This window comes from Peromyscus californicus, unplaced genomic scaffold (genome assembly GCF_007827085.1).
Source record: "Peromyscus californicus insignis strain IS unplaced genomic scaffold, ASM782708v3 Scaffold_6__1_contigs__length_162567912, whole genome shotgun sequence".
Lineage (NCBI taxonomy): Eukaryota > Metazoa > Chordata > Mammalia > Rodentia > Cricetidae > Peromyscus > Peromyscus californicus.
In genome coordinates, this window is record NW_026294584.1 from 85710023 (window position 1) to 85782111 (window position 72089).

The following is a 72089-nucleotide window of genomic DNA, read 5'->3' on the forward strand; positions in this document are numbered from 1 at the left end:
TTTCTTCTCTGAATCGGCTCTGTGTTTCTTATTTAATAAGACCATTGGTTACATCTACATTTGGCGCCCAACGTGACAAGAATCCATTAAAAACCGCTTAACTTGGCTTGGCGGCAGGTCCGGTCTCCCGCCAGGGCGGCCGGCAGGTCCTGTTTCCCGCCAGGGCGGCCGGCTTCCTAGCCCGGGCCCAGGTCGGCTTGGCCTCAGGCCGGACTAACTTTGAGCTACTTGCTTAAAGCTGGTGCTACAGACAATTCAGGCCTGCCCTGCTGAACAGGGCCCCTGCCTGTAAAGCCAACGCATGTGGTTGGAGCTTAAGGTAGCCAGAGCCAAGGCTTGACTAGGCTCAAGCGGGAACACGTGGCTGGATTCAAGTTCTTAGGCAGAACTTGTGGCTACGGTTCTTGCGTGCTCTCTCTCTCTCTCTTTCTCTCTCTCTGGATTCACACCTTGGACACTAGGAGGCTGTTTTGAAATTCCCTCGGATTGGTACTGTTCTATGAGGACTTGGTAAGTCACTTAACATATCGAATATTTTAAAGGAAACTATTTAAAAGAGAAATTTTTTCCACATTTTAAAAAAATGGGTTTTCTGTGTTCATTGGAAGAAAATTGGGCTTTGTTTGCAATTTTAGACAGTCTGACAATGGAACAGCTATATGAGAAGATTAATGTTGACCGAATTATGCATTTTATTACTATGCTTATTCTCATTTTACTATTTAAAAAGATAGTCAATTTAAGTGCCAGGATGACAGCTTTAGAAAAACTTGATAAACCTGTAAAAACTCAGACAGAAGAAACTAACAGTGAAGTTGCTTCAAGATTGGATCATAGGGTTACAGAAAGAAAGCCTGTTTTCACACAGTCACCCTTAGTTTGTCCAGTAACCGTACAGCAGTTGCCTGATCAAATGACTACACAAAATATTTGGGCTCCAATTGAAATGTTAGATTTACGAAGGTTTAAGGAGGCAATAGTATCTTATGGCATGCATTCCCCATATGTAAAGCAAATGTTAAACTCTTGGTCAACATATAATAGGATTGTACCACAGGATTGGCGGGAGCTGGCACAAGCTGTTCTTGAACCCAGTCAAAGGCTTCAGTGGCTAACTTGGTTCAAGGATGAAGCTAAAAACATAGAAAAACAGTGGAGGGATAAAGGAATACAAGTCTGCCAGGATCAGCTTATTGGAGGTCAATATGCTTCAGCACAAGCACAACGTTTATATGATGTCCAAACCCTAATTTTATGTCGAACAGCAGCCTTGAATGCATGGGACAGAGTTGAGGAACCAGGAAAAAAAACTGAGTCATTTACAAAGGTACAAGGCCCAAAAGAATCTTTCACAGATTTTTTACAAAGACTGGCTTCAGCAGTAAAGAGAATGGTCCCAGATTCAGAAGCTAGTAAGATAATAATTGAATCTTTGGCCTTTGAGAATGCGAATGCAGCATGCAAAACAATAATCAGGCCATTAAAGGCAAGATCTGCACCTTTGGAAGATTGGATTAGAGACACGGTTAATGTTGAAGCTCATGAGCATGATGATACGTGGGTAGGAGAAGCAATTTCAAAAGGTTTGAGGAATGTTAGATGTTTTGGATGTGGAAAGCAAGGACATTTGAAAAGGGATTGTAAACAGGTCATTCCTAGAAATAATGTTTCTTCAAGGAACACTGGCAACAGAATGCCCCTTCCTTCTGGAGTATGCAGAAGGTGTGGTAAGGGAAAACACTGGACCAACGAGTGTAGATCAACAAGGGACAGACAGGGTAATCCTTTGCCTCAGTCTTCGGGAAACTCCCAGAGGGGCCTCATGCAGGCCCCAATAGCAAATCCAGTTCAAACCTTTCCTGCAGTCATAGAGGAAACCCCAACTCAGAGCAATTAAATAACCAAATGCCTATTGGAATAAGTCATGCTGGTCAGGATGATGAAACAGAGAGAATAGAAAATTCAGGAGAAAACATAAAGAAAATTTTTTGGCAAACTTCTATTAATGAACAAAGACCAAAATTATCGATAAAAATAAATGGTGTTTTGTTGTCTGGTCTGGTAGACACAGGTGCGGACGTTACCATAACTGCACCAGAATTTTGGCATCCAACTTGGCCTCTTCAGGAGGTAAACATTCAACTGTTAGGAATTGGGACACTATCTCAGGTGAAACAGAGTGCAAGATGGCTCGAATGTATAGGTCCAGAAGGACAGAGAGCAAAATTAAAACCATATGTGGCTAACATAGCTATGAACCTGTGGGGTCAAGACTTGTTACAACAATGGAATACTCAGATTAACATCCCTCCAATCTCAGAAACAAATCATAAACTAGCACATGTTTCTGAGAGAAATATTAAAAGGCAATATTCTGAATGGTCACCAGGCATCCATATTATACAAGAACAGGGCACAACAACTGATGATCTTCCAAAGACATCAACAGCTCTACCTTTAAAATGGTTAACAGACAAGCCTGTATGGGTCCAGCAATGGCCTTTAACAACAGAGAAACTCCAGGCTTCAGAAGAGCTGGTAGAAGAACAGTTAAATGCTCAGCATATTGAAGAATCAACCAGCCCTTAGAATTCTCCTGTATTTGTTATTAAGAAGAAATCTGGTAAATGGAGAATGGTAACAGACCTTAGAGCAATTAACAAAGTAATTCAGCCAATGGGCTCTCTACAATCTGGAATTCCTTTGCCTACTCTGTTACCAAAAGGATGGCCTCTCATAGTTATTGATTTAAAAGACTGTTTCTTTTCAATACCCTTACAAGAAAAAGACAGAGAAAGATTTGCTTTCACAGTGCCTACTTATAATAATTCTCAACCGGTTAAAAGATTTCAATAGAAGATACTCCCACAGGGAATGTTGAATAGCCCAACTTTGTGCCAATATTTTGTACAACAGCCATTGGAAGTGATACGTAAAAAATTTCCTAAATCCATAATTTATCATTATATGGATGATATTTTACTAGCTGACTCAAATGCAGATACTTTAGAAAGAATGTTTGAAGAAGTAAAGAAAATTTTGCCTTGCTGGGTATTACAAATTGCTCCTGAAAAGATGCAAAGAGGAGATTCTATTAATTATTTAGGATATAAAATAGAGCTACAAAAAATTAGACCCCAAAAGGTGCAAATTAGGAGAGATCGACTACAGACTCTTAATGACTTTCAAAGATTATTTGGAGATATTTCTCATTTACGAACTATTGTTGGGGTAAAAAATGATGAACTGCATAATTTGTTCAAAACCTTAGAAGGTGACAAGGACTTAAATAGTCCAAGAGAATTATCACCTGAAGCTGAGAAAGAATTGGCCTTGGTAGAAAAGAAAGTACATGAAGGGCACGTGGATCGTATTGATCCAAAGCTGGATTGCATTTTGGTTATTTTACCTTCTAGGCATTCTCCAACAGGAATATTAATGCAGAGGGAAGATATTATATTAGAATGGATATTTTTACCGAATAAACCAAATAAAAAATTAAAAACTTATGTGGAAAAAATCTCTGACTTGATTTGGAAAGGAAAATTGAGACTTCGTCAATTAGCAGGAATAGACCCAGCAGAAATTGTCGTACCTTTAACTAAGGAGGATATTGAAAAATTATGGACAGAAAGTGAACCTTGGCAAAGAGCTTGCAGTAATTTTTTGGGAGAAATTAACAGCAAATATCCCAAAAGCGATAGAATTGATCTTATAAAGAGAGCTGATTGGATCTTGCCTCGAATTATATGGGAAAAGCCCATATCTGGAGTTCGTACATTTTATACAGATGCCAACAAACAAGGAAAGGCAGGTTACAAATCAGAAAATTTAAGTAAAGTGGTTCAAAGTCCTTATAATTCAGTTCAAAAATCAGAATTGTATGCTATTCTGTTGGTATTAATGGATTTTTCAAAACCTCTCAACATAGTAACTGACTCTCAGTATGCTGAAAGAGTAGTATTACATATTGAGACTGCAGAATTTATCCCTGATGCTTCAGAATTAACTTCACTATTTATTCAATTACAAGATACAATCAGGAAAAGGAGTCATCCTTTATATATAACTCACATTTGATCCCATACTGGTCTGCCAGGCCCTTTAGCACAAGGCAATGATGAGATTGATAAATTATTGATAGGAAATGTGCTGGAGGCCTCAGAATTTCATAAAAAACATCATGTCAATAGTAAAGGTTTAAAAAAGGATTTTTCCATAACCTGGCAACAAGCCAAAGAAATAGTAAAGAAATGTCCTACTTGTTCCTTCTACAATCAAACGCCATTACCAGCTGGATGTAACCCAAAAGGTACTCAAAGGAATGAAATCTGGCAAATGGACCTGTTTCACTTTGCAGAATTTGGAAAACTGAAATATGTATACCACACTATCGATACTTATTCAGGATTTCAGTGGGCAACTGCTTTGAGTTCTGAAAAAGCTGATTCTGTAATCACTCATTTGCTAGAAGTTATGGCCATCATGGGTATACCTGCATAAATCAAAACTGATAATGCTCCATCATATGTCTTTGTTAAAATGAAACAGTTTTTTGCTTATTACAATATAAAGCATATTACAGGCATACCACATAATCCTACAGGTCAAGCAGTTATAGAAAGATCAAACAGAACTCTAAAGGATATGCTAAATAAACAGAAAGGGGTAACAAAACCCCCCAGAAACAGACTGCATAATGCTCTATTAACTTCGAATTTTCTTAATGCCAATGAGAAAGGAACAACAGCTGCAGAGAGACATTGGATAATAGAAAAAACTACAGAATTAAATCAGCCTATATACTTTAAGGATGTGCTGACCTCAGAATGGAAACCAGGGTATGTGTTACGTTGGGGATGAGGTTTTGCTTTTGTTTCTACAGGAGAAGATAAGTTGTGGGTACCATCAAAATTGATAAAGGTTCGATTTGAACAAGAGAAACCTCTTAATTAGAGGAGGTGATAGTTCTTCAACCAGCATGAACATCCAATTTAAACTAACTTATACCAGTAACACATGTCTTTTCATTTAATCAGATAATAACTTGCCAAAAAGGAACATCACCAAAATTAGTCTTGGGGAAAGGTTTTTGTTTTTGTCTTTTAGGAGAATGAAGGTTAAGGAATCTGAAGAACACTGGACAAATGAGACAACTGAAGAAAAGGGACAAATCATCTATCCCAAGAAACAGAGTGAAACAGTGTATGGGTATATATTATCTAAAAAATTTTATGTCTTCCTAAATGTTTGTTTCTGCTTTTCTCTAAAAATTTAACACTATTGGTCTTCTAATAGTCCCAGTTCAATTAAAATTTAAAGCTGACTTTAGAGTTGGAGAATGGCTCTCTCCTTCTTTAAACTCAAGCATGTTGTTAAAAGGAAAATGCAAACTCCCTGTATCATGCCAGAATAAAAGAGCCATCTTCTGCTATGGGACAGGAGAAAAGCCAAATTAACTAAGGGACTATTCTATTACTAATCTCAACTCTTTGATTCTATTCTGATTCTTTAAAACTTTTCTTAAAGTATAAATTTTATATCAAAATTTACAAGATTAATATATATATAGATATATATATACATTTTTAACCTTTGTTAAGATATGAATGGTCATATAGAGTATTAATTAATTCTAGAAAAAAGGCTTCAATTAGCTGCATATATATGTCTTTGTGTTCAAGTCTCTTATCAGTTTTCTGCAGGAAATCACGGCCAGGCCTAACATCAACTGAAGTCTCCAGGAAGAAGTTGGGGCCCCACAACAACAACAATTCCACGTGAACAATAATAACGTCACTAAGCTGACAAACATCATCTACAGATCATCTTTGAACTACAAGGTGCTCAGAGCAATTTTGAGATGACTAGCTGAGATGATCCAGTCTCAAAGACTACTTGAATAAGGACTTGAGATAAACCCTAAACTTTGGCATTATACACAGACTGGATAATGAAGGATATGGTTACCTTTCCTAGAATTTGACAATTAACCTAAAATTTTTCTTTCAGGATAAAGATAACTTCGCCCATACCCAGCAGGAAGCAATTTTAAGAATACGACGCCCACATTCCCAAAGAGGTGGTGTGGGGCGGGTGGTTTTTTGGTCTTTTTAATGGGTTTTGGGTCTGGGATAATTTTCATTGTTTAGGGGAGTTGGTTACAAGTTGTTGTCAAGGGTTAGGAAAAAGGCTAAGCAAAGGAGATTAGATTTAAGGTTCTTGTTTAAAAAAAAAGAGAAAGAAAGAAGAAGAAAAAGACAATTACTAGTTTTAAATACTTTACATTGGATTGGATTGTTTTATATTGTATACAAATTATATATATTGAAATTGATATTGTTAGAAAATGCTATATGTATATCTCTAATTGTACTTATACCATTCATTTAACAATGCAATTTTCTGATCCTTGAATGTTATTATTACCAACTATTAGGATATAAAGAAATGAAAGTTAGTAGTTAGACATTACAATAGAACTTGTAGTCATATTAGATATGTTTTAAAAAATTGAGCAGATATATTTTAGACAGGTCATCTTCAAACCCTTCAGAGATCTACAGAATATGGCATTTAAAATGTTTTAATAACTTAGAAAATTTTTCTTTTTTGTTATGATTATGAGACATGTCGGCTCCTGGCAGTACCAATCTACTTCAGAGAAAATATGGGCATTGAAGAAACTGTGTATGGAGTTAACTTTCATTGTGGCAAAAGTTAGCCACTGGACAACAAAGTATCCTTGAATCAACTGCTGACAAAATGGACAGACAGGACATGAAACAAAGGGCTACTGATTCTTGCCAAAATAAGTGTGGTTATGGCTTTATCAAAAGGCATCTTCTGAGGCCAGGACAATATGGCACCATCCCTGAAGTGGCCTTCGCAATTCGGAAAAGGTACAGTGCCCTTTTCTTCGAAGGCAGCTGAACAGGCAGTGGGCCGATGGCTTCTGATGTGCAATGGAACAGCAGCTGAAACAGTTATTCTTGAAGAGTAACTAAGCTCACGCCTCTCAATAGTAGACTGGCATTTGATAGAGGGATGTGGAGAAGAATGGGATGCTGAGATGAAGCCATATATACACAGCCAAGAAGAATGGACAGCTGAATTAAAAAACTATCAACAATTTCCAGAATTTAAAATCCTGAGTCATGACATGACACTAGTGGAATTCAGGTGTTTCTGGTACATGGACTGCTCTCACCTGATGTGAGGTTGAACTGATGACCTTGTGTACATCCTACTTCACAAATGAGTCTGTCAGATATGCTAAGCCTATAGGCTGAAGATGATGCCCCAACACTGTGGAGAAACCTCAGGTGACTGTCCAGGCGGCTGGCTGTTTCTGTCAACTCACAAATTTTTTGGAAGTTGCTTGCATACACTTTCTGTTTTTATTTTTGTTAGCTAATATTATTTCCTTCTTGGGTCTCTGAGGGAGTTGAAGGTTAGTTAGTTATAGTTGAAGATTAATTAGGATAGAAAGTGAATTAGATACATTTTGGAGTTAACAAAATAGGATAGATAATGAAATTATTTTCTCTGAATTTGTCAAATACAAATGGACTAGACATTGTTTAGACATTTATTACTTGTATATATTGTATATAGTCATTGTACTTTTGTATATAGCTTTTCTTTTGTTAGTTATAACCTTTTTCTTTTTTTTCCTTTTTATTAAAATAGAAAAGGGGAAATGTGGTGGTATTTTACATGTACTGAAATGTGATTTTAATTGCATGTTAATAAATAAAGTTGTCTGGGGGTCAGAGCTATTAGAGCCATAGCAAGTGCATGGCGGCGGTGGTGCACGCCTTTAAGGACCTGGAGGGCAGTACATTCAGGCAGTGACGAGGCAGTCACATGTTTGGGTTTACAACCAATGAGAAGGCAGAACAGCTAGACTATATAAAGACACACACAGGAAGTAGGTCCCCTTTTCGGAGAGCTCTCTTGGCTGAAGAGGATCCCTGAATCAGGAAGGGTGAGGCTCTTAGCTCTGACCTCTTGGCTTTCTTCTCTGAATCGGCTTTGTGTTTCTTATTTAATAAGACCGTTGGTTACATCTACATACACATACAGGGATCCTCTTTTCTTTCTTTTTTTTCATTCATTTTTTTAATTAAGAAAAAATTTTCATTCATTTTATACAACAATCAAAGATCCCCTCTTCCCTCCTCCTGCCCCCCACAGCCTCTCCCTCCCAACTCACGCCCCCACAAGAAGGCAGGTCCTCCCATAGGGAGGCACATCCAGTAGAGGCCAGTGCAAGTCCTTCCCCCTCCTCAGGGCTGCACAAGGTGTCCCATAATAGGTAGTGGGCTCCAAAAAGCCTGCTGTTGCACCAGGGATGGATTCTGATCCTACTGCCAGGGGGCCTCCCAAGCAGATCAAGCTACACAACTGTCTTGCCATGCAGAGGGCCTAGACCTGCCTCACACAGGATCCACATGTTCTGATCTAACTTTCATGAGTTTCCATTAGTTTGGTTCGGTTGTCTCTGCAGGTTTCCCCATCATGATCCTGATGCACTTGCTCATAGAGTCCCTCTTCTCTCTCTTTGACTGGACTCCTGGAGCTCTGCCTGGTCTTTGGTTGTGGATCTCTGCATCTGCTCCCATCAGTTACTGGAGAAAAACTGTGATGACAGAGTATTCACTGATCTGATTACTGGGGTAAGCCAGTTCAATTCAGGCACCCTCTCCACTATTGCTAGTAGTCCAAGCTGGGGTTATCCTTGGGGATTCCTGGCAACTTCCCTAGCGGTTTCTCTCTATCCCCATGATGTCTCCTCTATCATTGTATCTCTTTCATTGTTTTCCCACTCCATCCCTGTTCCAGCTCGACCATCCCATTCCCTTATGTTCTCATCCCTTTTTCCCTACCCTCCATTGCCCACTCCTCATCTCCAGTTAACTCATTTGAGATCTCATCTATTTTCCCTTCCTAGGGTGATTCATGCATCCCTCTTTGGGTCTTTCTTGTTAGCTAGCTTCTCTGGAGTTGTGGGTTGTCTGGCTATCCTTTGCTTTATATGTAGTATCCACTTATGAGTGAGTACATACCATGTTTGTGCTTCTTAGTCTGGGTTACCTAACTTAGGATGATATTTTCTAGTTCCATCCATTTGCCTGCAAATTTGATGTCATTGTTTTTCTCTCCTGAATAGTACTCCATTATGTATATGTACCATATTTTCTTAATCTATTCTTCAGTTGAAGTGCATCTAGGTTATTTCCAGGTTCTGGCTATTATGGATAATGCTGATGTGAATATAGTTGAGCATGCATCTTTGTGGTATGATTGAGCATTCCTTGGGTATATGCCCAAGAGTGGCAAAGCTGGGTCTTGAGGAAGATTGATTACCAATTTTCTAAGAAACCGCCACAGTGATTTCCAAAGTGGCTGTACAAATTTGCACTCCCACCAACAGTGGAGGAGTGTTCCTCTTGCTCCACATCCTCTCCAACATAAGCTGTCTGCAGTGTTTTTGAAATTTGCCATTCTGACAGGTATAAGATGGTATCTCAGAGTTGTTTTGATTTGCATTTCCCTGATGACTAAGGATGCTGAGCGATTCCTTAAATGTCTTTCGACCATTTGAAATTCTTCTATTGAGAATTCTCTATTTAGCTCCAAAGCCACCTCTGGAGACATCACCATCCCTGACCTCAAGATCTACTATAGAGCTATAGTAATAAAAACAGTTTGGTATTGGCATAAAAACTGACATGTGGACCAATGGAATCAAATTGAAGACCCTGACATTAACCCACATGAACATTCGAGTTTTGACAAAGAAGCCAAAACTGTACAATGGAACAAAGAAATCTTCAGCAAATGTTGCTGGAATAACCAGAGGTCAACATGTAGAAGATTGCATATAGATCTATATCTGTCACCCTGCACAAAACTCAAGTCCAAGTGGATCAAAGACCTCAATATAAAACCAGATACCCTGAACCTGATAGAAGAGAAAGTAGGAAGTACTCTTGAACACACTGGCACAGGAGAAAACTTCCTAAATAAAACACCAGTAGCACAGACACTGAGTGCAACAACTAATAAATGGAACCTCCTGAAACTGAGAAGCTTCTGTAAGGCAAAGGACACAGTCAATAAGACAAAAAGACAGCCTACAGCTTGGGAAAAGATCTTCACCAACCCCACATCTGACAGAGGGCTGATCTGCAAAATATATAAAGAACTCAAGAAACTAGACATCAAAATAACAAACAATCCAATTAAAAATGCAATCCTCTTTTCAAACTTTTAAAAATACTTATAATTGGCTTATAGACCAGTGTATTTCCCTGAGGCGTCTTCCCACATCCTTAGTGTTGGTTAACTGCCTCCTACTTTCTTCCCGTCTTCCTGCTTCCATCTCACTTAAACCTTTAACCCATGATATTCAACCCTTGATAGGAAAACGTAATAAGGATGTTTGACCTTAAAAGGTTGCTGTTGGAGTTGTGGATTTGTATTACATAAAAAACCACTAAATGTCCTGACACAAAGACAGAATTTTCAAAAGCTTCTGAAACAGTCCTAAACATAGTTCTGCTACTTTTACAATATGTTTATGTGAAACAGGACTTCTAGGGCTGATATCTATATACTCTGAAATATGTTGAAATTGCTCTATATACTATAGAATAAAAGATCCAGACAAGATTTAATTCTTTTTGTAAAGATTTCCATACAAACTTGCTGTCATCTCTAATAAATGATAAAATTATGAATGAAATGTTCTAAAATAAATTTATATATGATTTATTTTTGGTAAATGCTTGACTTTTATACCTACTTTGTGTATATACCTCAGGCAGTACTGAAAATTCCATAAACAGGTATATTAAATATATAGTAAAAAGGGTTTTTATTACTTCTGAAAAAGTTCTTTTGATTGATTAGTTTATGAATTTCAGTTTGCCATGACTAGAATATGGTTTAGCCATGCTACTTGTCTCCAGCATTTTTATAGCTTGCTATGTGGAGGAGATGCCAGAGACTTATGGAGAAGCCCCACTCTCTGCTATAAATGACAGAAAACAATGAAGGCCAGTAATACACCGGAGCTATTTTTTCATCTGTGTTAGCTATAGGGAAGCCAAGAGTGTGACTATTTTCCTCCCAGAGACTGACCTTCATGTATATTTCAATGTTTTTGGTTTCTAATGCTGTTTTAGGATTCCAGGGTCATGGGTTCTGTATTTCCATCAGATTCTGACTTTCATTGTGAGCTCCTGTTTACTGGTGCAGGCAGCACGAACTTTATGTCAGTTGGCTTTCTTCAAAGGATAGAGTGTTTTATTTCAGTTGCTCATTTAATTAAAGGCTGCTCACTCCCCTTTTGAAGGGTATCAGATAAAAATTCAGTTCTAATCTTACCTTCAATATTCAAGACTCTTCCGTTGTACTTTTCAAAATGAGATTGGTTCCTTCCTAATATCTTGGAGCTGTTAATTCTCTAGATCCCTGGTAAGGACGAAGGGAATTGAAGAAGGAAAACACGCTTTTATCCATACATGATATGTGTGACAATCATCCTGCTGGTGCTTCCATCACTATGTGCCGGGGCTAGCCCTGGTATTTGCCAGGTCCTGAGAGGAGGTGAGTAGGTGAGGGAAGAAGTGAGCTAAGCATGATGGTCAGGAGAATCTTGCAGCCTGACTGACTGGCAGCCAGAGAGTTTCTTTATTTATACAGAATTCAGTAAGCAGGGTAGGTTCATGTTGTTCCAAAACATAGATCACATCATTTTTGTTTTTGGACATATGTTTCACTTCCTCTTGCATATCTTCTAGTCATCATTGATAAACCATGACAGGACAGTTATCTTTTACAATAATTTTCCCTCAAGTTTAATCATCATTGATAAAGTTATCTTTTATAACCATTTTTATCCCTTCATCTCATAATCAAATTTTTAAGACTCTATAGGAGTATGACAGCCTTTTTTTTGCAAGCTAGTAGCTTTTGTTGTTTCAAGGATGCTAGACCAAAGCAAAAACTCCCAGCCCAGGAAGATTACCATGTCCCAAGCAGTGTATTATTAACTCTCAATTGTCAGAGTGTCCATAAAAACATCCTCAAGCCAAAGCTGCTGCAATTATTATTCAAATTTTGGCATAATACAATGTTGACATTTTATATCTTTATAGAATTTGTCTATATGTCTAATCCTGGCATTCTTTTGTTCTTTGGTCATATGACATCACGGTGGCTCTGCATGAGCTAAGTTTTCTAAGAAAGGGAGGTCCTGGTATCTCATTCTTTTATCAACTTTCTACATCATTCTTTGCCTATCAGTATAAGTCTGTGGGTAGGGTAGAGATAACTTCAGCTAATCTAACTTTGTAGCTGTATATGCCATGTAATTGCTTGAGTGTATAATGGGAATAGGCTTGTAATCTGATCTGTGGGCAACTCCTCTAGCCCACTGAATCTTGTTGAACTTTTACAGTTTACTTTGTTCTGATTATTTTGTTCCTGAGTAAGTACAGGGACAAATGTTTTAAGAATATCTCATAGCCTTATAAAGAGATCTCTGGCTTCTTTATGTGTGTCACAACCTCCAAGGCATAAGGAAGACCTTCAAGTAGATAAGGATACTTCCCTAAAAGTGGGAGAGGTAGTATGTTCAGGACTTTCCTGGGGGAAGCTTAGAAGCAGTACTCATGGGAGAAGCATAAGAATTTTCCATCAACCCACTATCCCTAAATTGTACAAATATTAAAAGTCTCCCAAGTATGCAATAGTCAGAGATCAAAACCAAAAGTGGCACAGTGACCATCATGTGGCTCAGCTTTGCTGGAATTTTGTTAACCAACTCTGATTTTTTGACTTTTGCCACTCCCATCAGATATGACTGTGCCAACTATGCAGGAGGCTCTGACTTGACCTGTGGAAGATGGATGGATCTTGATAACAAATATAACAGTTTAATGTTGTATGTGAGAGATGATGAGGGCTTGAGGTATGGCAAAGATGAAGAGATTGAGGAGAGAAGTATTCACTTACACAATTCAGATGAACTGTAACTCAAAGTATCATTATTTGCAGATGACATGATAGCATACATAAGTGACCCCAAAAATTCTATCAGGGAACTCCTACTGCTGATAAACACCTTCAGTAAAGTGGCTGGATACAAGATTAATTAAAAAAATCTATAGCCCTCCTATATACAAATGACAAAAAGACTGAGAAAGAAATCAGGAAAACAACACCCTTCACAAAAGCCAGAAATAATATAAAATATCTAGGGATAACTCCAACCAAGCGAGTGGAAGACTTGCTTGACAAAAACTTCTTTGGAGAAAGAAATTGAAGAAGATTTCAGAAGATGGAAAGATCTTCCGTATCCATGGATCAGTAGGTTTAATTAGTAAAAATGGCCATCCAACCAAAAGCAATCTACAGATTCAATGCAATCACCATCAAAATCCCCACACAATTCTTTACAGACCTTGAAATGACAATACTCAACTTCATATGGAAAAACAAAAACTTCAGGGTAGCTAAAACAATTCTGTACAGTAAAAGGACTTCTTTTATTGTATCACTATCCCTGATTTCAAGCTTTATTACAGAGCCATATTAATAAAAACCACATGGTATTATCATTAAAAACAGATATGTTGCTCATTGGAATCAAATCAAAGACCCAGACATAAATCCACACACCTATGGACACCTGATTTTTGATATAAAAAAAGGCAGAAGTACATAATGGGAAAAAGAAAGCATCTTCAACAGATGGTACTGGTCTAACTGGATGTCTGCATATAGAATAATGTAAATAGATCCATATTCATTACCCTGCACAAAACTCAAGCCCAGTAAATTAAAGACCTCAACACAAAACCAGATACACTGAACCTGACAGAAGAAAAAGTGTCTTGAATGCATTGGTATAGGAGGCAACTTCCTGAACAGAACACCAATCATGCAGGCACTAAGATCAACAATTAATAAGTGGGAATTCATGAAACTGAAAAACTTCTGTAAGACAAAGGACACCATCAATCAAACAAAGAGCAGCCTACAGAATGGGAAGTTTTTTTTTAACCAACTCTGTATCCAATACAAGACAAATATGAAAAATATATAAAGAACTCAAGAAACTAGTCATAAAAAACCAAATAATCCAATTAAAAATGAGGCACAGTTCTAAACAGAACTTTCAAGAGAAGAATCTCAAATGGCCAAGAAACACTTAAGGAGATGTTCAACATCCTTAGCCATCAGGTAAATGCAAATCAAAATGACTCTGAGATTCCATCTTATCCCTGTCAGAATGGCTAAGATTAATAACAAAAGGGACAGCTCCTACTGGTGTGAATGTGGAGCAAGGGAAACATTCCTCCTCTGCTGCTGGAAGTGAAAACTTGTACAACCACTAAGGAAATCAATATGGTGACTTCTTAGAAAACGCAGAATCGATCCATCTCAGGACTCAGCTATACCACTCTTGGGCATATACCCAAAGGACACTTATGGTGATATTTTATTTGTATTAAAATGTTATTTGCATGTTAATAAATAAAGTTGTCCGGGGGTCAGAGCTATTAGCAAGCCATAGGAAAGCAGGGCAGTGGTGGCGTACACTTGTAATTCCAGCACTTGGTAGGCAGAGCTGGGTAAGTCTCTGTGTGTTCAGGGATACAGCCATTATTGGATACACATGCCTTTAATCTTAATACCAATCATGGAAAACCTGGAGGCCTATACAGACAGGCCGTGAGGAGGCGGTCATGTGGTTGGGTTTACAACCAATGAGAAGGCAGGACAGGAACTCTATATAAAGACTTTAACACAGGGGTAGCTCTGGTTCGGAGAGGTAGGACCACCGCAGGAGGAAGGGTAAGGTTTTAGCTCTTAGCTCTGACCTCTTGGCTTTCTTCTTTGCATTGGTTCTGTGTTTCTTATTTAATAAGAAGGTTGGATACATCTACAGATGCTCCTTCCTACCACAAAGACACTTGCTTAACTATGTTCATAGTGGCTTTACTCATAATAATGGAAACAACTCAGATTTCCCTCAACTGAAGAATATATAAAGAAAATATGACACATTTACACAATGGAGTATTACATAGATGTTAAAAAATGACATCATTAAAGTTTCAGGCCAATGAATGTAACTAGAAAAAGTAATCATCCTGAGTGAGGTAACCCAGACCCAGAAAGACAAACATGATATGTACTCACTTATAAGTGGATATTAGCTGTTAAGTAAAAGATAATCATGCTACAGTTCACAGACCCAGAGAGGACAAGTAAGAAGGAGAGCTCAAGAGACCTTAAGGATGTGTAGATCTCCCTGGGAAGGGGAAATAGAATAGATATTTCAGGTGGACTGGGGGTGGGGACAAGAGGGATCAGGCTGGAGCAGGGAGGGATGGAGGGAATGAGTACTGGAAGAGATGACCAGAATTGGGGAGCATAGGGAGAAGATCATATAGAAACCTAGTACAGTGGAAACAACCTAGAATCTATGAAGGTGACCCTATTGAGGACTCCTAGTAATGGAGGATACAAAGCCTGAAGAGGCCATCTTCTATAACCAGACAAGGTTTCCAGTGGTGGCACTGGGCCATCAACCCAGTCATAACCTACCTGCAAGATATGTTGGGATAATGGTGCCACAGAACTTGTGGGAGTGGCCAAGGAAAGACTGGTCCAACTTGAGGCCTACATCACGAGAAGGAGCCCATGCCTGACACTGCCTGGATGGTCAGAAAGCAGAGGCTGGATAGCTTAGAGATCTAGCTTAGAACCAAACACAACTAGCAAAAAAAGAAAAAAAAATCAATGAAATGATTCCTAATGATATTTGGCTACACTCATAGATCGAAGCCTGGTCCAATCATCATCAGAGAGGCATTGTCCAGCAAGTGATAGGGGCAGATGCAGAGATCCACAGTCAAACAATTGATGTAGCTCAGGGAACCCCTTAGAAGACGGGGAGAAATGATTGAAGGAGCCAGAGGCTTCAAGGACACTATGAGAACACAGTCCACAGAATTAACTAAGCATTACTCCTAGAGGATCACAGAGACTGAAGAAGCAGTCATGGAGCCTGCACAGGTCTGTGCTGGATCCTGCACATATATGTTATGGTCTTGTAACTTAGTGTTCTTTTGGGACTCCTAACAGTGGGAGTAGGGAATGTCTTTGACTCTTTTGCCTGCTTTTGGGACCCTTTTCTTCTTACTGGGTTGCCTTATCCAGCCTTGATATGAGGGGGTGTGCCTGGTCTTATTGCATCTTGTTAGGCTGTGTTTGGTTTATATTCCTTGGAGGCCTGTTCTTTTCTGAAGGGAAACAGAGGAGGAGTGGATCTGGGGCGGGGGGCGAGGAGGTGAGGGAGAACTGGGAGGAGTGGAAGGAGGGGAAATGGTGTTTGCTAGGGATGTAATGTATGAGAGAAGGAGAATAAGAAATAATACATCTTAAAAACAACAACAATAATTCAGATGAACTAATAAAAAGTAAAATCTGTCCATGAGATAGCAAGGAGAAAATCAGATAAGAAGAGCCCCCCGCCCCCCACCGCAATAAGGTTCTTAGCTTGGACCGTGTTCTAGTTTGCTTCCCATCTCTGTGATACATATCATGACCAAAAGCAGCTTGGGGAGGAAAAGATTTATGTGGCTTACAAGTCCTGATCACAGTCCATCATTGAGGGAAGTCAGGGCAGGAACTCCAGCAAGAGCAGAGGCAGGAACCATGGAGGAAAGATACCCACTCCATTCCCCAGGCTTGCTCTCCATGACTTGCAAGAACAAAACAAAACAAAACAAAACAGAAACACCCCCCCCCAAAAAAAACCCTAAATAGTACAGAGCACAGAGTAATTGTGTTCAGAACTATAACATGCAAGTCCAGTGTAAAGGCAGCAGACATGGCTCAGACTCACTGAATTCAGCCCTAATGTACAGGGCTCTGGTTGTTCCTAGCGATGAGAACCCTGGGGAACTTTCTACTGCCAACTCCTTTGTTGAACTTTTGTTATGCTAGTAGAAACTTTTGATTTTCCTGTGGTAAAGTATAATTTTTTCCTCCTAACTATTTACATTTGAGTCCTCTTCTGTGTAGACAGACTAACGTGGAAAGCAGAGTTTCTAGTGCTCTGGGGAATACAGCAGTCAGGACATGGTTTTCTTATTCCTCAGTTGTGGCCTTAAAGGGTCTCATCAGGGTGCAACATCATGAAGGACAAAACCCTCAGGTGAAGGCCTATTGCAAAGTGAGGGGTTGAGAGGAGTTGGAAAGTAATTGTGAGCTGGAGAAGGAGATGCTCCAGTGTCCAGAGGAGACTAAGGAGAGGAAGGTGGGAGGGAGAGTGGGAGGGAGAGGAGGAGAGGGGGAGGGATACAGAGGGAGAGGGGAGAGGGAATGAGTATGAATTAATTTATCCTGAGTCCTTTTCTGCCTTTTAGTTTATTTGACCTCATGTCTTTAAATCTCTTCTGTGTAACACTGAAGACACAGGAGGAGACTAAGAAGACAAGACTACTCCATGTGTTAGTTTGTTATGTTGTTTTTCACTGTCCTCATACCGATCACCCAGCTGTTTCTCTCTCCAGGGCAGGTGGGGCAACCAGGCCTATGGGGAGTTACTGTACAGGACTCAATCACCGTGGGAGGCATCTTCAGTGTTTGAAGACAGTAATAAACTGCGAAGTCCTCAGGCTGAAGGTCTTCAATAGTGAGGGTGAATTCTGTCCCAGATCCACTGCCAATGAACCTGGTTGAGACTCCATCAATCCTGACTGAAGCGTGGTAAATGAGGACTTTGATGGTCTGCCCTTGTCTCTGCTGGTACCAGGACAAGTAGTGCTTTCCATCTGTGTAGAGGAGGCTCTGGCTGGCCCTGCAGGTGATTGAGGCTCTCTCTCCTGGAGAAACGTGAAGGGACTCTGCTGGCTGGGTGACCAAAATCTGCCCCTTGGAAGCTGTAACCAGAGGCACATGGGGATACAGAGAGGCTGTGAGACCCTAGAGCACAGGTTCCTACTATCAGGAGGCCATGATCTACCAGATCTGTGCTGCAAATGGCTTTCACTCCTTACCACTCTCAAGCCTAATTAAAGCATCTTCTAGGGAAAAGTCATCCTGGCATGTTATCTCACCTGTGACACATAGGAGGAAGAGCAGGAGTGGGGCTGCTACCATCTTGCTGCCTTTCAAGCTTCTGAGAATGCACTGGTCTAACAAGAGGCTCCATTTATAAGCCCTGATCACAGGGAGGGGCCTTGAGAGATGATAAAGCAAACCCAGATGAGCACGAAGGCTGAGCAAGTGGAATGGAGGGCTGTGGTTACACCTGGCTACCACGCCCTCTCATCTACTGGCCCTCTTTACACTTACCTCCGAGGATTTCCTCGGGTAGTGTCACAGGTGCTGTGATTATCATGTGATAGCCACTGTCACTTCCAGGGTAAACAGCAGCCTGGTACTGAGGGAGATCTCTCTCATGAATTGAAAACTCCACAGAGGGGAGGTCATCAGTTGACCCTAAGCTGCTCTGTGTGAGGCCTCAGACAAGGCTCAGCTGCTCCCGCAACTGTGGGGCACAGACTCTGCTATTCTGGAATGCTGCTTCCATTCTTTACCTGGGGATGGTGCTAAACCATGACTCAGAAACAGCTAATCTAACAACCCAGGAAGCTGGCTAGTCTTCCTCAATTTTTCCCCAGGATGTGTTTATCCTTGATTTGTAAAGTATTTCATTAGATAAGATGAAATCATGAGATAGAATCAGACAAAACTCTCATATTCCCCTGTGTTACTCATTTCCACCCGAGCAGTTATTACTCCTTTTTATTAGGGGAAATTAACAAATCCCACAATTTTGAGAGGAACTCTAGAATAATGTTACTGATATGTTGCCTGTCACAGTAGTCTTCCCTGGTGGTAATGTTAGCTTGCTGAGGGGCACTTACTCGTCACTCTGTCTCTCTGCATCCTCGGATATCATGGAATGTCTGAGGAAGAGAGTGATTAGATGGACATCTCTCTCTTTTCTGGATTCAACCCCTTCCAAGGTCACCATCTCTCTCGGCGATCAACTCCCATCTTGCAGAGCAGGACCCAGCCAAGAGTTAGTTTTAGTTTCACAAATCAGAATAAGGAATGCACTACTTGTTGACACAAAAACACAACTCTCAACTCAAAGGAGATATGAGATTGCTTATTCTGGAGCCAAATCTGAGTGACCATCAATCCCTGAAAGACAGATTCAAGTTTCCTCAAACACCATGTCCAACCTGGCAGCAGTTTGATGAAGATTTTATGGTAACTGAACAAAGAAAGCCATAAATCAAATCACAATTTTCAGATAAGTTGTTGGAACATTAGGTAGACAGTTTCCTGAAAAGCAGGACAGTTTTTGTGAGTTGAGGTCAGCATAAGGTTTCCTAGGATAACTCAAACACATCTGAAGGGATTTTATGTCCCACTGTGTTGACTTTTCATGCCCTAGTCTTTCTGAAGAGGCACAGGGGGATTGCTCTGTGGATGCTCTATGGGACATTGCTTCAGGAACACTTTGATCCCTCAAAATTAACCAAACAATAATACATTTCATATTATGATTCTGTTTTGTAAAAAAGTAAAAGGAGGCCGTGTGGTTGTGGTGCACACCTTTAATCCCAGCACTTGAGAGGCAGATCTCTGTGAGTTGGAGGACAGCCTGATCTGCAGAGCGAGATCCAGGACAGGCTCCAAAGCTACACAGAGAAACCTTGTGTTGAAAAACAAAAACAAACAAACAAAAAGTAAAAGGAAATCTTCTGCTAAGATTATAGAGGGAAGTTGTCCCCACTAGATGGCCTTTAAGCCAAAGCTATAAATGTCATCAGACATTAAAAAGGCTGATAGGGATGAGTGTGAACTGCAGATGAATTCCGGAAATGTAAACTAATGGATGAACTTACTTTACAGTGAGTAAAGCAGGATCTTCCTATCTTCTAGTCCCAAAGGTAATTCTGGGTCAACTCAACAACCCCACAGATTAAAAAGTCATTCCAATGGGTCCTATTCAGAGCAGAGAGCATGCAGTCCCCTACATCATCTTTCTTTGGGAGCTAGAACCGAGGTAGCTATAAGAAATTTCCCTCATGTATTTGAACACTTAGTCCTCAGATAGTGGTGCTGTTTGGGGGAGGTTATAGAACTTTTTGGATGTAGAGCCTCCCTGGAGTAAGTATGTCACTGTTACTGGTTTTTGAGTGCTCATGGCCTCACCTCACCTCCGGTTTATGCCTTGATTCCTGTGTGCAGTTGGAGGTTGAGATGTGATCTCTCAGCTTTCTGCTTAGTTCTCCTACCACTGTGCCTTCCCTGACATTATGAACATGTAGCCCTCTGGAATTGTAATCTAGAGTAAACTCTACTTTAAGTTGCTTTTGATCGTGTTATTTTAGCACAGTACCAGAAAAGAAATGAATACAGGGAGCAGTTTATTAAATAGACTCATAGACAAACATGCAACAGTCGTTATACAATTAAAAATACGACTCAGGCCTGTGGGACGTAGCTCATTGGAAAAGTCCTTGCTGTACAAGGATGAAGAGCTGAGTTCAGATCCCCATCAGCCACCTAGGATACCAGCCATGGTGAGCTGGAAAGGCAGAGACGAGAGGATCCCAGGACCAGCCAGACCAGTCAAATCATTCATCTCTATTTTCAGTGAGAGACTAAAGGTGGAGAGAGATTGATAAGACTCTGATGTTGATCTCTGGCTTCCATTTGCACACATATGCAATATATGTGCATACATTTCAGCCAAATTAAAGTGTTAGATACGAAAGAATTAATTTGTCTTAATATACTGTATTAGCTTTTCTGTTGCTGCAATAATGGTCACAACCAACATCAACATGAGAAGAAAATAGCTTTTTTGGGGTATATGATCAGTCTAGCATGAAGGAGAGTCAGGGCCTCCTCCAAGGGAAAAAAAAGAAGAAAGAAAAGAAAAAATGCCAAGTCCATTTTGTGTTGCCCATATACTCACTGGAGCATGGTCAAACTCCCAGTGGGCAGCTCCTTAAAGCAAACTGAGTCCTTACCCGCCCCCACCCCCACCAGAAGCTATCAACTGGGAGGTAGTTCAGCATCCCTATCACAATTTTTTTTTTCAAAACGGGGTTTCTCTGTAGCTTTGTAGCCTGTCCTGGAACTCACTCTGTAGACCAGGCTGGCCTCAAACTCACAGAGATCCTCCTGCCTCTGCCTCCCAAGTGCTAGGATTAAAGGCATGTGCCACCACCACCTAGCCCTATCACATTTTTTAAGAGTTCTCCTCAATGGCTTTCTGTCTAGACTGTTTCTTTTTGCGGGGGATGGAGTTGAGGTGGGAGGTAGAGGTTGTCACAGAAGCCTTCTACGTCCCTTATTCTCAACTCTGTGTCTGCAGTCATTGATATCACTGCAAATGAAGCTTCCTTGCCATTTATAGTCAGTGGCAGAATGGACCATGGACTTCCACATGGTTACTGGTGGAATCATGGACTACGACATTCATCCACATGGCCTCTGGCATCAGCATGGACCTTAGCATGGTCTCCAGTGGCAGTACAGACCATGTACATGAGCAGGACCCTCGGTTACAGCACAGGCCATGGACACCATCGTGGCCCTGGACAGCAGCATGGCCTACAAACATTGACATGGCTTCAGGCAACAGCAAAGACCAATGACATCCACATGTCCTTTAGTGGTAACATGGACCATGGATATCAACATGGTCTCCTAGTGGTAGCATGTGGGGCCATGGACAGCCACAAGGACCACAAGTATCAACATGGCCTGGGGTAACAGCATGGACCACAAACACCAGCATGCCCACCTCCCCAAGCACAGATCATGGATACCAACCTGGTCTCTGGGAGCAGCACAGACCATCCAGGAGGCCCAATCCAGAAAATGAGCTGTTCTCCATCTCAGACATTCTACTGTTGCTCAGATCCAGGGTGATAGTGTACTGGGCAGTGTGCTCACAGGCAGAGCCTTCACACACTCCAGGCTGCTGTACACCACTGTGCCAGCCCTACTTGGCAATGACATGCTTCCCTGTCCACTTTCACCTACTACACCTGTCATCACCATCAAATTTCTTGTTTTGCTTCTCTCCACCACTCACGAACTGCTTCATTTCTCCATCTTTCCCACCTCTCCATCAAATATTTTAAGTGGCATTGTAAATTGCAGTGTGTCACACAGTATGTTTTTTTTTATTTAAAAAAATTTTAAATTCATTTTACATACTAACCACAGATCCCACTCTCATCCCTCCTTCCACTCCCCCCTTAAGCTTCCCCCACCCTGACCCATTTCCTATCCCCTCCTCCCAAAGGGTAAGGCCTCTCCTGGGGAGTCAGCAAAGCATGGTGCATTCAGCTGAGGCAGGACCAAGTCCCTCCCCGCTGCAACAAGGGTTAGCAAGTTATCTGACCATAGGTAATAAGTTCCAGAACACCAGCTCATGTTTTTTTTTCCCCCAAATAGATTTACATGCAAATAATCATTGCAAGGAGTCATCGGTCTGGTTTAATGTTTCTGGTTTCTGAAGCACCATAATGGATTTTTAAAGAAAAACATTTATTTTTATTTTATGTACATTGGTGTTTTACTTGCATATATTTCTATGTGGGGGTTTCAGATTCTCTGGAGCTGGAGTTACAGACAGTTGTGGGTGCTGAGAATTGAACCCAGGTCATCTAGAAGAACAGTCAGTGCTCTTAACCACTGAGTCGTCTCTCCAGCTCCCTGGATAATGGCCCTTTTTAAACAATGATTTCACATCTCTGCAGCCCCTGCAGTGGAGGATTGGCAGGAGGACATTTTGGTGGGAATAAGCGTGATGTAGGTAAGTCACATGTTTCAGTTTACATCTGTTTGATTAGAAGAGATTTTAGTACATGGAATCCACACAAAGTAATGGTTCTAAGGGCTGAGTTCAACTTTGTGCTCCTCTTTCAAAGATTGCTAATGTTTGAACCTTGAATGTTCCCTTATTTCATGATGAAGGTAAGGCCCATGTAACAGAAATTTGCTTTCCAGGCTAGTGCTTTAGGAGGTCGTGGGACTCTTAGGAGTAGAGGAATAGTAGAAAGTCTTTAGGTCATTAGTAGTGTGTCTATTAGGAGAACTGTGGTACTGTGTGTTTTCTGGATATGCAGTGAGCATTTTTGCTCTACTACACATTCCTATCATGATGTCCTGCCTCACCAGAGACCCCAAGCAACAGGACATCCTATTATGAAATAGAATCTCCAAAATCAAGCCAAGGTTAGTCTTTGCTCTTAATGAGTTAGTTATCTTGGGTGTTTCACTACAATGATGGAAAACTGACTAAAACATGGTCTTACACTGTCTCTAATTCAGACAAGAGTTACCTAAGTGTTTATAAAATGGGAAATGCATGAGCACACACACTTTACTTGATGTTAGTGAGATCATATACAATAATCTGTAAAGAGTAATGACCTACTTATTCAAAATCTACTGCTGTATGTAGATTATTTTCTTTTTTTTTTTTTGGTTTTTCGAGACAGGGTTTCTCTGTGTAGCTTTGCGCCTCTCCTGGAACTCACTTGGTAGCCCAGGCTGGCCTTGAACTCACAGAGATCCACCTGGCTCTGCCTCCCGAGTGCTGGGATTAAAGGCGTGCGCCACCACCGCCCGGCTAGTAGATTATTTTCAAAGTGAGAAACAGATGCCAGGTATTATATGGAATTCTGTCACTGCTACTAAGAGAAAGAGAGGGTCCCAGAGTTGGCAGAGTCAACGATCAGAGAAAGTAGGTAACTGGAGCAGTCCTTAAGGTTTTACACTCTGGCCTCACTTTCTGTTCACTCTGCTTCATGACCGAAAACACAACATGACAAGTTGACTCCCACACCGGCCACCATGGCTCCCCATCATCACAACTATACTCCTTTGAATTATAAACCAAAGTTACCCTTCCTGCTTTAAGTTGTTTTTGTCAGGTCTTTGCTCACATCAGTGAGAAAATAATGCATCGAGCTTGTGTTAATTTATCGTGAAACAGTGAAAAACAAATCCAACAATATAATTTCTTGGGTAGCAAATTAGGATTGTAAACTTGCAATGTGCAGAAATGTGCACCTGCGTTAAGTCAAATGCTGCAGAAATCATTTTGTTGAGCTTTCTCGCCACCTTTTGGAAGGAAACGGAAGCACAAGGAAGGCTAAGGTAGAGAGAGGAAGGTAACTAACCTTCTGTGAATGTGGGTGTGCAAGCCCAGGCTTCTAGAGGTCATCCATCTTCAATGTTGGAGCAACTGGAAAATGAAAAGGAGCTGGACAAGATGCCACATGCCTGGAATCCCAGCACTCAGCAGGAAAAGACAGGGGGATCATGAGTTCAATGGCAGCAGGAAATACAGAGTGGGTACTAAATTGGTCTGGGCTGTCTAGTGAGAACTTGCCAACAAACAACAAGTAACAAAAATCAAAAATGAAAAGAAAAATAAGAGAAAAAAACAAGAGAAGAAATATTGACAAGACATATGGAAGGCATAAAAACACAAATACAGGGCAAGGAGAAAAGGACAAATAAGTACTCTTAAAAGTAAGATCTTAATGGATAGAGGAATGCAGTCATTGAAATCAAAGCTGCAGAGACAGTTGCAGCACAGACTTACATTTCTGAAAGTGCATAGAAGACTGTAAGCTCAAGGAAGTAGAAGGAATGAAAAAAAACTTTAAGGCAAGAATGTAAGTCTGTATCTGAAACACAAATACCTAATGACTTAACTGTTCAAAGCTTATTAGTTTGAGTAAAGGATAAAAAAATTGTAGAATACATGGTGTGAAATCTACAAGGAATCAATAAAAGTAAAAAAAGTCTAGCTTTTAAAGTTTTTTTTTTCCTGGATCTCACTCTGTAGACCAGGCTGGCCTCAAACTCACAAAGATCCGCCTACCTCTGCCTCCCAAGTGCTGGGATTAAAGGCGTGCGCCATCACCACCCAGCTCAGCTTTTAAAGTATTATGTGACAGTTAAAAGTATCAGACTGATGTAATAGATCATCTGGGTATTTCTCATGTGATGCAACTGCTCTCTTTAACTATACTTGGGAGATCATCCACCATTCCTATTTGTTATTGATGGATCAATATGGATGTGCCCCTCTCATCTGAGTGATCTGTTAGGCCTATGGCTTTGAGGTCTGGGAGGGATTAGGTGTACAGTGTTTCCAACTTCACAGTTCATTGGTCACTTGAATTTTCCAGTCTCTAATCACCTACAGGTTACCCCATTAGATGGATATTTCTCAGTATGCAGTGAGAATTTGGAGACTTGGATCCAATGAGCTTCCCCCTTTAGTGTGCTATGGTTCTAAAGAACTCTGAGCCTCTGGATGACCTGAGGTGCTGATGACTTGCCTTGGAGAAGCCCATCTAGTCTGGATGAGGATGACTTCTAAAGACCCACTCATTGGTCATGTCCTGTTATAATGTCTTTAGAGGGAAATGTTCAGCTGGACATTTCATTGTTAGCCATAGCTTGGACAATGTGATCATCTATGGGACTTTTGGAGAAGATGAATAACTATAACATGGACGTTCCTTTATGTTTGGACTCACTCCCTGTGTCAACCCTTCATATTTCTTACTGACTGGGAATCCCTCCATTCAAGAGAGTGGGGACACTTAAAAAATTACGTGTATCAATTGTTTTCTCTCTCTAACTGTATATATTCTCCATTTTAACTAGTATTTTTTGCAGTAGTCACTGCTAGAGGCATCTGCAGCTGCTTCCACATGGATCCTTGATTGGCTTCTCCCACAAGGTCCATATTCCTTCAAATAAAAGCATGGTCAGGCCTATCACAGTAGTACCCCAGTCCCTGGTACCAAATTCTGTCTTAGGATTTCTATTGCTATGAAGAGACACCATGACCATGGCAACTCTTATTAAGGAAAACATTTAATTGGGGTAGCTTACATTTTCAGAGATTTAGTCCAATATCATCATGATGTGACATGATGGGGTACAGGCAGACATGGTGCTGGAGTAGGAGCTGAGAGTCCCACATCTTGACTCAGGGGCAACAGGAAGTGGTCAGAGACATTGGATGTGGCTTGAGCATATATGAGACGTCAAAGCCTGCCTCCACAGTGACACACTTCCTCCAGCAAGCCCATACCTACTCCAGCAAAGCCACACCTCCTAACAGTGCCACTCCCCATGAGATTATGAGGCCAACTACATTCCAACTATCACACAAACTTATAGGTTTTATAGGTATTTTAGGTAGATATCTAATTGTATGATTTATTAGGACTTTCCCAGCCACCCTTACTGCTATTTTATTCTCTGATGGCCTTCTGTATTTCTCTCACTCCCCAGCTAGTTAAAGCACCTATTTCCCCCTTCAGAACCTGTACCCTTCTATTCTCCTACTTATCGCTTCCTTTTCTCACAGTGGTTTGTTTGTTTCTTCTCTCTTTTCCCTTCCTTCCTGTCTATCTTTTAAAAAAATATTTATTTATGTATTTGAGTGCTGTGTCTGCATGTATGCCTGCATGCCAGAAAAGAGCAAAGGCTCCCATTAGAGATGGTTATGAGCTGCCATATGCTTGCTGGGAATTGAACTTTGGAAGAGCAACTAGTATTCTTAACTGCTAAGCCATCTCTCCAACCCCCTTTTTACTTTCATAGTTTCTGCAGTTACTCTGGGTTTTATACTTGAGTGTGGATTTGGAGCTAGATCATTTCACTAGATGCAGAAAAGGCATTTGACAAAATCCAACACCCCTTCATGACAAAGGTCTTGGAGCGATCAGAAATACAGGGAACATACCTAAACATAATAATGGCAATTTACAGCAAGCCAACAGCCAACATCAAATTAAATGGAGAGAAACTCAAAGCAATTCCACTAAAATCAGGAACGAGGCAAGGCTGTCTGCTCTCCCCATACTTATTCAATATAGTACTTGAAGTTCTAGCCAGAGCAATGAGACAACATAAGGAGATTAAGGGGATACAAATTGGAAAGGAAGAAGTCAAGTTTTCCCTATTTGCAGATGACATGATAGTATACTTGAGTGACCCCAAAGATTCCACCAAGGAACTGATACAGCTTATAAATACCTTCAGCAACATAGCAGGCTACAAGATCAACTCAAAAAAATCAGTAGCCCTCCTATATTCAGTTGACAAAGAGGCTGAGAAGGAAATCAGAGATACATCACCCTTTATAATAGCCACAAATGACATAAAATACCTTGGGGTAACACTAACCAAGCAAGTGAAGGACCTATATGACAAGAACTTTAAGTCCCTGAAAAAAGAAATTGAAGAAGATGTCAGAAAATGGAAAGATCTCCCATGCTCATGGACAGGCAGGATTAACATAGTAAAAATGGCAATCTTACCAAAAGCAATCTACAGATTCAATGCAATCCCCATCAAAATATAATATTCTTCTTGTTAATAGTTTACTTTAATTTTTGGGCAACTGAATTACTATTTGGAAGAAGACCTTCTCTATATGTATATCATATAGGAGACTGCCTGTGATTTCTTCTAGAAGTTTCGGGGTTCTTTTGTTTTTTGCCTTTTTTCAAGACAGGATTTCTCTGTATAGCTCTGGCTGTTATGGAATTCTCTTTGTAGACCAGGCTGGCCTTGAACTCAGAGATCCACCTGCTTATGCCTCCCAAGTGTTGGGATTAAAGTCTTGTGTCACCACCACCTGGCTAAGTTTCAGGTTTTGAATTTAGGTCTTTGATCCATTTGAAGTTACTTATGTGGAAGATGACAGATATGGGTCTAATTTCATTCTTAAACACACACACACACACACACACACACACACACACACACACACACACACACACATTTTGTGTCCAGTTGGCTGAAAATCAATTTGTTTCACCTGTCTTATTTCTTTAGAGATCTTGCCTAAATTTTTTTTCACTTCAAAAAGATGACATCTTGTAAAATAAAAATATATAAGTATACTGTATTACAGTACACAAAGCCACATGCATCTAATAGGCCAATTATTGTAGTCTATAATATTGTAATTTTTTATTACTTTTTAGTTTTTGAGATAATGTACTTACACAATTTTCCCCTTCCTTCTTCTCCTTCCAACCCCCCATATACCCTCTTTCCTATTTTTCAAATTAAAGGATTCTTTTTTTCATTAAGTTTTGTTACATACATTCTCTATCTATCTATCTATCTATCTATCTATCTATCTATCTATCTATCTATCTATCCATCCATCCATCCATCCATCCATCCATCCATCCATCCATGCATGCATGCATCCACCCACCCACCCACCCACTCATCCACCTACTTACCTACCTACCTACCTATTTCTAAATACAACCTGTTGTTAGTATGTATGTTTTCAGTGCTGACCATTTGGTATGGGATACTCCGTTGGTGTGGTCTTCCCTGGAGAAGACTCTTCCACACTCAGCATTGCTTAGTTGCCTGTAATTCTTTGTATAGGGTTTTGGCCTTGTGGTCATTTCCCCCATTCAATTCACTTTAGCATGTCTATTGCTGTTGTGCTTGTTCAGCTAGTGTTTAGGCAGTCATGTTGGTGAGACTTTACAGGTGTAGCTTCTGACCACACTAGGAGACATGGCATCATAACAAACTTAAAGAACAAACTTCCAGATCCTCTGGCTCTTACAGTCTTTCTGACCCCTCTTAGTCTTAGCTGAGGGAATTGTCTTGTAGATCTATACATTGGGACTGGGCTTGAGAACTCTGAGTTTGATTGGTGGTTTCCTATAACGGTTTCCATCTGTTGCAAAGGTTATAATACTTTTTTTTTTAATTTTGATCTTTTTTTTCTTTTATTGAGAATTTTACACATGCATATAGTGTTTTGATTAAATCCATGCCCCCTACAATCCTCTCCTGCCCCCACCACACTTTTCCTTCTCAAACTCATGTGCTCCTGTTTCTGTTCTTGTTCTGAGTCCACACGGTGCTGCCTCCAGGTGCATTGGTTTGTCATCTACTAGAACATGGGCAGCCTCTCACATCCCACAGCCCTGAAGGAAGCTGGCTCGCCCTCTTGAGCAGTAATCAACTGCCAACAGCTCCTCAGCTAGGGGGTGGGCCTTCATGAGCCCCTCCCCACCCCACGCTGGGACTCTGTCTGGCCTGATCTTGCATAAGTAAGTCTTGTGCACGTTGTCACAGCTGCTATGGATTCGGATGTGTAACCACCCTGTGTCCAGAAAAAACTCTCACTGTGGGTACCCACCATCTTCGGTTCTCACAACCGTTAACTTAGTTATTCAGTCCATCACAAGGGTTTCATATCCAACTGGAAGACAGGCCACGCATACATAGTGAAATAAAGAAGACTTTGGCTTCAGTTAACAGAAATTTAATAAAAATCTAACCAAAGGAATTTCATCCTATTAAAAAATAACAACTGCCTACTAAGCACAAATATTAGAGACTTTCTCTGTTTTGTAAAATAGAATTAACACTATAGGACAGATCCACAGAAGTACAAACAAGACAAGAGTCTAGATTCCTTTCTGTTACAGCTGGAGTCATTAGTGTGTCTCAATCTTGAACAAAATACCAGTTTACAGTCTAAATTCAATCATGACAATAAAATACATTCCATTTTCCAAGTTGCTGGTAATAAACATTTACATTTTTAAAAATAGTTTTTGGGTTTTTTTTTTCCCATTTTCTTACTTTTTAAAAAGACACAGCATGCTTGAGTACACAGAATATGGAAAACATGTTGCAGGATCACCTGGTAGTATAAAATGGCCTTCTGTATTCAAGAATGCCATCCTTAGAGACACTACCATGGTCTCCCTCAGGGTGACGTTCAAGTATGCTCCTCGGAACACTATCTCTACATTGTATCTAGTAAGAAGCAGTGCCCTCTAACCCTGCAGTTTTTAGTATCTTCTATACCCACCACCACCACCTCCCCCTCCATATGGATCTCCATAACCTCTCCCACCATAGCCCCCTCTCCCACCATAGCCCCCTCTTCCACCATAATCTCCCCTGCCACCATAATCTCCCCTGCCTTGGAAACCTCCTCTACCACCCCCTCCCCCACCACCTCCTCCCCACCCTCCTCCCCCTCCCCCACCTCCACCCCCTCCCCATCCTCCTCCACCACCCCATCCACCTCTTCCACCCCCACCACCTCCTCTGCCACCACCTCCACCTCCACCACCCCAACCACCCCTCCCTCCGCCTTCTTGTCTCTTCTGCCAAGGGGGCATTTCAGGGGGCGGTGGTTCAATTTCGTTCGGCCGTCCTCCCCTGTCAGGTACCCTTCCCATAAGCACCTTATTAATGGCACACACGGTCTTCTCCCGGCTGGTGCCACTGCTTGTCCTAATGATCTTAGACAGATCTTCCCGGGCAGCAAGCAGATGTGCCAACGTGACTGTTGTCTTGGGCGACAAAGCATACCGCTTGGGCTGGTAAATTCTTGCTATGTTATCTGTTTTTGCCTTCGCTCTATCAGACCACCCAAAGGACTGCACGGTCACATCCAATCGTTTCATTAACATCCGCCGGCGGCATTCATATTCACAGGAAAGAGCATCATTAATTCTTTCCAGTTTTTCTGCCTGTTCTGAACTTAAATCAACCTTTAGCAGTGGTTTTCCCACATGGTTTTTCTGGACTTTAGAGAGAATATCCTTCACCTTTGATTCCACCTGGCTCAGTAGGAGTGGAATGTCAGAAGTGTTTGACTTGGGGACTCCAAGGGCATCACACACAGCTTGAACTTCCTGGCAAATTTCACTGTTTTTATCTAACTGAGAATTTTTATGTTTCTTCTTCTGTAGTATCTGTAAAGCTTGAAGTTCTGTACTTAAAAACAAGAGAAGTTTCAAGCAGTCATCCTTCTTCGTGAGGCGCTCTTTAATATCTCCTGATACGAGGACCGAGTACGGACAGGCCATCTCTTTTAAAAATCCACTTATCTCAAGCTGGAAGCTCTCTAGATCATCCCTCCCGGCTGAAGTGATGCTTTCTTCCAGGCTGCATAAGGACTTTATTTGTGAGCCTAACCAAACGCAGAGCTCTGAAAACTCAGGTGAAGACAGTCCACCCTCTGCTGCCTTGGCGAGTGCCTGCTCTTCTAACAGGGGACCCTTATACCCCAGGGCCTCCAGGGTGTCCAGGACGTCCCCCTCCATGCTAGTTTCGGGCCCGAGCTCCGGCCCTCTCATGGTCGCTTGGCCCCAGACTGTTCGTCACTCTCAGGTTATAATACTTTTAAAACTTTTAGGATGGTTAATGTGTTTGTACATGAGTATATATAGTATAATGTCTAACTAAAATTGTCAGTTGATTTCTTATTTTCTTAGATATGCTTTTAAATTAATAGTTTTAGGTTTAATGCTTTCAAAACCAATCTAACATTAGTTTCTAATCGTTGGGGCACAAAATATTATGGAAAAATAGCTTAGGTTCCTCAGTTCTAACTTCTGGTTACAAGAATAGAAAAAGTTGAGTAACTAGATGCTCCCCACCCTGAATATATCCCAGTGGGACAGCTGCTCTGCCTTTAGGGTATCTTGTTGGCCCATCACTGGATTTTGGAGTAGTTTAAGTGGGGGGGACCCTGCTTATTCACAATGATCTGCACTTCATGCTCATGTCTCTGAGTCTTAGCTCCTGATGACATTTATAGATTTGACTTGATGGCCACTTAGTGTTGTAAATTCCCCTTGAAACCAAAGGAAGCCATATCCTTTTCCTATTGTATAAAATCCAATCGTTTTTTCCTTCTTGCTAAAGATCACAATGTGAAATACACTGCTGCTTGAAAACTTTAATATTATTGAGATTTCAAAGCGATTCTAAATTTCTCCTATTCTTTATGCTAGAATATCCATACAGTAATTCTTTTTTTTATCATACTGTTTTTTTCTTGTTTAGATTTTTGACTTTTTATGAGAGAGAGAGAAGGAAAGAGAGAAAAGGAAGTGTGTGTGGGGGAATATGAAGTTGGATGGGTAAGGAGTTAGGAAGGATGTAGAAGGAGTTGGGGGAGGGAAAACATGATCAAAATACATTTGTAAAACTATTTTAAAAAACATGAGGTAAAGATTGAACAGGGCAGTCACAAAATCCCTTAGGATGTGCTTGAGCTGCTCTGTGAATGGTTTTTCAACTCTAACTACCACTGAAACAAGAGTAGGTGTTTCTTCAAGTACTAGCTTCACTGAGCTGTTTTGCATGTTGCATCAATAGTCAATGGTCCAGGCTGCTCAAAGCATCTTTAAGGGCAGCTTGTCAGTGTCTTAAGATTGACAGCTCTAATTCAGCTCTCAGAGATGAAGTCAGCTGCTCTCCTACTATGGGTTCTGCTGCTCTGGGTACCAGGTGAGAAGGTGCAGGGAAGTGTTGGAGCATCTACTGTAGTCATGGCTGTTTTCTCTGCCTCTTGGCTCTTGATAATTGGAATTATAGCATTTGTAATTTCTTTCCCTCTTTCCCTGGTTCCCTTTAATTTTTTAAAAGCTTTGAGTGATGATTGTGACTGTTGGCACAGGAGTAACATGTTTTTGTCTCACAGGGAGATGGTTTCAGTATATCGTCAATAGTAGTTTTTTATGTTTATCATTCCAGACTCCACTGGGGACATTGTGCTGACCCAATCTCCAGTTTCTTTGGCTGTGTCTCTGGGACAAAAAGTCACCATCTCTTGCAAGTCCAGTGAGAGTGTCAATAAATTTGGCATAAATCTTATGCATTGGTATCAAAAGAAACCAGGACAGTCCCCCAAACTCTTGATCTATAATGAAGGTCATCGAGAGTCAGGGGTCCCTGACAGGTTCAGTGGTTATGAGGCTGAATTAGACTTCACCCTCACCATCCACCCTGTGGAAGCTGATGATGCTGCAACCTATTTCTGTCAGCAAGGAATAGAGCTTCCTCCCACAGCCCTCTATGTCTAAGCAAAAACCTCCTTGGTTTGCTGTATACTGAGGTTTGGTCTCTCAGATGTATTCCCCCTGAGACATATCAACTAGGGTCTGTGGAAGGCTTGTTAGAAAAGGAGGAAATCTACAACACAGAAAATTCTTAAGCTCATGAGAGCACTGTTTCCCTTGAATGTCTTATAATTAAATAATTTCCTTACTAATGAATGCTGTCCCTGCTTATTATTTCTCAAACAAATTTTTAGATTTAATAATTTTTTACTTAGACAATTATTTAAAACTTAAAGGAAACTTTACCCAGTCATTTAAATAAAATATTTTAAAATATTAAGCATTGTTAGTGACCTGATTTCCAGATACTGCTTAATATTCTTAAGCTAAGGTTCATTTGTTTTGTTTTTGAGACAGGGTTTCACCATGAAGCTCTGGCTATTCTGGAGTTCACTATATAGAAAGCCTGCCCTTGAACTCACAGAGATTTGCTAGTTTCTGCCTCTTAACTCCTGGGATTAAAGGCATGTGATACCACACATCGCTGTGTTTTATATTTTATTCTATGTTATTTAATTGATATCAGTTCTCTTGTTTTTCTGGAAATATAAGAACCACCTGCCTTACTGGTAGGTTTTTTTTTTCTATTACTTGGGCAAGAGAATTGAAACCCCTCTGCCCCAAGAATATCTGTGCTTGATATCATGTAGTAGCAGGCTAGATCCTCCCAGAATTTCTCAGCCTGGAGATTATGAAACAGGATGTGTAACATTAATTAGTTCCATGTTGTTCCTATTGTGTTTAAGGTAATTTTTACTTTGATTTGTAGTCATTTGTTATGTTTTTTTCCAGTTCCACCAATACTCAAGGTCCTTTATTTAAATAACACTTTTAAAAGTTCCAAACATTCATATATTGTATTGATCATATCTGCACACCACTACCTTCCTCCGACTCCTCCCCGCCCCATTCCCTTTCCAGCTTTATGTCCTTTTTTTATCATTATTAATAAACTCCCTTAGTCTGGTTAGTGCTGTCCATATGGCCATGTGGCCATCCACTAAGGCGTGGGAAGCTTGCCCCTCCCTCAGTAGACATCAGTCGCCAATATATCATTTGACAGGAATTTTGACTGGCTTGATCTTGTGCAGGTAACCACAGCGACTATGAGTTAAGGCATGCAATAGCCATGTTATGTTCAGAACTCAGAATTTCTCAGGTATCCTCCCTATCCACCAGCTCTTACATTCTTTCTGTCCCCTTTTCCATGAAGATCTCTGATTCTTGGATGGTGGGAGGTTGATATAGATGATTCATCCAGAGCCAAGGACTCAGAGTTTTTTTTTTATACTGGGTACTTTGACCAGTTATGAGCTTCTGTATTAACCACTACTCACCTCAAAAAGAAGGTTTGGAACAAAGACCAAAGTTGAGAGCAACACAAAGCTGTTGGAATGGCCATAGATAATTAGAATGCAGTTTGACAGCATGACCATTAACAGAACAACAACAGTAGGTTCACCACCCCCCGCTCTGCCCCCAGAGACCATGGTCTCAGAATTGTTGGGACTTTGTCCAGATTTACTCTGATGGACATAAAATCTCTTCAGTCCTCATACCCAGTCAGAAACTGGTTGGTTACTATCATAACCATCATACCACTATTACAACTATTGGAATGTTTTGATGCTAGGTCAGTATTGTGTTATGAAGGATTCAGTGCCAAATGATATATTGATGTACTTTATCACCCAGAATGCCTGTACTACTTTGAGAGGACATTTGTACCAAACACTGGAATTTGTCCCCTTGCTGTCATGGAAATACAAGTTAAAGGTACTTTAGATTCCATCTCAACCTCAGTCAGAATGGCCATCATCAGGAATATAGAAGGAAACAATGGACTTGGTGGGAGTGAAGGCTAGTGCAGCCACTTCAGATATCAGTCTGAATTTTTCTCAAGAGACTAGAAATAATCTACCACATGGCCCAGCTATACCACTACTGAGTATACACCCAAAGGACTTTATATCTTATGACAGAAATACTTGCACATCCATGTTCATTGTTGCTCTATTGTCAATAACTAGGAAATTGAATCAAACTATATGCCTATGAAATGAAGAATGGCTGATGAAAATGCAGACACACGTAATATAATATTACTCAGCTATACAGTAAAATGAGATTATAAAATTTGCAAATAAATGGATGAAATGAAAAAAATTTTGCTAGGTGATGTCACCAAGGCCCCCAAATACAGACCGCACATGTTCTCTCTCATGTAAGGGTCCTAGCTTCAAACCTTTTATTTTGTGTGGTTATCACGGAGTACATGCAACTTCTAGAAAACTAGAAATGGACTATTGGTGGGGCATTCATTTAGGGAAGAAAAATAATAACACATAATATAATGAATGTAGGAAGGGACAGTGGTAGAAGCACAAGGGTTCTAGCAGGTAGTGGAGTGATGGAATGGGGAAATGAAGGGCCAGGGCCAGGGTTACCCCGAGTGACATATCTGTGAAGAAGCTACTTGAAAACCTATGTTCTTGCAATCAAAGTTAAAAAAATACAAGGAGATAGCATATGTGATACCAAAAAACAGGGAGGAGAGAATACTGGGAGATAAATATTTAAATGGAAATTAGAAAAGAAGTGTTGGGGAAAGAAGTGGTAGGGCTGGGTTATCCAAAACATTAACCTTAATAGTTTACACACTAGTTAAACGTGAAACTTGGAGTTTGCATTGAAGTAGCCCATTTTAATGAGGAAGCCTGCTCCCAGAAGATATGCATTATTAAAGAAGAATCTCAGTGCCAGGCATGGGTTACCTCACTAAAATTGATGTCCCAAGGAATCCTCATTAACATAGGCCATTGGCTCTGCTCTTGGTTATCCACCATATCTAGATGGTAAGACCCTAATCAAAGATATCACACATTTTTTTTTTTTTTTTGGTTTTTCGAGACAGGGTTTCTCTGTGTAGCTTTGCGCCTCTCCTGGAACTCACTTGGTAGCCCAGACTGGCCTCGAACTCACAGAGATCCACCTGGCTCTGCCTCCCGAGTGCTGGGATTAAAGGCGTGCGCCACCACCGCCCGGCCTGATATCACACATTTTGATGGCAGGACAAAGAGAAATCAGTTTTGAGCTGACCTGGAAACTCTCCTTGTTGGCTATATTTTATAGTGCTGGAAGGTGCTGTGTAGGTTTTTGGGGGAGAAATACATCCATGCTCATATTTCTGCATGGTCCCTGCATGCTACCATACCAACCTACCAGGCCAGATATACCACTGCTGTGGCACAACTGTTTATGGGGTTACTATGATGATATTAACTAGATTGAGATCTAATCTGCAGGAGGGAAATTCATGCCTCTAATATAATCATGGTCAAAACTCATAGCTGAAGAAACCAATACACTCCAGAAAGTGTATTGATGTTTTTCTAATTGGTCATATGTCAAACTGCCTTGTTATTATGTTTATATCCATAGATTGGTGCTGTTCCCAACCTTGGTCAAGCTTCTTATTGCAGTGGGTAGTGGTTAATGCAGAGACTCATTACTGTTCAAAGAACTGAGACTAAGTGATTGTTGGTGATCGTCACAGATGAGTGATTTATACTTCTCCATCCCCTCAAAGACTCAGAAACGTTTTGGAGGAAGAGACAGAAAGAAAGAATGTAAGAACTGGAGGATAGTGAGCCGTGGCTATTGCAAACATGAATTTCCACTAGCTATATAAGATCTGCTTAATATCTAGCCAATTAAAAATTTCAAGAAAGGGATCCCATGGCTGAGAAATTATTGTAAATTGATGGCTTCTTGGGGAGAGATGGCCCCTGGTACATTCTTAACACTTTATTGCAATGGTTCTCAAACTTTGGGTCACAACTCCTTTGGGGGATTGAATGATCCTTTCATATGGGTCATATATCAGATATTCTGCATATCATATATTTATATTACAATTCATAACAGTAGCAAAATTGCAGTTATGAAGTAGCAACAAAATAAATTTATGGTTGGGGTCACTACAGCATGAGGAACTGTATTAAAGTGTCACAGCATTAGGAAGGTTGAGAATCATTGCTTTCTTGGATGACCCCACAGCCATGTGTATATGGGCAGCACTAATTGGACTCTTAGAGATCAAGGGGGTAGTATATGGGAGGGTTTGGAGGGAGGAAAGTGAAGGTGGAAGTGATGTAATTTATATTATCATCTCAAAGTAAAAGATATAATTAAAAATAAACGAAGAGCAGAGGACAGGAAGTTGGGTGGTTGAGATAGAAGAGTACTGGGAGAGTTGGAGAGTGACAGGTAGATATGATAAAGATACATTGTATACATATATGAAAATTTCCAAGAGGAAACAAAATTTAACATGGAGACAAGCAGTGGTAGGAGTGAGCAGAAACCCATGTTTTTATGTAAAGGGTAAAATCTTCCAAAGGACAGTGTAGTGTATTTTTGAATGGGGGTAGAAAGTGACCTAAAGACTGGTTTTCAGCTTTTCATTTTATGTCAGAAACACTTATGGCTCAGACAGATTCTTGCTGTGTGTCATTTTGCTAGCACTGAAAGTTTGGCACAAGAGACAGAGAATTCCAGAGGACTTTCCCTTTGCTTGCAGCAACACTGAAAGCTCCTTATGCAACTTATCTGCTCTCTCCCTGATGTGACCTCTGACCAGTCTCTTCCTTTATGTTGCTGGACTGCATATGCTGACTTTTATAGAGAAGGAAAAGAAGCTTAGAGCTCCCTTCCAAGCAGCCATCAGCATTTATGCTCTAGGAGGAGTTTTAACTTGCATTATATTATTAAAATTTGCACTTCGTTTTAGTACTGCATGGTGAGCATGAAGTATAATGTAATTATTTCTGTCTAACTGGGAGCAAAAAGGATTAGAATGGGCCGAATCTGTCATTTCAAGGTTAAGTACTAGTCTCTATTCTATTGTCAAAAGACAGCCTTCTCTCGGCCAGTTGGTGTTCTTTAGTGCATGCACTATACAGGGATAGGTCTTGAGGTAGGTTGAATAGCACCTTTGTAATGAGTCCTTAGCGCTTCCAGCCCCTAAAAGGAGGAGGATGATTCTCATTGCTCACAATTGATGTCCATTCTCCCAATGAACATTTGGTACTTGGCATGTGCTCTTCTGCATGTTCACACACACACACACACACACACACACACACACACACACACACACACTCACACACATGCACACCCCACCCCACCCCCCAGAGAGAGAGAGAGAGAGAGAGAGAGAGAGAGAGAGAGAGAGAGAGAGAGAGAGCAAACAGACAGACACTCCCCACACACCCAAGGCATGGCAGAATCTTGTACATCAACTGTGGACTTTGCTGGATGAAGATCAGCAACTGACTTTCTCTCTTAAGATCTTGCCATGAGTCTGTGTACTTCACAAAGATGCTGAAAATAAATTCAGACTTAACTAACAGGTCAATTAATTTGGACTAAAGTAGTTTTAAAACTTTTATGATGATGGCTATTTGTTCATGAGAATGTCAAGTAGGATGCCTTGGGACTTTTTTAGTTAATTCCTTATGCTCTTAAGTACTAAGTCATGGTTTGAAGTCAAAGGCTTTGAATTTAATGATTTAAAAATCAGTCTTAAATTACTCATATAACCTTTGCAGTGTCTTGGGGAGTATCTCATGGAAGGAGAACTTAGGTTCCTCACTTCAAACTTACAATAGCAAGGACAGAATAAATGAATGGAAATTGGGAGCTAGTGACTTATAGATGATCTGTTCTGATTTGAAAATTCTCCTTTTTGACAGTGACATAGAAAGAAAAGCAAAAACATAAAAATCACCTCACATGAATAATGAATATAAAGTAAATTGTGATAATGAGTATAGATGTAAGACTGTACAGAAAGAGCAAGTAGAATATGCCAGTGAAGGGACTGCACACTGGTACAGCCACTGTGAACTTCAGAATGGAGGGTCCCCAAGAAAATGTGGACCTACCATATGATTCAGCTAATCCTGCACTAGATATATTCCTGAACAAATATAAATCAGCATGAAGCAGATGTCTTAGTCAGTGTTCTATTTCTGTGAGAGACACCATAACCACGGCAACTCTTTTAAAGGAAAGTATTTAATTGGGGCTTGCTTACAGTTTCAGAGGTTTAGTCTACTGTCATTATGGTGGTGAGCACTGTGGCATGCAGGTAGACATGGCGCTAGAGAAGTAGCAAAGAGTTCTACATTCAGATCCACAGGCAGCAGGAACAGAGAGACTCTAGGCTTGCAATGTGCCTTTTGAAATCCGAAAGTCCACCCAAAACTGCAGACTTTCTCCAACAAGGCCACACCTCCTAAACCTTTCAAATAGTACCAATCCCTAAAAACTGAATATTCAAATCTGTGAGCCTATAGATGCCATTTTCATCTAAACTACCACAGCAGAGATACTTCCATACCCATGTTTATGGATCAAAAGGGATGATACTTGGGGGAGCAATTGAGATATCAATTCTAAGTTTTATCAACATGAAATATGTGTAGTAGATACAGACAGTCAGAATTGATAACTTTTGGGAAGATGCAGGATTTACCAAAAGGGTTGTGCTTATCTCTGATGGCATCCAATCTGATCCACTTTAGCATCACTTCCCTGATCCAGATACTCCTCCTCTGACCACTTTCTCCTCAAGTGATGATATTGTTATTGTACAAGCCCTGGAATTAGCTGATAAAGCTAGAAGAAAGACAGTTCACTGATGTACACCACTTCACCCAGAGATGCATGGTATGTCAGAAGGGGTTAACTGGACGAGCAGAAGCAAGGGACCATGCCAAGGGAAATGACCACACTAATTTTGGAGAGGTGTGATCTGTTCATACTACCTCACAGATCCAGAAGGCTCTGGGTTTTCTGATAACCATACAGAATAGAAGAACACACTGCTTGGACCATGCTTTTTTCTTACACCAATATGACTGACACTGAAATTCCTAGTTAAGATTAAAATTAGTGTGCAAGTTTACAGATATGTGGCTACACTAGTGGCATGCCCTCTTTCTACTGCAGTGATGGAATAGGTGGTTTGGGCCATTTCTGACACTAACTTGAAGACTAGATTGTATTGTAAACCAGCACCTAGCGGCTTTAACTTATAGAAGAAAACATCATATTTTAGGTAATGTGGAAGTTTTGTGGAAGGCCACTGGGCATATACCACAGTGTCTTCAGTAGTTGATTCCTTTTAATAACTTTGAATGAGTTAATTGTTTCTAAATTCTGAATTGATTCACCCAATAAAGATACTGAGAATTGTCAAAACTTTTTATATTGCAATTTGGTAGACTTTGTAAGTGTATCTAACAGCTTCTAAGTGCATAAAATGCAGTTTTACAGGGATGTATGTATTCCTTGAGCATGTCATTTAAACCAGAATAGGGTCCTGTTTGAGACTTCTAGTGTATAAAAGTAGAGTGTTTAAGGGGGAAAGGTACCTGAAGCAGCTTACTGAGGCTTTAAAAGACTGTTGGCCTCGTGTTTTAATGCAGTTCATGTGTTAGTGTTTGTCACATTAGATAAATTGTTTTAAATGAAAAAAAATTAAAAGAAAGAAATAACTCCTCGGTGTTCCTGGAAGAAATGGATTTCTTTCTGGGGGACAGACCATTCATTCTTCAGAATAGATTCAATCCAAGGAAGAAAATCAACTCCCTGAGTCCAGCCAATGAGAGGACCTTACGACTTGTCTTAGTTTTGTACCTGTTGCTGGGATTAAACATCCTAACCGAAAGCAATTTAGAGAGAAAAGGGTTTGTTTGGTTTATATTTCTAGGGTACCATCCATCACTGAGTGGAAGTTAAGGCAAGAACTCGAGTAGACTGGCTCATCACAGCCACAGTCAGAAGCAGAAGGCAATGAATGAACTGATGCTGCCTCTTGCTTGCTGCTTCGGCTTTTCACTCTTGTACAGTTCCTGGTGCCTGGTGCCATCCATGAAATGGTGCTGCCTGAATTCGAGGGTGTCTTTTGGCCTAAACTAACAACCAAAACAGTCCCTCACAGACATGCCCACATGCCAACTCCATCTAGGTAATTCCTCAATTGAGGCTTTCTCCTCATGTGATTCTAGGGGAAATTAACAAAGTGAGAGGGAAACTGACCCAAAATGTGTTTGACAGGGACAGAGGATCACCACTTGCCAATGTGAACACAAAGCTAGACATTCCGTGGACCAGGGTGTTTCTCAGGTAAGAGTTCCAAAACCAGGTAGTTTCCCCCCAAATGCTAACACATAAGTTTCAGAGGGTCTTTGTTCTTGGCAGGCTCTCTGTAGTTAGTGTACATTTTCTCCTGGTGTAGAGGTCAATCAAAATCACTTTCCAGTTTCTGTTTAGCCTAAGATGTAAAATCCATACTATTTGATCTTCCCCAGGCAATTGTTTTCTAGACATATCCTTGCTACTGCCAGGAGCCTTTCTCTGTAATAAAATCCTCTATCTTTTGTTTGCTCTTTGTTTGTTGTCTACGTATCTCAGTCTTCTTATTCATAAAATAAGGACCTGGAGGGAATGAAGACATCATATGCAAATGTCAAGTTATTTCAGAGGCAGTGTTTGCATTGGATGCACTAAGAGTCTGTTTCTAAGGGCATCTGGGTTATTGTCAGAACTGTTTTCTTAGGGACTATCAGTTGAGGATGCTGAAGTTTTGTGGGCTATAGAGTGAATAGACGCCATCTAACATCCTATATATCACTGAAAGTTCCCTCACATGTGAGATGCTCAGTACTCCAAACAGAAAGAAGAACTGACAGAAGAAAAGCAAAGATGTCCCCACCCTCTGGTCGCTGGCAGATCTCATTGAGTGAAGACAACCCTGGATTTGGATAGACTCAAGCCTAAGGTCAATGGGTGGATCCAATCGGGAGCCGCAAATGTGAATGAACTTCTGTAGAGCCCAGGATCTCTGAAGCTACAGGTACTTACTTGACAGTGAACAGCCTTCCTACAGCAGGATTATTAACACTTATGTGATCACTATAGGATGAAGACAGGTCTTCTGCCTATCAATATCTCAGCACTATGATTTCTTTCCCCACTCATTGTGCAGTCCAGAGTTGTCACCCAGTCAGGACAGTACTGATAGCAGGGCACATGACAGAGAGGGTAGGAGGCTCTGCCCAGCACACTCACTGCAAAGCCAAACGTGACCAGCAGAAACTGCTTGCATGCAAAGGAGGGGAGTTACTAGTTTGAGGGTAGACCTGTCGGGTATCAGACACTTGTCCACCACAGAATTAGGAATAGAAAAGAAGTGTAAGGACAGGAGTCAATGAGATTTCCAGGCTCCCTGTGCTTATAACAGGCAGCACCAAACTTCTCAGGGCACAAAGTTATCAAATATTTCATCCTTTCTTCTTTTGTGTGAGAACCTTGTGTGCTCCATTCTTTCTTTCACTGCATCTGTAGTAGTTTTTCGCTTTATTACATTAAAAAACACATGTTAGTTTTAAATTTTCCTTCTTTCCTTCATCTAATATTGTATATGCCCCCAATTCATTTATTGGGATTTCAACTTTCATTTTAAGGAAGGAAGTTGAAAATCCCTGCAGTGAAACCATTGGGACATTGACAAATATAGTTGAAGAAATCCAGGATGAAAAGACCTCCTATACTCATAGGTAGTGAAAGTGACAGGGACATAGTGCCAACCTGATATATAAATGTAATCCACCTACATATTTCAGTGACATTCCCCACAGAGCCGGAAAATCAATGCTGAAATTTACTGTCTCAATAACATCAAGTGAAGAGGGTGATTTAGAGCATTCAGTTGTGCAGTCACTTATGTGTCCTTTGCTCTGAATTGCACTGGAAGTGTGGAGCCCTGTTGGAACTTATTTTGGCTCAGTTCTGGAGGCTCTACTCCATGGGTAGAAGGTCCTGTTCGAGTCTGTGGTGAGGCAGCACATCAGGGCAGGAGTGTGTAGAACAAAGCTGAGCATCTTGTGGTCGGGAAAGAGGAGGAAATCACAGGCACAGAATTCTTCCCATGAGCACAGTGTTAGTGATCTCAAACCTTCCCAGTGGTCCTCTATTTATACATGTTCCACCACCAAGCAAAAAACTCCCAAAGAACCCATTTTTCATACTTGGTTGCCTTACCAAGCCTTAACACAAGGAAAGGAGCTTAGTCCTACCTCAACGTGATATGCCATGTTTTGTTGACACCCATGGGGTGGGCCTGTCCCTTTCTGAACAGAAACAGAGGAGGAGTAGACTGAGGTGAGGAGAGGGAAAGTGGGAGGAGGGAATGGGAGGAGAAGAGGGAGGGGAAACTGTGGTTGCAATGTAAAATTTAATTAATAAAAATTTAAAAAACAAACAAAAACCCTAAGCCAGCCTGGAGTTGACCAAGGCTTTACCACGTGGCCCTCTGGGGGACAGCTGGGTTACAATCTACTTCAGTCCTCCCGAGGACAGTATCAAGCTTCACTCAGCCCCATGAATTATAATGGTACTATGCGTGGATAGCAGGGTCTAGGGCCTTTCACCCTGTCATACTTGGAAGTGGAAATGTCTGAGTTACCCTTGCATTATACACAATGTTCACCATTGTCAGTGCCTCCAGCTCAGGGGCCATGAAGAAGGGAAATGCCTATCATGGAAGAGCCTCACTTCCCAGCTAACCTGGGGTTTGTCTTAAAGGCTTCAACTTGTGTGGAGTTGATGGTGAGTGTCTGGAGGGATATCATAATTTGCCTTGTGTTTCAGAACAGGGACATTGCCAGGATATCTGACACTCTGTCCACAAGTTGGGATTAGAAAGCTTGGTGGTGATTAGCTGGAATCATTCTAAGTTTAGGTTTCCAGACTCCTTCTTCATCCCATTCTCACAGCTCACTGCCTCTTCTGCTCCTGATGACATTTAGATTCAAATCTCTTAGTGGAGCCAACATCCCCTTCTAATCCAACCATGACACCTCGTTCTTTCTCTATCTTATTAAACCTGATTGTTTTCTCTGTTTGAGAAGTATCACAATGCAAAATACAGTGTTGTTATGAGATGCAAAAAATTAGTTTAGGTTGGAGAGATGGCTCAGTGGTTAAGAGCCCTTCCTGCTCTTGCAGAGTACATGGGTCATAGCAACTAAGCTTTTCTGAGCTGATTTGCATATTGAGACATTAGCCACAATGCGGATTGCTCAAATCATCTTTAAAGGCACCTTGCCACCATCTAAGAAGCACCCTCTACTCCAGCTCTCAGAGATGGGGTCAACTACTCTCTTGCTGTGGGTACTGCTGTTCTGGGTTCCAGGTGAGAGGATGCAGTGCCAAGTGCATCCACTGTGGCCATTACTGTGTCCTGATCATTGATATGGCATTTAATTGGTTTTAAGTTTCCTTTTCATTTTATTTTTCTCAGAGTATATCTCATGACTGCTAGTACAGATTCCAGATATATGATGGTTTTACGTGAAGTGCTTGTAGTATATCTGTGACAGCAATGTGTGTTTATCCTTTCAGGTTCCACTGGGGACATTGTGCTGACCCAGTCTCCACCTTCATTGACTGTGTCTCTTGGGGAGAAGGCCACCATCTCCTGCAGGGCCAGCAAAAGTGTCAGTGCAGGTAGTATACATCTTATGAACTGGTATCAACAGAAACCTGGACAGCCCCCCAAACTCCTCATCTATGGAGCATCCAACCTAGAATCTGGGGTCCCTGCCAGGTTCAGTGGCAGTGGGTCTGGGACAGACTTCACACTCAACATCCATCCTGTGGAGGCTGATGATGCTGCAACCTATTATTGTCAGCAGAGTAGGGAGTATCCTCCCACAGTGCTCCAGGGCTAAACAAAAACCTCCTGGGGTTGCTGCTCTCTGAAGCTCAGTCTCTGAGCTGTTTCTCACCAGACATCTCAACCATGTGATTTTAGAAATCTTGTTTGTAGAGAGAGTGAAGCTGTGGAACAGAGGTTTTTAAAAAATAATATATGTGTTTGTCCCAATGTATGCTTTATAATTCATCTCTTTTATTACCTAATAAAGACCTCCCTGATACTATTATCAAGGATTTAGATTCAATAAAACTTTTTTTGTTCAATACACCGAGTAGACAATCATTTTAAACTTACAGGAAACTTTACCCTGTTGTCCAAAATAACCTTAGCTTGAGCTCTGAAGATTGTTAGTTGTCATGCAGACAGAAACTGACATCCTCACCCGAATGTTACATTTTCACTTCTCTTTTCTTCAGATTTCAAAGTCCCTCTTCAGTGGATCACACACAAAGGCCTCCTTCAGCTGATTTACTGCTGAGCTTCTGTTCTGCAACTCTGTGTCCATCGCAAATGCTCATCCACGGGCTTCAACTCATTAGCTGTTCTTTTCTCCTCATCCAATACTCACATCTTTTTTCTACATTATCTTCCACAATGGGGCCACATTCTCTTCTTGTGTCCTTTCACTTTTTGCTACTTTCTATTGTAGGTGAAGTGCAAAGTCTCACTGCATATCCAGAGCTGATTTGGAAATCACCTTCTAGTGTTCAGTGATCCTGAACTTGCCATCCATCTGCCTCTTTCCCCTCACTGCACAGTTCCCTGACACCATGCCCTTTTTATTTTCTACTTGTTCTACCATTGCAGGTGCATGAACACTAGAGGTCCAAGGTGCACAGCCACGATCATGGAGGATTTACTTCCTAAACACCCTGCACTTCTACATGAGTCTTCCCTTCTCAGTTTCAAGAGGTCCCATTGATTGATTGTTTCTCTCAGAGTCTGTGCTACTGGTGTTCTATTTAGGAAGTGGTCTCCTATGCCAATGCGTTCAAGACTACTTCCTACTTTCTCTTCTAGCAGGTTCAGAGTAGCTGGATTTATGTTTAGGTCCTTGATCCACTTGGACTTAAGTTTTGTGCACAGTGATAGATATGGATCTATTTGCAGCCTTCTACATGTTGATATCCAGTTATGCCAGCACCATTTGTTGAAGATGCTTTCTTTTTTCCATTGTGCACTTTTGGCTTCTTTGTCAAAAATTATATGTTCATAGGTGTGCGGATTAATGTCCGGGTCTTCAATTCGATTCCATTGGTCCACATGTCGGTTTTTATGCCAGTATCAAGCTGTTTTTATTACTCTAGCTCTATAGTAGAGCTTGAAGTCAGGGATCGTGATGCCTCCAGAAGTTGTGTTATTGTACAGGATTCCTTTGGCTATCCTGGGATTTTTGTTTTTCCATATGAAGTTGAGTATTATTCTTTGCAGGTCTGTGAAGAATTGTGTTGGTATTTTGATGGGGATTGCATTGAATCTGTAGATTGCTTTTGGTAAGATTGCCATTTTTACTATGTTAGTCCTGCCTATCCATGAGCATGGGAGATCTTTCCATTTTCTGACATCTTCTTCAATTTCTTTTTTCAGGGACTTAAAGTTCTTGTCATATAGGTCCTTCACTTGCTTGGTTAGTGTTACCCCAAGGTATTTTATGTAATTTGTGGCTATAGTAAAGGGTGATGTATCTCTGATTTCCTTCTCCGCTTCTTTGTCCATTGTATATAGGAGGGCTACTGATTTTTTTGAGTTGATAAGTTAAATCAAGACCAGATAAACTATTTAAATAGTCCAATAACCCCTAACGAAATAGAAACAGTCATTAAAAGTCTCCCAACCAAAAATGCCCAGGACCAGATGGTTTCAGCACAGAATTCTACCAGATCTTCAAAGAAAAGTTAATACCAATACTCTCTAAATTGTTCCACACAATAGAAACAGAAGGAACATTACCAAACTCCTTCTATGAGGCTACAATTACCCTAATTCCTAAACCAAACAAGGATACAACAAAGAAAGAGAACTACAGACCGATCTCCCTCATGAACATTGATGCAAAAATACTCAATAAAATACTGGCAAACAGACTCCAAGAACACATCAAAACAATTATCCACCATGATCAAGTAGGATTCATTCCAGGGATGCAAGGGTGGTTCAACATACGAAAGTCCATCAGTGTAATACACCATATAAACAAACTCAAAGAAAAAAAACATATGATCATCTCACTGGATGCAGAAAAGGCATTTGACAAAATCCAACACCCCTTCATGATAAAGGTATTAGAGCGATCAGGAATACAGGGAACATACCTAAACATAATAAAGGCAATATACAGCAAGCCAACAGCCAACATCAAATTAAATGGAGAGAAACTCAAAGCAATTCCACTAAAATCAGGAACGAGGCAAGGCTGTCCGCTCTCCCCATACTTATTCAATATAGCACTTGAAGTTCTAGCCAGAGCAATAAGACAACATAAGGAGATTAAGGGGATACAAATTGGAAAGGAAGAAGTCAAGCTTTCCCTGTTTGCAGATGACATGATAGTATACTTGAGTGACCCCAAAGATTCCACCAAGGAACTGATACAGCTTATAAACACCTTCAGCAACATAGCAGGATACAAGATCAACTCAATACTCACATCTTTATATTATCTTCCACACTGTGGCCACATTCTCTTCCTGACATTTTCCACCTCATGCTATCTTAGTTTGTGGGTTGAGTGAAAATCTCACTATATCCAGAGCTGACCTTGAAATCAGTATCTACTGCCCAGTGACACTGATCTTGCAGCCCACCTACCCTTTCCCCCTTAGTGCTGAATTACACATCACCATGTCCAGCTCCTTTTCATTTCCTAGTTGTTCTACCATTGCAGGTACATGAACTCTAGAGACCCCAGACTGCACAGCCATGATCATGGAGGATTTACTTCCTAGACACCCTTGATTTCTACATGAGTATGTCTTGGGCTTCTTCAAAGTCCCTGTGTGGAATGGGAATGCTCAACAGAATGATCCTTAGTAACTTTTCTCAGGTGCACAACTCTGAATTTTTCAAGTTTATAGTCCAAGCTCAGGATAGAAAACTGTATAGTATTAGTTTAACACTATTGTACAATAAGTTAATGCAAATGTAGTTACTTACAAGCACAATACCTATAACCTAGGTAGGGCATATCTGGGTCCTCTGTGCAGGTTCTTAGAAGCTACAGTCAAGGTATTTTCAAGACTTCACTCTCATCTGGGTACCCAGAGAGTCTTTTTCCAAGGCCAGTGAGGAGGTTTGTATCATCTCTTTTAGATGTGTCTTTCTGCAAAGAGGGCAGCCAGGAAACACACGGAGCTGAGTACTACCCAGCCATCTGCACCCACTCTGTGAGTTCTCACATCTTTCTTCTCCTTGACATTTACCTGTCTCATCTCCTCTGCTTTAATTCTCTGTTTCTGTAACTGAATACCAGAAACTAGGATCGAACACAGAAAATACATCTATTTATTAAGTTCTGCTCTTGAGGAATCCTAAGAGTATGTTGCTATGATTGTACCACATCTCCTCAGGGGTTTTTTGGTATTTCACAACATGATTGAAAGGTTTTTTTTCTTGTTCACTATGTCAGCAAGACCATCTTATTCCAGTTTAAAAACTGCTAATGTCTACATTATCCTTGAATATGCACTTCTGGAATAAACAGTGTTGGTCTACAGCCATGACTTCTTGAAGAAATCTTGTTTCTTTATTCTCCTCCATTCCCCAATGGAGAGCCCTCTTTCTGATCCTGAAGTTGTAGGGAGGATACGTGTTAGTTTCGGTTGGGTTTACCTTTGTTTTATGATTAAAGTTTCTCCTCTGATCTCAGGTTTAAATTAATGTCCCCAGGATTTCCTAGAGCAAATATGGGCTTCTCTTTGCATCTCTGTCCCATGTTTGGCCCAGAAACTGGAGTCCAAATGTCTAAGGCACTGCTCACTGTCTTTACTGTAAGAGCTGCTTTGGAGATGGGAGATAACGAAAATAATTAGCATTAATTATCTCATTTTTGGCTTTCCTTTTTTCTTCCTTCCATTTTTCCTTTCCTTCTTTGCATGTTTTCTTACACTATAATTACCTAATTTGTTGTTGCAATTTTTTGAACATATCATTTCCCTAGGACTGTCAATCTGAGATAGCTCTCTCAATGTTTATGCAAAGGTCACCTGACATAAATATGTCTTAAATTTTAACTAAAGCTTCTACTAGAGATCCTAGTACAGTTCTGCTGGAGAGCTGTAAGCCATACTTTTCAGTAATTTCTTATATTTCTTGTGATGGTACATTTGCCTGTTGATTGACACCAGCCACTTTCACACACACTGCCCAGGCACCTGCTTTTGTATTTGCTGACTGCTTTGCATGGGCCCTCCAGGCCAGCCCAGCTGCTCAGAACTTATAAACCAGCCCTTTACAGTGAGAAGTGAGCAGCATCAGACAGGCAGGGGGAGCAAGATGGAGTCACAGACCCAGGTCCTCATGTCCTTGCTGCTCTGGGTGTCTGGTGAGAAATTAAAAAGTATTATAACCTTTCATAGTTACTTCTTTGTATATAAGAAATTTACAGTGTTTGCCAGTGTGCAATATTTTTATACAATAATATTCTGACAATATGGCATCATAAGGACATTAAGTGACAAATTTCATGTGATTAAATTCTGTTTTTTTAATTATGCACGATCACTTGCTTTTCTGATTGTAGGTGCCTGTGCAGACACTGTGATGACCCAGTCTCCATCCTCCCTGGCTGTGTCAGTAGGAGAGAAGGTCACCATCAGCTGCAAGTCCAGTCAGAGTCTTTTATACAATAACAAGAACCGCTTAGCCTGGTACCAGCAGAAACCAGGGCAGTCTCCTGATCTTCTTATCTACTGGGCATCCACTCGGGACACTGGGGTCCCTGATCGCTTCACAGGCAGTGGGTCTGGGACAGATTTCACTCTCACCATCAGCAGTGTCCAGGCTGAAGACCTGGCAGATTACTACTGTCAGCAGGGTTATGATTATCCTCCCACAGTGCTTCAGCCTCCAACAAAAACCTCCTCTAGAGTCTCACCAGCTGCCTGCATCACACACAGCTCTGGACCTGCACACTTCCCCCTTCGCCTGAGAATTGGTGTGCCTAAAACACTGATAAAAAAAATGTTTGCAGAGCCCAGAAAAATATAGTGGGTTCAATGTCTCTTATGTCTTTTGGTATGAAAAACCTTTATGTGATAATGCAAAAGAGGACTCAGTATTATCTTCCTATTCTTTCTGTAACCTAATACCCCAAATTCTGTGCTTGACTATGAGGGATTTATCTTTTCATAGTTCTGGAGTTTGGTGTCCATCATAAGAGTCTGTGGGCTGACGTGACAATGATGGCAAACTGTGTGTTGATTTGGAGGCTGTGGAAAGAGTGTTTCCTGCTTCTTCTAGATTCTGGAGTGCTTTCTTACTTCCCTACTGCTGTCTTTTTTTCTGTTTTTTCCTCTCCTTTCCATAAATTCTGTTCCATTTTCTTACATTTTAGTTAATGAAGTACCTCTCTGTCTTCATGTGAGTGTGTGTTTGTGTGTCTCTGTGTCTGTGTGTACTTGTTTCTTGGTGCACATGTGACATGGTATAGTTGTGGAGGTCAGAAGATGCTTAGACTTGATTGTCTCTTTGTCATTTAGGTTCTGGGGACCAAGCTCAGGTTTGTCATCAGGCTTGGTGTCAAGAGTCTTTGCCATCTGATCCATTTTGCTGCCCCTTAAAGTATTTTATCGATGTAAATTCATTGTACACAATTTTCTTAAAAGCACTGCTTTTCCAGTTTCTCATATATTTTTACCATATACACTAACCTTCTCCATTTCTCCTTCCCTTTCCTGCTACCTCTTCTTCCCTAGTCCCTCTTCTGCTTTTATCTGTCTATGTCATACATACAGGCACACCTCCATACTCAACACATACACATACATACATACATATACATATATACATATACACAATAGATACACACATATCCACATACATATACATATATACACACATGTACTCATATATATACACATACACACATGAATTTTTGCATACTTAGAATCTGCCAAGGAGGGAAAATGTGCTATATGTTATCTTTGTTTTTGGGGCCATATCTCTCTGTGAAGTCTCCATACCTGATTTTCAGTGTGGAAACTGAGAAATCTTTGTCCACTTAATGTTGGATATAATTTTGTGTCAGCACATTCTGCCTTCCAGTCTTTACACTTCATATCAATTATTAAAGCTTAATGTTCTCAGAAGGGAATATTTTGTGCTCCCATGTGAAAAATGTGCTAACTAATCATGTCCATGTTCTGATTAAGAAACGTATTGAGCACCTATCTTGGAGATATGGCAGGGGACAAGTATGTTACAGACTACATAATGTTGCTGAAGGTCTCCTAATTCCTTAAAGCTGAGTGGTTCTCTGAGTGGTTCTGGGCAGGAAATCCTTGAATGTAGGTTGCTGAATTTAGAAAAGCCTCAAATAAACCAAATGGGTACTTAAGCCAACAGTCAGGAATCATAACAAAGAAACAGAAGATCATTAAAAATCAAGTAAAAAAATGATGTCTCCAATGGACCATAATTCCCTCAAGGATTCAACTCAAAGATCTAAATTGGTACAATGTTGAGTGAAGATTTGAAAAACGATGAATTACCAGAAAAGATATAAACAAAATATTCAGTCAAGGCTGTAGGGAGGAAAGCTAATGATACATAGGCAGTCATAAGTCAGATGGATCAAACAATCAGCTACACAGCAGAAAAGGTGAATAAAGGAAAAAAACACAATTGAAAAGGTGGGAATTAAAATTACAATGTATCAAATACAACCTTCAGAACAAAGAAATTAACAACAATTTCAATAAAACTGAAGAAAGAGATCCCTGGGCACAAGCCACTCCAGGGAAGACCTGCCCAACTTGGCCCCAGGTTCTGGCCACCTGGCAGGTTCCCTTCTAGTCCTAACGGGAAGGCTCCCTTTCTCCAAGACCCCTGGCAGACCCTACAATCTCCACGTCCTGCCCCCATGCCCATCCACCCGAGACACCAGCCACTTCCTGAGACTTAGAGACCGGCCCCCAGCTCCTATCCTGCCCCCCGGACTTCCCTTCTGGACAAGAGAGACACCAGGCACTTCCCAAGACTTAGAGACCAGCCCCCAGCTCCCATCCTGCTCAGGACTTCCCTTCTGGACAAGAGTGCACATCCTGCCCCGGACTTCCTGTATGGACAAGAGCTCCCATCCTGCCCCGGACTTCCTGTCTGGACAAGAGTTCCCATCCTGCCCCGGAGTTCTCATTTGGACAAGAGAGCTCCCATCTGGACAAGAGAGAGAGACTTCCCAACCAAAAAAAGCCCAGGACCAGATGGTTTCAGCACAGAATTCTACCAGATCTTCAAAAAGAGTTAGTACCAATACTCTCTAAATTGTTCCACACAATAGAAACAGAAGGAACATTACCAAACTCCTTCTATGAGGTTACAATTACCTTGATACCTAAACCAAACAAGGATGCAACAAAGAAAGAGAACTGCAGACCGATCTCCCTCATGAACATTGATGCAAAAATACTCAATAAAATACTGGCAAACAGACTCCAAGAACACATCAAACAATTATCCACCATGATCAAGTAGGATTCATTCCAGGGATGCAAGGGTGGTTCAACATACGAAAGTCCATCAGTGTAATACACCATATAAACAAACTCAAAGAAAAAAATCACATGATCATCTCACTAGATGCAGAAAAGGCATTTGACAAAATCCAACACCCCTTCATGATAAAGGTATTAGAGCGATCAGGAATATAGGGAACATACCTAAACGCAAAAAAGGCAAATTATAGCAAGCCAACAGCCAACATCAAATTAAATGGAGAGAAACTCAAAGCAATTCCACTAAAATCAGGAATGAGGCAAGGCTGTCCGCTCTCCCCATACTTATTCAATATAGCACTTGAAGTTCTAGCCAGAGCAATAAGACAACATAAGGAGATTAAGGGGATACAAATTGGAAAGGAAGAAGTCAAGCTTTCCCTATTTGCAGATGACATGATAGTATACTTGAGTGACCCCAAAGATTCAACCAAGGAACTGATACAGTTTATAAACACCTTCAGCAACATGACAGGATACAAGATTACCTCAAAAAAATCAGTAGACTTCCTATATAAAATTGACAAAGAGGCTGAGAAGGAAATCAGAGATACATCACCCTTTACAATAGCCACAAATGATATAAAATACCTTGGGGGTAACACTAACCAAGCAAGTGAAGGACCTATATGACAAGAACTTTAAGTCCCTGAAAAAAGAAATTGAAGAAGATATCAGAAAATGGAAAGATCTCCCATGCTCATGGATAGGCAGGACTAACATAGTAAAAATGGCAATTTTACCAAAAGCAATCTACAGATTCAATGCAATCCCCATCAAAATATCAACACAATTCTTCACAGACCTGGAAAGAATAATACTCAACTTCATCTGGAAAAACAAAAAACCCAGGATAGCCAAAAGAATCCTGTACAATAAAACAACCTCTGGAGGCATCACAATCCCTGACTTAAAGCTGTACTATAGAGCTACAGTAATAAAAACAGCTTGGTATTGGCATAAAAACCAACATGTGGACCAATGGAATCGAATTGAAGACCCTGACATTAATCTGGACAGCTATGAACACATAATTTTTGACAATGAAGCCAAAAGTGTACAATGGAAAAAAGAAAGCATCTTCAACAAATGGTGCTGGCATAACTGGATATCAACATGTGGAAGGCTGCAAATAGATCCATATCTATCACCATGCACAAAACTTAAGTCCAAGTGGATCAACGATCTCAACATAAATCCAGCTACTCTGAACCTGCTAGAAGAGAAAGTAGGAAGTAGTCTTGAACGCATTGGCATAGGAGATTACTTCCTGTATATAACACCAGTAGCACAGACACTGAGAGAAACAATCAATCAATGGGACCACCTGAAACTGAGAAGCTTTTGTAGAGCAAAGGATATGGTCAACAAGGAAAAGCGACAGCCTACAGAATGGGAAAAGATCTTCACCAACCCTACATCTGACAGAAGACTGATATCCAGAATATAGAAGGAATTCAAGAAATTAGACATCAAAATGCCCAACATTCCAATTAAGAAATGGGCTATAGAACTACCACTCTTGGGCATATACCCAAGGAATGCCCAATCATACCACAAGAGCACTTGCTCAGCTATGTTCATATCAGCATTGTTTGTAATAGCCAGAACCTGGAAACAACCTAGATGCCCTTCAACTGAAGAATGGATAAAAAAAATGTGATACATATACACAATGGAATACTACTCAGCAGAGAAAAACAATGACATCATGAGATTTGCAGGCAAATGGATGGATCTAGAAAAAATCATCCTGAGTGAGGTAACCCAGACTCAGAAAGACAAACATGGTATGTACTCACTCATAGGAAGATACTAGATGTGGAACAAGGATGACTGGACTGCTACTCACATCACCAGGGAGGCTACCTGGAAAACAGGACCCCAAGAAAGACACGGGAATCGCCCAGTGACGGAGAAACGGATGAGATCTACATGAACAGCCTGGACATGAGTTGGGGTAATGAAGGGCAAGGGTCGAGGGAAAGAGAGCTTGGGGGAGCAGAGATCCCAGCTGGATCAAGAACAGAGAGGGAGAACAAGGAATAGGAGACCATGGTAAATGAAGACCACATGAGAATAGGAAGAAGCAAAGTGCTAGAGAGGTCCACAGAAATCCACAAAGATACCCCCACAATAGACTGCTGGCAATGGTCGAGAGACAGCCCGAACTGTCCTACTCTGGTGATGGGGTGGCCAAACACCCTAATTGTCGTGCTAGAAACCCCTTCGAATGACTGAGGGAACTGGATGCAGAGATCCACAGCTAGGCCCTGGGTGGAGCTCCAGGAGTCCAGTTAGCGAGAAAGAGGAGGGTTTATATGAGCAAGAATTGTTGAGACCAAGGTTGGATAAAGCACAGGGCAAATAGCCAAACGAATGGAAACACATGAACTATGAACCAATGGCTGAGGGTTCCCCTGCAGTTCCCCAACTGGATGTGCTTCTTCTTGTTCTAGAGCTTTCAGGTATGCTGTTAAGTCTCTAGTGTGAGATTTCTCCAACTTCTTTATGTTGGCATTTAGTGCTATGAATTTCCCTCTTAGTAGTGCTTTCATAGTGTCCCATAAATTTGGATATGTGGTATCTTCATTTTCATTGATCTCTAGGAAGTCTTTAATTTCTTTCTTTATTTCTTCCTTAACCCATTGGTGATTCAGTTGGGTATTATTCAGTTTCCATGAGATTGTAGGTTTTCTGTAGTTTTTGTTGTTGAAATCCAACTTTAAACCATGGTGTTCTGATAGAACACAGGAGGTTATTCCAATTGTTCTGTATCTGTTTAGATTTGTTTTGTGGCCAAGTATGTGGTCAATTTTAGAGAAGGTTCCATTGGGTGCTGAGAAGAAGGTATATTCTTTTTTGTTAGGATGGAATGTTCTGTAGATATCGATTAAGTCCATTTGAGTCATGACATCAGTTAAGTCCTTTATTTCTCTGTTAAGTTTCAATTTGGGAGATCTGTCCAGTGGTGAAAGAGGGGTGTTGAGGTCTCCCACTATTAATGTGTGGGGTTTTATATGTGATTTAAGCTTTAGTAATGTTTCTTTTACATATGTGGGTGCCCTTGTGTTTGGGGCATAAATATTCAGAATTGAGACTTCATCTTGGTGGATCTTTCCTGTGATGAGTATGTAATGCCCTTCTTGATCTCTTTTGATTGATTTTAGTTTGAAGTCTATTTTGCTGGATATCAGGATGGCTACACCCGCTTGTTTCTTAAGACTGTTTGATTGGAAAGTCTTATCCCAGCCTTTTATTTTTAGGTAGTGTCTATCTTTGAATTTGAGATGTGTTTCTTGTATGCAGCAGAAAGATGGGTCCTGCTTTCGTATCCATTCTGTAAGCCTATGTCTTTTTATAGGTGAATTAAGTCCATTGATATTGAGGGAAATTAATGACCAGTGATTGTTCATTCCTGTTATTTTTTGGTGGTGATGTGTGTGTACTTCTATACGTTGGGGTTTACTGCTGTGGCTTTATCTGTTGCCTGTGTTTTCGAGGGTGTATCTGACTTCTTTAGGTTGGAATTTTCCTTCTAGTGCTTTCTGTAGGGCTGGGTTTGTGGATAAGTATTGTTTAAATCTGGCTTTGTCATGGAATGTCTTGTTCACTCCATCTATGGTGATTGAAAGTTTTGCTGGGTATATTAGTCTAGGCTGACATCCATGGTCTCTTAGTGTCTGCATTACATCTGTCCAGGTTCTTCTGGCTTTCAAAGTCTCCATTGAGAAATCGGGTGTTATTCTGATGGATTTGCCTTTATATGTCACTTGGCCTTTTTCCTTTGCTGCTCTTAATATTCTTTCTTTATTCTGTACGTTTAGCTGTTTAACTATTATGTGGCAAGGGGACTTTTTTTGGGGGGTCTAGTCTGTTTGGTGTTCTATAAGCTTCTTGTATCTTCATAGGCATTTCCTTCTTTAAGTTGGGAAAGTTTTCTTCTATGATCTTGTTGAATATATTTTCTGTGCCCTTGAGTTGGTATTCTTCTCCTTCTTCGACCCCTATTATTCTTAGGTTTGGTCTTTTCATGGTGTCCCAAATTTCTTGGACATTTTGGTTCATGACTTTGTTGGCTTTAGTGTTTTCTTTGACTGATGAATGTATTTCTTCTACTGTATCTTCAACGCTAGAGATCCTCTCTTCCATCTCTTGCATTCTGTTGGTTATACTTGCATCTGAAATTCCCAATCGTTTTCTCAGATTTTCTATTTACAGCATTCCCTCTGTTTGTGTCTTCTTCATTTTTTCTATTTCCCTTTTCAGGTCTTGGACTGTTTCCTTCATTTGTTTCATTGATTTTTCTTGATTTTCTCTCAGTACTTTATTGTTTTCTTCCAGGACTTTATTGATTTCTTCTAATTTGTTTGCCCTTTCCTCTAGTTGTTTACAGCGTTCTTCACATTTTTTTGTCTTTTCCTCTACACAAGCCTCTAGCTTCTTCATGATGTCATTCATAAGGCTGTTTTCTTCTGCTTCTTCCAATTTCTGATGTTCAGGTCTAGGTGTTGGAGGAGGGCTAGGGCCTGGTGATGCTGTATTGCTATTCATTTTGTCGTATATGTTTCTGCCTTGACGTCTGCCCATCTCCTTGTGGTTTGTTCTTGGCCTTATCCGCACACTTGGTTCAGACAGACCAGTGTTCCAAAAGGGAAGTCCGGAGCAAGATGGGAGCTGGGGGCTGGCCTCTAAGTCTCAGGAAGAGGCTTGGGGCTCAGGCGGATGGGTGTGGGGGCAGGGCGTGGAGACTGCAGGGTCTGCCAGGGGTCTTGGAGAAGGGGATCCTTCGCGGTGGGGCTAGCAGGGAACCTGCCTGGTGGCCAGAACCTGGATCCAAGTTGGGCAGGTCTTCCCTGGAGTGGCTCGTGCCCAGGGATGGGGTCCGGGGCAAGGAAGGCCACTCACCAGTGCTCCAAAAGGGAAGTCCGGAGCAAGATGGGCGGGACTCAAATTTTATAAGATAAACCAGGATGCAATGGACATAGAAGGTCAGGTATGTCCTGATACAATAGCAGAGGGTATTTTTAGTGCACCACTCTTTGGATTCACATTGAAAACCATCAGAGAAACTTTAGAATTAACCAACTTGAAAAAGAATGGATGAATCAGACATCTAAAATATATCTCATTTACCATGTATACATGTACATTGTATATATGTATACATGATTAACATAAGGACCACCCCAATTCTTGCAAAAAAATCTAGGAGTATATTGAGAGGTGTGTACACTATAACCAAGTTGGTTTCGATTCAGGGGTGAAAGGTTGTCATTGTATATAATATTTTCCCATTTTTAATGCCTCCAGGTGCCATTTAGAAGAGAAATGCTCATTATGAAAGAGCCTTACTGCTCAGCTAATCTGGGATTTTTCTTAAAGACTGTGGTCCTGAGTGGAATTGATGGTGATTGTACGGAGGTTCACAAAACCCAGCATCATTATCCTCCTTCTGTTTCAGAATAGGGACATTGCCAGGATATCTGTCACTCTGTCCACAGACCAAGCTGGGACTCCTAAACTGGATGCAGACTGACAGGAATTGTGAATTCTGAGGTAGTGTTACTGGTTACAGGGTAAAATTGTCCCCCACTTGTAAAGGCTTCATGTGGACTCAGCATTGACTTTGGAGTGAGAAGATGGAGAGACCTGACTTATCCTCAGTGATGTCTGTCCACTCTAAGTTAGATTTCAGCCTCCTTCTTCATCCCATGCTCACAGCTCACACTGTCTCTTCTGCTCCTGATGACATTTAGATTAAAGCTACTTAGTAGAGCCAACATCCCCTTCTCCTCTAACCATGACACCTTGTTCTTTCCCCATCTTATTAAACCCAATTTTTTTCTTTTTTTTAATTTTTAATTTTTATTTTGCAATACAATTCAGTTCTACATATCAGCCACAGATTCCCTTGTTCTTCCTCCTCCGGCTTCTGTCACCTTCCCCCCAGCCCACCCCCCATTCCCACCTCCTCCAGGGCAACGCCTCCCCCGTGGACTGAGATCAACCTGGTAGACTCAGTCCAGGTAGGTCCAGTCCCCTCCTCCCTGGCCGAGCCAAGCAATCCTGCATAGGCCCCAGGTTTCATACAGCCAACTCATGCAATGAGCACAGGACCTGGTCCCACTGCCTGGATGCCTCCCAAACAGACCAAGCCAATCAACTGTTTCACCCATTCAGAGGGCCTGATCCTGTTGGTGACCCCTCAGCCATTGGTTCATAGTTCATGTGTTTCCATTCGTTTGGTTATTTGTCCCTGTGCTTTATCCAACCTTGGTCTCAACAATTCTCGCTCATATAAACCCTCCTCATTCTTGCTAATTGGACTCCCAGAGATCCACCCGGGGCCTAGCCATGGATCTCTGCATCCAGATCCCTCAGTAGTTGGATGGGGTTTCTAGCACGACAATTAGGGTGTTTGGCCATCCCATCACCAGAGTAGGTCAGTTTGGGCTGTCTCTCGACCATTGCCAGCAGTCTGTTGTGGGGGTATCTTTGTGGATTTCTGTGGGCCTCTCTAGCACTTTGCTTCTTCCTATTCTCATGTGGTCTTCATTTACCATGGTCTCCTATTCCTTGTTCTCCCTCTCTGTTTTTGATCCAGCTGGGATCTCCCGCTCCCCCAAGCTCTCTTTCTCTCGACCCAACCCAATTGTTTTCTATTGGTGAGAAGTATCACAATGCAAGACATGTTGCTATTATATACAAAACTTAGTTTAAGCTAGAGGAGATGGGTCAGTGAATAAGAGCCCTTCCTGGTCTTGCAGAGGACATAGGTTCAGTTCCAAGCATCCCTATGGCAGTTCCCAACCATCTGCCCCACTAGTTCCAGGGGATCCAATTTCCTCTTTTGGAATCTGAGGGTAGTAGGCACACATGTGGTACACAGACACACACAAAGACAAAACACATATACACATAAACTACAAATAAAAATATCCTTCTGAAAATTTTAATTCTTAGTAATCACAGTGCTCCTATAACTCACATCCTTTTCAGCAAGCAGAGTAGTGGCAGTGTCCTCCCCATGTGGAACTTCAAAATAGCAGAATGTGATGATTTCACAGAGCCAGCCACAAAATCACTTGGGATACACTTAAAATACTCTAAAGAACTCTTAGTTAATTCTATCAGCCCCAGAGTGACACAAGAGCAGGTGTCCTTTGAGCAGAATCAAGCTTTTCTGAGCTGATTTGCATATTGAGACATTAACCACAGTGCAGATTCCTCAAATCATCTTTAAAGGCAGCTTGCCAATGCCCATGAAGCAGCCTCTAGTCCAGCTCACAGAGATGGGGTCAGCTTCTCTCCTGCTGTGCGTACTGCTGCTCCGGGGTCCAGGTGAGAGGGTGCAGTGTTGGGAACATCCCTTGTAGCCCTTGTTCTTTTCCATGCTTTAGTGTCCTGACCATTGAAATGATGTCATTTAATTGGTTTTAAGTTTTTCTTTTATTTTATGGCTTCTCAGAATTTAACTCATAACTAACACAGATTCCACATACGTGATTGTTTAATACTGGGGCGAAATCAGTAAATCTGTGATAGCAAGTTGTGTTTATCATTCCAGACTGCACTGTTGACATTGTCCTGACCCAGTCTTCAGCTTCATTGCCTGTGTCTCTAGGCAGAGGGCAGCCATCTCCTGCAGGGCCGGTGAAAGTGTCAGTGCAGCTGGTACTCATCTTATGCACACTGATACCAACAGAAACCAGGACAGCCCCCCAAACTCCTCATCTATTGAACATCCAACTTAGCATCTGGGGTCCCTGCCAGGTTCAGTGGCAGTGGGTCTGGGACAGACTTCACCCTCACCATCAATCTTGTGGAGCCTGATGATGCTGCAACCTATTACTGTCAGCAGAGTAGGGAGTATCCTCCCACAGTGTTCCAGGGCTAAACAAAAACCTCCTGGGTTTGCTGCTCACTGAAGTTCAGTCTTTGAGCTATTTCTCACCAGACATCTCAACCCTGTGATTTTAGAAATCTCGTTTGTAAAAAGGGAGAAGCTGTGAAACAGATTCCTTAAACTAATATGTGTGTTTGTCCTACTGTTGTGCCCACATTGCAAGACCCCTGAGCAAGACCACCACAGAGCCGATATCTGATGCAAAACTCACAGGGGTTTATTGATAACAAGCAAGCCTGGGATTGGTCCCTGTCCAATACTCTGACTGAGCTGGTGGAGGAGGATGACCCTGAGCTCTCAGAGTGAGGGGTTTTTAAAGGGAAAAACTGCAAATGGGGTGGTACAAGTCTTTGCAGCATATGATTGGGTGAGGGTGTGTAACCTTTGAATTTAGCGTTTGGGGGTGGGTTACAGTTATCATTTTTGGGCAGACCAGGACAAGTCCCAGGCTTTGTCCTTGAGCTGCCATGGAGGCTGGCTGGCCTTGCATGTTCACATTGACCCATGCACGTAGCTCTAAGTTGGTGAGGGGCCCCAGACAGTAGACAATTGACTGAACCTTGAGCAGTCAGAGTACGTGCAGAAAGGGAGCTACTGCAAGGACTATGTCTTTTGTTCATGGCCCTCCCAGAAACTGCTTGCTCAAGTCTCAGGAAATTGAAATTGAGGCCTGATCTCTGAGAGAAGACTGAGCAGCCTGTTATGGTGTCTGCTTGGTCCTTTCACTACCATGTATGCTTCATAATTTATCAATTTACTTCTTTATTAAAGACTTCCTTTTAAAAATATCACACGTGTGTGTGCGCGCGTGCGCGTGCATGCGTCTGTGCACAAGTGCGCACATATGTGTGCACATTAGTGTGTGCACATGCACCTGAATGTGTATGTGTGTGTGTGTTCAATAGACTGAGTAGACAATCATTTTAAACTTACAGGAAACTTTCAGTCTCTCAAAATAATCAGAGCTTGAATACTGAAGGCTGTTACTTGTGTTGCAGACACAAGCTAACATTCTCACCCTAATATCATGTTTCCACTTCTATAAGCTTGAGATTTCAAAGTCCTTCTTTAGAGGATCACGCACTCAAGCCTCCTGCAGCTGCTTTACTGCCTAGCTTCTGATCTGCATCTCTGTGCCCATCACAGATGCTCATACACGTGCTTAGACTCATTAGCTGCTCTTTTCTCCTCATCCAAAAGTCACATCTTTCTCTATAATGTTTTCCACAATGTGGCCACATCCTCTTCCTGCCTGATTCACTTTTTGTTGTCCTCTAACATGGGTGGAGTGCCAAATGTCATATATATGTATACACACATATACATATATATCACCAGCTGACCTGGACATCTCTATTTAGTGCTAAGCGACCCTGAACCTACAACCCACCTGCCCTCCTCCCTGACTGCTGGATAACATGTCATCATGTCCAGCTCTTTTTCATTTCCTAGTTGTTCTACCATTGCAGGTACATGAACTCTAGAGGCCCAAGTGTGCACAGCCATGTCGTTAAAGGTTTACTTTGTACAGACCCACCACTTCTACGTGAGCCTTCTTTGGGCTTCTGCATTCTCCCCATGTAGAGTGAGAAAGCTCAACAGAATGATCCCTAGCAATTTTTCTGAGATACTGGTCTCTGAGTTTTTCAAGTTTATAGCCCCAGTTAAGGATAGTGAAACTGTATTTTATCAATGTGCTACTGATGTACAATATGTTAACACACAACTTTGACTACATTCTTAATAGGTATATTCTGGACAAGGTTTGTCTGGGTTCTCTTTTAAGACTCTCATAGGCTACAGTCAAGATGTTGTCAAGGCTGCGCTCTCATCTATGTACTCAAAAGAATCTCCTTTGAGGACCAGTGAGGGTGTTGGTACAACTACTTTGTTTTCTTTTAATTTTGAAATAGGCTTTTGCTCAGTTCAGATGGTTACCTTGAGTTTGCAAATGTCCTCACTCAACCACTCATGTGCCAGGATAGAAGCCTGATCCACCTGAGTTTCAGAGTGGCTTTCACAGTTACTGATACACATGCAGTAAAGAAATTATGAAGGATGTAGAAGATTTTAAGACTACTACTACTAGACCTGGATGAGGAGGGGTTTTCTGAACTTATCCCCAAATACAGCAAAAATAATCGTTGTATTCAAATTCACAGGGAGCTTTTTTCTGAAACAAATCCATATAGTGAATCATAGAGCAAAATATGTCACTAAATGAAAAAAATGAGATAAAATGCAAAGGAAAGGACATAACTGCCCGTACACATGGTTGTTGAGAAAGTTTATTGCAGATAAAATTGAGAGCATTGGTAAAGGCTTAGACAGGAACATCTGGGAGAGTCCAGAGGGCACTTGAACAGACTGAGCTTGGCATGTGGGAGAGGGGGTAAGGGAGAGGGAAGAGAGGGGAACTAGGTGCAGCATCCAGGAGGTCAAAAGTATAAAAGAGGGCAGATAACCAAAATGTCTAGATTATATAGGGAAGATCCTCTGGGGGATGGGCAGCCCAGACCCTGGGCTGTAGAGTTCAGAATACAGGGTAAGGTATGACAGTCATACCCTGTAACAGGTAGGGAATGAGGATGCTGGGAGAATCTGGAGGCCAGGTCTGCTTTGATATATTAAATAGGTACCTTACCTATTTCTCCCAGTTTTGAAACTGAACAGTCACATTTATGTGAATTCCATTTTTACTATGGCTGAATAATAATCCATGCACATATGTACCTCCTTTATTATCAGTTCATCTGTTCATAGCCACTAGGTTTATTTAAATTCTTACTATTGTGAATAGTGCAGCAATGAACATGGGTGTGGGAGTAGATCTATTTAATAATGATTAGATTTGTTCAGGAAATTACCTAGTGTAGGAGTAGCTGAATCACATGGTAGTTCCACGTTTTCTTGAGGACCCTCCACACTGTAGACCTTGGTTTCTGTATCAGGATGCAGTCCCTTCAGCAGCCTATGTGAATTATTCTTTCTATACAGTCATCCTATCATTTCTAGTCATTTTCTTGATTTCCTTTTTATTAATTATTCAAGTGGAGTAATTTTTATGTTTGATTTGGTTTCTATCTCACTATCAAAAATGAAAAGAATCTGCAAGCCACAAAGATCATCTATAAATTAATAACAGTCTTCAGAAGAACACAGGTTATTGGTACTCTGGAAGTTCCTTTACCTTAAGTTATATCTAATTATTTAGAAGAGATTTGGATAATGTTTATTTTTCTGTTCAGTATTGTCATGTTAACTATGGAGTAGCTGAAAGCACCATTAAGACTTTTCCTGGATGAAGATGTCTTTTCCATTGGTCACAGAACTCATTTGTGGCTTATTGATCTGTGGATCTACCTCTCAGTCAAGTTCATGCAATGTTCTATGATTTTCTAAAGACAAGTAACACATGATGGCAGTTGGACCATCTCAGTAGGGAGGTTTTCATTTTAGGTTATAGCACTGTATGAGGAGATTGTGTGCCTTTTATACCATAGTAAATGACAACATCCTTAGCCTCCATTCTGCTGATTTTAAATATGAAATAAGTTTTTTTCTTGACACAGTGCCACTGAGCCCTTCAGGAATCCCAGAAGGCAGTTTCAACATGTTATAAATTGTAGCAGGAATCTTAACAGGTCTTATTAATAAAATCAAACCTGAGGCCAGTTATTAGGGTGAATGCTGGAAGATCAGAGAAGCAGAACAAGCCACAGCTACCTCACCTCGACAGTTCCTCAGCTGAGCCTGTTTCCTCAGACTGGATGCTTCTGAGTCCTCATCCAAAATGGATCTCAGCTGAACTGCTGCTCCAAAGCCTAAAAGCTTAACCAGCCAAATGCTTCTAGTTTCTGGTCCTCACACCTTATATACCTTTCTGCTTTCTGCCATCACTCCCTGGGATTAAAGGCATGTGTCACCATGCCTGGCTGTTTCCAATGTGGCCTTGAACTCACAGAGATCTAGAGGGATTTCTGCCTCTGGAATGCTAGGATTAAAGGTGTGAGTGCCACCATTTTCTAGCCTCTGTATCTAGTGGCTGTCCTGTTCTTTGGCCCCAGATAAGTTTATTAGGGTGCACAATATTTTGGGGAATACAATACCACCACAATAAATCATTAGCTGTGGCCTATTTCCTGACTTGTGTACAATCCATTTCAAGTAGGTTAGTTTTTACAAGACTCTGATTTGACCTGCAAGATATGGAGGTCAGGTATTTAATGATGACAGTCTGAGATAAAAATGTCTGAGTCTTCTCAATATCTTCAGAGGATACTGAAAGAATGAGAGACAAGTGTGAGGTCATGTGAAATTACCAGCCATTTAAATATTTAAGTACTTTCTGACTTTTCATACTAAGTACCATGTGGTTTTGTTTTGCACATCCAAAATATCCAGTTTGAAAATACAACTCAAGATTTTCATGCAATAAAAGGTCTTCTAGGATTTCCTTACTGTATTTCACTCTTTGTTTGTGACAACCATCACCAGAGTCCAGGTCCTTATTCTTTATGAACTCTTTTTCTCATAAATGCATTATTCCTGTAGAATCTTGCAAGATAAATCCTGCTCATCTCACATGTGCACAGACGTCGCAGGAAAAGCAGCGCAGTCCTCTAGCTCACCCAGTCCTGCTTTCCCTCCTTGTCTCTGGCCTTCTCTGACCTCACCTGGGATCCAGAGCATTAGCACCCAAGCTGTGCATAGGATCTTCATTCTGAGAACTCAAACAGTGGAGCCAAGCAGAACTGAGATTTCTCCTAATTCTTGAAGAGAAAGGCCTCCCTGGGGAGCCATATGCAAATTTCTTAGTGGGTAATATGATATGGAAAGAGCCAAGGGGAGAGTGGACAGCCTATTTGGTGAGCCACTGGTATAAATTTCTTTCTATCTTTCGAAGAAAGCCAAAAATTTTATGCTACTCACAGCTGTGGAGAGAAGTCAGCTCTGAAACTCCATGTCTGTTTGAAGGACATGATGAACAGAATTCTCAATGTAAACATAATATTAGAGAATTAAGGGCTTGGAAGTATGTATACTGGTCCCTCTCTGGAAGGGGAAAAGCCACCCTACTTGACCACCTTCTAGCTATTACAGATAAAGGAAAAACTGATATTTATGAGAATGTAAGAGTTTCTATCATTTGTACCAAGTATTTCAGCTTCTTCAAGATCTCCTGCTGCCAGGTAAAATAGAAGAATAATACAAATAGATGTTAAAGTAGTCCTTTTCTGAACACAGTGAATTAAAATTTATAAAACCATGTTGGTGAGATTTCTTGAGTGTAGCTTCTGGCATACTAGGAGACACAATCTGACAGGAAACTCCCTGATCCTCTGGGTCTTACAACCTTTCCTTTCCCTCTTCCTCAATGTTCCTTGAGCCTGAGATGTGAGATTCTTTGTAGACGTGTCTATTGGGACTGGGCTCCACCTATCTGTATTTAGATTGGAATGGGTTTCTATAATAGTTTCCATCGGTTGCAAGGAGAGTTTCCCTTGGTAAGGTGAAGACAATGGTTATCTGTGGTATAAGGACAAATTATTTAGCATGTAATTAGGAATTATGCTGGTTTAGAGAGGTAGAGAGATTAGATTCTCCTCCAAGATCCATAACTTCACTAGCTCTTGGTAACTGCCTAGGGTTCTGGTACCAGGCCTGATTTCCCTCTTGTTGAGCAAGTCATCTCGAGGAGTCCAGTTGAAGAGTGAGAAGAGAGGTTTTATGAGCAAGGGGCATCAAGATCATGATGTGGAAACCAATAGAAACAATCAAACCAAACTAGTTGGAACTCATGAACTTTAAACCAACTGCTGTGGAGCCTCCAAGGGACTAGACTAGGCCCTCTGCATAAGAAAGACCGTTGTGTAGCTTGATCTTCTTAAGGGGCCCCCTGGAAGTAGGATCAGGATCCATGCCTGGTGCATGAGCTAGCTTTTTGGAGCCCATTACCTATGGTGGGATATCTTGCACAGCCTTGATGCAGGGGGAGGGCCTTGGACCTGCCTCAACTGAATGTGCCTCTGCTGACTCCCCATGGGAGGCCTTACCTTGTTGGAAGAGGGAATGGGGGATGGGTTGAGGGGGAGGGCTGGGGAACAGGAGGAGGGAAGAGAGGAGGATCTGTGGTTGATATGTAAAATGAATAAAAAATTTCTTAATAAAAAAAGAAAAGAAACCTGCATGTTAGTAATATTGGTATGCTTCTCACATTTACAAAGGAAGTTAATATTTTCTAATATTTGATTTCATATTATGTAGTACAGTATCAACATATTTCAGAGTTGGTAGATATTGTGATTTTATAGTCATCAATTCTCAGAGTCCTACTTCATATAAACACAGGGTGGAAAAATGTCAGAAATGTGCTTAGGGGCCCATCACAAATTTTTGGAAATTTTATCTAATCCCAAGATAAAATTCATTTAACCACTTTTCATGTAACTCAAATCAGGAACTCAAACAGTAACACCTCTAGTTCCACATTGTAATGCTATACAACCCAAAGATATAGGAAATTGATGCTTACATGGTGAAGAATAATGGTTGGAGTCTAAATTATTGTTTTTGTGAGAGCAGGAAACTTTGTATGTACAGTGGAAACAAATGAGTGCGTAACATAATAGTCTAAAATCTGAGCTGAGATCTCATTTGCAATGTTACATGGTGTGTCGGCATGCATAGTGCAATGTATGCATGTATATGTTCAGGACCAAGGCTACAGTGAAGTCCTATGAAATAACTCAGGTAAACAATTCCAGAAACATCTCAAATTCATTCTCCATCAGCTTTTCTATTACTCTTTGTATGATGTTCATTCAGAACCTTTTATTGTTGTCAATTTTTGATGACCTATGGGATCAGTTACATGACCCACAGATTTAGTTCTAGGACATGCATTTCTCCACTAAAGCAAACTTTGTCAGTGTTGGGCTTCAGCGTCAGACTGCAATATGACTTCCAGAGGAATTCCTGGTTTTTCTCTCTCTTCCTCCATTTCCTGTTTTTTTTTTTTTTTTTTTTTTGTAGCATTTTTTTTCAGTCTCTAGCATTTGGAAGGGTAGTGTCAAGATTCTGTTTGGTTTATGTTTACAATGACATTAAACCCTTATAACTCTATGATTAGATGAGGATGCCACATATATCCATGGAGTGAACTCTGGGCCTGTCTTTGCTCTCTGGTGGATGCTCAGCTTGGAAACTGTAGCTCTGGAGTGTTTAGTGTTCTCCGTTCACAACAGAATGTAAATGGCTTTGGAGCTGGGAAATTTTGGGTCGGTGTTATACAAAATTGGTCCAAAACTTGTCACCTTTCCTTCTGATTTTCATTTTTTTTTACTTCTCCCTTTTCTTTATCTCCTTCTTCTCCTTTCTCCTCCATTCCCATCACTGAATTTCCCTTCTTTCTTTTCCTCCTCTCTCCTGCTCTTTCCCTTCCTCCTTTCTTCTGTCTTTTCTTCCCTCTCTTCCCCTTTCTTCTTTTTGTCCTTCAGCCTTCATTCATTTTCACTTCCTTTTCCTCCACTTCTTGTTCCTCCAAACAACTTTGTTGTTTTCTGTTGTTACCTATCATGTTAATTATTCCCCATTGTAGCTTCAAGTTTCTCTGGTCCCCATGGTCAGGATGAATCTCTCCCATCCACGTCCCATAGCTGCTTGGTCCCAAGTAAACACACAGAGTCTTATATTATTTACAAACTGTATGGTCTATGAGTCAGGCTTCTTGTTAGCTAGCTCTTTCATCTTAAATTTCTCATCATCATCAGTGTGCATTTTGAAGACTGGGCAGAGCATTACTGTGTGTAGTGTTCCCTCTCTCCTCCTATATGTGTTCTTCAGTCTCCAACACAAACCTATCTCTGAGTCTCACCAGATGCCTGAACTACACACAGACGTGGACACATGCCTCATCCTCATAACAGCCATTGTGCCTGGCACATTGATGAGAAAACTTATAAAACTCAGCAGAGAATTAATAAGCACAGTGTGTCCCAGAACCTTGGAGCAAAATGCAGTTAAATTCTCTGTGTAAATTTGCTATTTCTTCTGTAATAGTTTACCATAGACTCAGACTTGAACAAAAAAAAAATCATCCTTTTGTGGTTCTAGAATCCAGAAATACCAGAGGACTCAGTGGCCTGAAGTTAAGATGTTGGCCACCTACTTACCTAATTTTATTTTGTTAATTTTCATATATATGGGTGCTCTGCCTATATGCAATCTGTGCATATCATGCATTTAGTGCCCACAGATGTCAGAAGATGGCATTGTTTCATCTGGAACTGGGTTACAGATGTTAGTTAACTGCCATGAGGGTGTCAGGAGTGGATCCTGGGTCCTCTGGAAGAGTAAGCAGTGCTCTTAGCCACTGAGCCATCACTCCAGTCCCTACCTTCTCATGTGTTGAGAAGATGGTTTACCTTTGCTTATTGCAGCTCTTAGAGGTTTGTTACATTCTGTCTGTTTGCTATTCTTCTCCATACTTTTTAAAAAATTTTAACTTTTTATTGATTCATTGTAGATTTCACATTGTGCATCCCAATCCCTATCATCTTCCCACACCCTCACATCAGCCCTCTGCCCATGCAACCTCTCCTACAAGATAAAGTAAAATTTAAAAGAAAAGAAAAAGAAAAAAAAGAAAAGAAAAAATCTCACAATGGAAGCTACAGTGTGACACAGTGAGTCACACAGTATATCCTTCTGTCCATACATCTTACTTGCATGTATTCATTTCAATGTGTTATTGGTCCTCTGGTTTCTGTTACACTGTCGATACTGGGCCCTCACTGGGATTCCTCGTGGATATCCTGTTGTTGTCCTGTGAGATGGAGATCCTGCAACTTTTGGCATGCAGAACTGACCAGTTACATGCTCCATCAGATCTTAGATAGGGTGGATGTAGAGATGGGAAAATTAATATCCCCGGTTCTGGGCCTAGGTGGTTGCTGAGTTGGTCAGTCTGCTAGCTCTCCCTCATCCTCAACACCAGGATGAACTCTCCTGCACTGGCAGGGCTAGCTAAACTATGCAGTAAGAAGCAAGATGTGGGGCCAGTTTTCCTGTTCTTATGCCCTTGAGCTGGCTGGCTCACCTACACCTCTACCACCAGAGCCAGCTCTACCATGTTGCCCAGGCTAGATGCAGTAGTCACTCTGTTGTCTGTTGCAGCTGGTGAGAGTTTGAGTCAGCTCTCTTGCTCTTGTGACCTCAGCACAACTCTCCCACTAGCCACAGGTTGTAAGGGATGGGGTGGGTCTTCTCTCCCTTGCCCACACCACCATATGGCAGATGTGGGGCCAGACAAGATCTCTCCTGTTCACGTTCTTGGGGCCAGCTCACCTATAGCCCTATCAATGTGGTCAGCTGGTCTGTGTTGCCCAGGTAAGTTGCAGGACTTGCTCTCCAGAATGTTGCATCTGGTAAGGGGCAGAGTCAGATTTCATGATCACCACAGGTGGCAAGGGGTGAGGGGAAGGTGTCATTTCCTTGCCCTTGCTACCACATGGAAGACAAGGGACAAGGGGCCAGCTCTCCTACTCTCTCAACCTTATGGCAGGCTCACCTGTGCCCCTGCCAGCAGGATCAGCACTAAGGTGGTACCCAGGCTAGGTGCAGATCCTATTCTCCTGAGTGTTGCAGCCAGCCAGTGAGGGGCAATGATAGCTCTTCTACTCTCATGACCCAGGGCTTACTCTCCCACCTGCCTACAGGTGGTCAGGGGCAAGGTGAGGCATCTTCTCATCCATGCCACTGCATTTCAGACAAGTAGTGTGGCCAGTTCTCCTATATCCATGCCCTCTAGACTGGCTGACTTGCACCCTTGCTTGCAGGGTCAGTCCTACTGTACTTCCCATGTGAGGTGCAGGCCCTACTCTCCCTCATCCTCAACATCAGGTTCTGCAACCAATGAGGTGCCAGGCCAGCTCACTAGTTCTCATGATCTCAGGGCTAACTCTCCAACCTGCCCACAGGTGGTAAGGGGTGGGGGGCATCTCCCTCTGACTCACTCCACCATATAGTAAATGAGGGGGTGGGACTAGGTCTCCTATACTCATGCTTTTGGGGCTGGCTCACTCACACCCCTGGCAACAGAGTCAGCTCCACTTGCTGCCCAGGTGAGCTCCAGGGCCAGCTCTTCCTAGTGCTACAGTTGATGAGGGGCTGGGTCAGCTCTCCTGTCTGCTGCAGGTAGCGAGATTTGAGGGGTGAGGACACATTTCCCTTGCCCACACCACCACATATCAGGCAAGGGGTTGGGATCAGTTCTCCCACTCTCAGACCCTCAGAGCCAGCTCAGCACTGCCCTGCCAAGAGAATCAGCTCTGTTTTGCTGCTGAGGCAAGGTTCAAGACCTGCTGTCTCCAGTGCTACAGCCAGTGAGGGCCAGGGCCAGTTCTCCCTAGTGTTGCACCCAGCGGGTGTGGAGCCAACTCTATACAGCCCTATCCTTTTGGCCTTTTCATCATAACAGGGGCCAAGGACATCAACACAGACTGTGGTGCAGACATGGCCTTTGGTAGCAGCCCATGCCCAGATATCACCATGGCCCAGGTGGCTAGTAGGCCACCAACCACAGCCCTCTCCTCACCACCCCCACCTCTTAGGATCTGCCTATCTCCAGAGGACATGAGCCATTCTGTCTCTCTCAGTCTTCCATACTCCACCCTATATTTGTTCACACTAACAGAGCCTCACCACCTGGCAACACAAGGCACCAGGGAGGCCCCTATTGTCTCCTCCTAGCCCAGGGCAAAGAGCTCCTAGAAAGCATGTGGATCTTTGTCACCTGCTCAGTCTTCATGGTGCTGGGAAGACTCCAGTTGTCTTAACCCCCCACCCTCTTTTGATTAAATTTATTTGCTGCCATTCTTACCCTACCTGCTCCCTCAGGCAACCCAAGCTCCATATAACCACAGGCTATGCCTTCCAGAAGATCAGGTGTGCCAGCCTCCTGTGGAGTGCCCCCTTCTCACTCTGATCCCACAGGTATTCAATGTCTGCCCAACCACAAGCCAAGTCTCCCAGGGGCTACCCACCCAAAGGCCTCCCTGACTCTCATGTATTCCTAGTTCAGACATGCCCTGCCCAACCATAGGCCATGCATGCTTGAAGACCAGGTAGGTTAAGGGCCCTCATACTTTCCCCACTGTCTCAATTCCCATGGACAGACACCACCTGCACAACCATATGTCACACCTGCCAGAGGACCAGGCAGGACACCTACCATATCTTCATTCTCCCCTCCACTCTTTGTCCCTATATCCTAGCCCCCAACTTAGACAGACACACTCTGCTAGACTGGAGGCCACACCAGCCCCTTGAACTCCAAGTATGCCATTTGCCTGCAGACTTCCTCCAGCTTCTTGGTACACCCCCTCTAAACACTATTCCCATCCTCTTTGCCATGTCCCAGCCTGCAACTCAAGTGAAGACTCCCTGCTGGATCAGAGGCCACATAGACTCCCAGAAGTCCTGTCCCTAACTGACAGAGACCCTCTGCTCAACCACAGGTCAGAGAGGCCAGAAGACTAGAGAGGAAACAGAAACCAAGGAACAAAACAGCCACAAACCCAGATACCCAAATGTCAGTGCAAAAACACAATTAACAACAGCCAGGGCAATATGTCACTATCAGAGCCAAGCTATCC

The 72089-nt window shown here is 41.4% G+C and overlaps 1 protein-coding gene and 3 gene segments (V, D, J or C); 3 read left to right on the forward strand and 1 right to left on the reverse strand.

The window, feature by feature from the left end:
• Positions 1–29403: 29403 nt before the first annotated feature.
• Positions 29404–31278, reverse strand: LOC128098581 (protein FAM98B-like). The gene has a single exon (XM_052719863.1). It carries the CDS (start codon positions 31251–31253, stop codon positions 29955–29957), a length of 1299 nt encoding a protein of 432 aa, XP_052575823.1. The 5' UTR covers positions 31254–31278; the 3' UTR covers positions 29404–29954.
• A 1085-nt stretch (positions 31279–32363) lies between these two features.
• Positions 32364–32987, forward strand: LOC128099688 (Ig kappa chain V-III region MOPC 63-like). The segment is given in 2 exon segments: positions 32364–32412; positions 32659–32987. Coding segments are annotated over 2 exon segments (378 nt in total).
• Positions 32988–44240: 11253 nt separating this feature from the next.
• LOC128099689 (Ig kappa chain V-III region PC 7940-like) lies at positions 44241–44827 on the forward strand. The segment is given in 2 exon segments: positions 44241–44289; positions 44499–44827. Coding segments are annotated over 2 exon segments (378 nt in total).
• Positions 44828–49287: 4460 nt separating this feature from the next.
• On the forward strand, positions 49288–50019 carry LOC128099690 (immunoglobulin kappa variable 4-1-like). The segment is given in 2 exon segments: positions 49288–49354; positions 49553–50019. Coding segments are annotated over 2 exon segments (516 nt in total).
• The last annotated feature ends 22070 nt before the right edge of the window (positions 50020–72089 follow it).

Excerpts from the sequence above, each read along its gene's own strand:
- LOC128098581 (XM_052719863.1), bottom strand. The coding sequence starts at position 31,253 with ATGAGAGGGCCGGAGCTCGGGCCCGAAACTAGCATGGAGGGGGACGTC.